This window comes from Trachurus trachurus, assembly GCF_905171665.1.
Source record: "Trachurus trachurus genome assembly, chromosome: 21".
NCBI classification, from domain to species: Eukaryota; Metazoa; Chordata; class Actinopteri; order Carangiformes; family Carangidae; genus Trachurus; species Trachurus trachurus.
Genome location: NC_139899.1, coordinates 24,646,707 through 24,717,556, shown reverse-complemented (window position 1 = coordinate 24,717,556; position 70,850 = coordinate 24,646,707). Strand labels below are relative to the sequence as shown.

Here is a 70,850-nt window from a genome sequence, read left to right as displayed (position 1 = left end):
AGACTTGAAGCAAAATAGAAGTAGGGTACTATCTAAGTAATCCAAGGAGGCACCTGTCCTTGTATCCTTATTTTGTTTTCTATTCACTCTGGGGTATGTAGTGCAGAGTATAGTTACTGCATCTCCAGAATAAGAAAAGATGCTCCAAATGTTTTTTTTTTCTCTCTCTCTCTCTCTCTCTCTCTCTCTCTCTCTCTCTCTCTCTCTCTCTCTCTCTCTCTCTCTCTCTCTCTCTCTTTTTGTCATGCCATGGGTGTTCACATTTATTCGCAATAATTGTGAAAGTCCCGGTATGATGTTGAGTTTGTTTCCAGCAACCAAGGTAGATCAAAGTGTTTTCAGTCTAACTGAGTCCTTTTGGGTCTCAGGTCCTTGTTAAATATGGAAGTGTATTCGAGTGGACTCACTTTCAGTCTCATCAGAATCTGAATCAGAATCAGCACAGATGTGTTTTTAAAGTTGATTCTTGCAGCTCTTAGTAACCAGAGCTGAAAATGTTTTTTGTGTTCTTTCTAATCGGTCTGTTAAGATCAACCTTGGGCCTGTGAAGTTTGTGATGTTGTCAATGCACCATCCATAGCTACATCTACAGACTAGTTTGCTAAGTTGAGGAGCTTTTTGCATCCAAGAGGACTTTTTGCATCTATAGATGGTAACATGTTAATTTCTGGGCCAGAGGAGGGCTGCTCCTCAAACCTTCAACCAAACACAGTCCTCACCAATTTCAACCAGAATCACTCTGGGCTCGTTCTGGGTCAAAGCGTCGTAGATGCCAACTTTCTGTTCATAATACATGTGGTTGTGTTCGTCGTGTAAAGGTGAAGTTTCCACTTCTTTGCCATCAGATAAGCTTGACTCTTGTGACAGGATGATTATAAGTCTGCGGCACTGTTGCAGTGTAGCAGAAATGACGTCTTGCACAGCTGTAAAAGATCAAACACAGGAAGCGGAGCAAGTTGAACATGTTATCACTGCAAACTGAAACCTACCTTGATGCAGCAGTCGTACTCAGCAAAAAACAGGACAAAACAGAAGAAAGAAGAAAAGCAGACAGATAACTTCTGACAAATACCTGCTGAAATGTCCCCACAATTTGTCGTTCTTTATGACTGTACATTTTGTTAAAAAGCAGATGATTTAATCTCAGTAACATATGTGCAGAAGAGAGCTAGCTCTATTTCCTACGGCAACCAGTAGAGATAACACATTACACAAGGTACGCTGAAGAGTTTCCTTTATTTCTAGAGGCACTGTGGAGCAATATGGGTCTCTGTTGTGCGTGTCTGAGAAAGCACATGAGGATGCAATAATATACGTCAACACACAATTGGACAATTGTGGGAAAGGTTAAAAGGAAACAAATTAAAGTTTTTCCACATAAAGTCTTAAATATGAACCAGGTGAGCGTCTCATCCTCACCTTCTCCAGGGCAGTCGTCCCGTCCTCTAATGAACAGGGAGTAGCCATGTTTTTTCTCCAGCACCTCAGGCAGCAGCTGCAGAGCAAAGCTTGCCGTCTCAGCTGAACTCAGGGTGTCGTGATGGAGAAAGCTCACATAGGCATCGTAAAGCTTCCCATCTGGAGCTGTGGAGAAGACAACAATATCTCTGTAAAGCTTCAGATAGCACATTCACAGTCACTCTGTAACGCTGGTGTGGGTATTTGTAAAATCGGAAATTGGAAAAAATCTGAAGTGGAAAATCTGTTGCAAAATAATTACTCATACAGTTATAGTCATAGCAGTAGGTTCATTACCCACTATTTTTAGCGCTATTTTTAGCAGTAGGTTCATTACCTTCATTACCCGCTATTTTTAGAACGGCTGAGCTGCTCAGAGCTACGCTACGGAGGCTCATGGGATTTCTTGGTTTCCCTCATCAAACTCATCAAATACACAATCGAACAACTCCAAATGCGCATCAGCGGTTTTGCATGAATTTACCCCAAAAACAACTCTGTCTCGTAACGTTCCGTTATTATCTCATAGCGTGGTGAATGTGCAGGTCACAACTTGTCCACCAGAGCGTTTTGGAGTTGTTGGATTGTGTATTTGATGAGTTTGATGAGGGAAACCAAGAAATCCCATTAGCCTCCGTAGCGTAGCTCTGAGCAGTTCGCGGCTCTGCTCCGCCGTTCTAAAAATAGCCTGCACTGACAATTAAAGGTAACAAACCTACTGCTATGACTGTAGGGATTATGGCAATGGGCCAATTCGCCAAAATGTTGAGCTATCCCTTTAAATGATACAAGATACAAGTAGAAACATGTCCATACATTTTGAAAATATATTTTGTACATTGTAGATTTAGTTTATGAGTTGTTTGTCTTAGAATACATTGTTAACAGTTGTTGTATACAGAGTGGAAATGGTACACATTTTAATGTAGATAAGATGACGCGATAGAGACAAAAGTTAACTGTGGTGTTGCTTTTGGACTTTAAACAACTGTTTATGCCAAAACTAGCTATGTAGCAATAGGAAAATGCTCATATAAGTATGGAACAAAATTTGACAGACTTTTGATAAGAGATAACTAGATTTGTTGAAAACCTTCAATCAGCAATCAAGCATAAAGTGTGTTCTTGGTGGTATCCGGTCCACTGACCTTGTTTGGAAAGAATTCTCAACAGTCTCCTGTACGCCAAAACCACATCTACTTTAAAGCAGAGGGAGGCTGCAGCCAGAGCCAGAGTGGCCAAGGAGGCAGCAAGGCAGAGAGCAACACTGGTGTAGAGAGCACTGTGGTCAGCTGCAGAAGGAGACACGTTACCAGTCATTTAAAAGCCTGGTTTGACTATGTTCAAGCTGTAAACGAGTAATACTGGAAGATTTTCAGGAATAATTCATCATGTATCTTTCCAAGCAGCTACGGTAATGGTATCACATTTCAAACATGAATGGAATTCGTCATTTGGCTTTACTGCTACAAACATTTTAGGTTCAGCGTTGTTCGGATTTGTTTATTTTTGGCTATTTTGTGCTATAGCCTTTAGAGGTTATTTCATGTCAAATAGAAAAAATACTGTAGAAAAAAGTTACAGAGCACTGTCAGTAACAGGCTCGCCGGATCAATACCATACATTATTTGACATATCCTTTGGGATATTCCACATATAACAGCCATAAGCATTGATTGGCTCCACTTCCTTGGGTAATGGAAACTCCCTGCAAGAGCTCTCTAGAAAAACGATAACTTCATTAACTTGGCTGCACTATAAAAGGAAGGCATATCCCTAGAGCTGTTGCTACAGTAGGAAAGTTGTAGCATCAGGATTTTCCCTTAACTGGAACAGTGCGAGGCGCCCAGATCAGTATCTTGGACACAAAAAATATATTTGAATTCTGAAGACTCTTCTTTTTTTTTTTCTTTAATGGAAACAGGCAATAGCATACACAATGTACACACTGACAATACACTAACCAAAACAGACAAACAGAAAACAAAGGACAGAACAAACCTCACGACATAATAAAACAGGACCAAAACAGGACAGAAAAGTAAAGAAAAAAAAAAAAACTACAACAAAAAGGGATGTAAAACTACTTAAAGCAGAAGTGAGTGATATATTTGTGTTAATATAAGTCTTAAATAGTTATATCTTCCGACAGCAATCACTTACATAGAGTGTTTGGACTGAAACACGGGTCTCTCAGTCCCTCTGCTCTGCTCTGAGCCGAAGAGAAAACATTTATCGTATCCTACAGTTTTTATCCAATGAGGAGAGAGAACGGCATGCAGGGCTGTGTGTGCAGCCAAGGAACGCCGTGAATGTGGTGACGTAGCGACGAGGACTGTTATGGTGCGTTCAAGGAAACTCGTATTTTTCCGACCGTGAAGTGGTACCAGTTCGATCTGGTACGAGTTCACCGGTCGGAAGTTACGAGTGGCCGTTATAGTGACTTTCACCGGTAAAACAGGTCGGAAAAACACGAGTGGGTTGCCTGGAACGCTACAAAGTCGTAAGTTGTGACTTGAAGCTGTAATTTACGATTTCAAAAGCCTGCCTGGAACGCAGCATTAGCGAAAACGACCGGATCACTCACTTCTGCTTTAAATTAAATTAACAGTAACTACTTAATATACATTTACTCAAACGTAAGTTTTTCAAATTTTTTGTTACGCATTTCCACCTTATCTTGATTTGTTGCGATAATTTTCATGTTCAAAAATGAACCAAGTTCAAAGATGTTTTTGTTTGGGTCTTAAAGGCCCCATGGCATGAAAAATGTGATTTTGGTTATTTTTTTGTGCTTGGGGAGGTCTCTGGGCCACGTACTGTATATACTGCCCCATGCATCAAACTGGTCATAAACGGAGAAACGCACACCGCCCATTTGTAGGAACTGTCTCTATATAAATATTTTCCCCAAAAGAATGATAAATACAATCTGCAGGCATTTTGCATCCAGTACTCCCAACAAAATATTTAGAGGTGTAAATTCAAAATTAATCTTTTTGGGTCTTAGCCACTTTTCAATATCTCTTCTTGCATCAGTTCAAAACAGTGTTATATATAGAGAGAAGAGAGGGGAGAAAAGAAAATACCTTCTCGAAGGATCACCGAGCCAAAGTTCTCTCCATTGGGGTTGCACACGTTGCAGTTAAAGGAGAGATTCAGGAACTGACGTTGAACATGAGGGATAGACAGAATGGACAGACCGAAGACCTTTCCATTTTCATTGTAACTAAATGGAACACAACCAGTCAATCAATCAATCAATTAACCAGGATACAATCTACAACTGCTACATGAAAAATGCCCTTCGAAAATCTATTTATGAATAAAACTGACACAATTTAGCTTATTTTGATCACAGCCCAACCATGTACAGTATAGGCTGAAAAACAGAAAACAGAGACTCACTATGAAGAGGACTCATTCAATTCCTCGTAGTCGTCAGCAAATTCTTTGCCAACAATCCAGTACATGAAAGTCTCATCGTTCATGCTGGTGCCAATGTAGGCTACACACCGCAGCTCGAGTTTCATACCTGGTAATTGGTGACATTAAAAAACAAACAAAAAACACGTCACTCTACACAATGAAATTGTAACTTTCAAATGAAAAAAACTCTTTAACATCTTACTATCTAACTTGTTTGATGCACCTCACTTTTTTACCTTTTGCGTTTCTGAATTAGATTGTGTAAAATTCCCAATGAAGAATGGTATTTGGTGCATACATGTATTACGCAAATGACTGGAATGCGTTCTTTGGAAAAACAGTTACCGGGGAGACTGGTGTCATTATTTGGTTTCACAAATCCTCCCCTGCTGAAAACTGATAAGTGGTGACTCCTTTCAGGCTTGTGGTATAAATATTCCAGAGGTGAAAACAGGAGAGAAGTACTTCTTCCTTCAACCTGTGCTACTTCTGCAGCCAACTTTTCCTCAACATTTTGAAAATACTGATATGTTGTACACGTTAGTACAAAACTCACTGGCCCAATCGACAACCGGTTCTTTTCTCATTTACTTTTTTAATAGAGACCAAATCACGAGTAAACGTGAAAAGATGACATTTTATGAGATTATTTATCTCACAGACGTATATTGTGTCACTATTACTTGATTTTAATTTGTGACAAGGTATTACTTGCCTACTTCAACGGTCATCACTTCCTTTAGAGGGTACATCAGGATGGGTGGTTGAGGAGGTTTTTCTGTAAGGATTAAAGAAATATTTAGTGTAACAGAAAATAATACAGCACTATATAATACAGGGGAAGAAAAGTCAAAAAATAAAAGGAAAAGCCAAATGTAAACTGAAGATAAACTCTGAGTGGAAGTCCCTGCAGCTGGAGGAGACCCATGTGTAATTTGAGAGGCTTTCACAAACACAGTTTTCCTGTGTCTGTCCGCAACTTCTTCAAGCAATAATACTGAGAGCTTTTAGTCCATGCAGATTTATTATTTGCACAACAGTAAACGTGGGCAAAGAGCATAATGATGGTGGAATGATGAATAATTATCCATCTGAATGCAACTAAAGTGATTAAAATGATGGCACGCTTGACTGACTAACTTACCGATGTCGATAGTCATCTGAAAGCTGCGTGCAGCAGTGTAACTCTTGCCATCCAAGCTAATGTGGACCAGACAGGTGTACTTTCCAGCATCCTTCTCTGAGACATTCAGCAGTCTCATAAAGCCGCCCTCGCTGACAGAGATGGGTGTCACAGGGCGGCCGTCCTACAAACAGACACACAGGCTGTAGTGATTTCTAACAGTGAACAAAGAAGCTTCAACTTTGTTTTGTTGAGCACTTTTCAAAAAAAAGTTACAAGATGACTCATTCAAGCCCATAAAGTTTAGCTGACAAATAAATGAAGCAAATGACTTGAAATTGAATCCAGAAGCCAGTGCGGTTTTTTTTTTTTTTTTTTTTTTAGGAATTTAGACAATCCAAATAAAACCAAATGAGAAAGTGAATTAGAATCAGGAATATTTTGCATTTTGCACTGTCAATATTTAATAAAAATAAATGAATAATAAAAGAAAATATGGTTTTTGTATAGGGACAATACATAACAATATTGCAAAACACGGTTGCAATAATCATTAATGTTGTTAACAAATAACCTGATGAATGGTTTGTTCAATTTTCACTTAATGTAAATCTCAACACACTTTCTACTTTGTACAGAAGGGGGCAGTGTTGCATGCAGCCAGAATACACACAACATTGTATAGAAATAACAAAATAAATAGTTCTATCAACCAGAAATAAGCAATAGATGTACGCCCCTGGTTAGAAATCACATACTCTCCCCTGATTTACCCACTGCTCTCTAATCTAATATAAACATGGCAGATTTCCGACACACAACCAGATACACCAAATCATGCAAGGTTGGATGTCAAGGTGTGTTGGACTGCTTTGTGACATCACAAAGTTACAGAAATCCTGGCAACTTAATTCAGGCTCTATTTCTGAATAGAGCCTGTGTGTTTCTATGTGTGGAACAATAACCAGCATGTTTTCTTTGTACTCAAAACAAACTAAACCAGGGACTAGCCTACATGATGAAGACATACACTGGGAGAAGACATAAAGTAAGACACAAGGATGCATCATGAATAAACAGCACATGGATGTCATGGGGTTGTTTATACCTTCATCCATTGTATGTTCCTTGTGTTATTCAGTCTAAAGATCTCTGGCTGTTTGCAGGGAAGACCTTCACTGATTCCCTTCATTTTGGATACGCTTTCAGATGGATCAGGATAATCTCCAGTGGACACCGACACCCTAAATGTTATGTTTGACGATCCAGACTCACCCCTAGACAGAAGGAAACCAATGGTGACAAATATTGAGAAAAGGCAATCCTTAGTTCTGTGGAACAGGCTCAGCAGACGTATAATACTATGAACTAATCTCCACAAGATTTAATGGTATTAAAGTGGCTCTACTTTCATATCACTAGCCTCTCTTCCTCCCTACAATGACCTCATTACTCAATATGAAGGTTAAAGCAAAGGATCTTCTGAAGAAATCCTAAAGACCTGCGTAGGGCTTATGTGGAACAGCTATTACTCTGATGACCTGTTATAAACTGTTATGATAATGCTCACTCCCACAACCTGGGATGTACACTTAACTGTCTAGACACATCTGAGGAATTCAAAGTTTAGAAAACTTTGAGTTTTCAGGATCTGATGCAGTCAAAAGTACAAAATTGTACAAGAGTTTGGTAACACTTTACAATAAGGGTCCCTTAATTAACGTTAGTTAGTACATTATTAAGCATTAATATATAAACTAATGTGTTAATTAATGCTGAGTAATGCATACATAATAATAACTAATTACATTATTCAACTTTTAAATGTATTAACTAACTTTGAGTAGTAAACATTAATTCACTGCTTACTAATAGGCTACATTAATTAATGTTTCCTAATCCTAAATAATACATAATAATGATTGTTAATATATCTGTAAATAGTTAAAGCAGATATCAGCTTCACGGCCGTTTCGGCTAATGCTGCGTTCAAGGCAGGCTTTTGAAACCGTAAGTTACAGCTTCAAGTCACAACTACGACTTGGTAGCGTTCCAGGTAACCCGTAGCTCGTGTTTTTACCATCCTGTTGTCTGTGAAAGTTCCCTATAACGGCCACTCGTAACTTCCGACCCGTGAACTCGTACCAGATCGAACTGGTATGACTTCACAGGAAGGAAAAACACAAAGTACGAGTTTCTTTGAACGCACCATGAGTTAGCAGCCCCCGCCCTTGTCAGGCATCAATTGGTCCTCGTGCTACGTCACCACATTCACGCGCATCCCTTGGCTGCACACACAGCCCTTCATGCCGTTCTCTCTCCTCATTGGATAACACTTGTATCCCACAAGGAAAATTTTCTCCTCGGGTTACAGCAGAGCAGAGTGACGGAGAGACTCGTGTTTAGGCTGAAATACTTCATGTAAGTGATTGCTGACGGAAAATAGGACTATTTAGGACTTATATTAACAAAAACATTCCACTGATATCTGCTTTAATTAATGCTTAATAATGTACTAACTAACGTTAATTAAGGGACCCTTATTGTAAAGTGTTACCAAGAGTTTTTATACCTTTTCTCACAGGTATAGCTTCCATTATGAGCAGTCTGTACAGGTAGAAACCACAGTAACCCATCCCTGACTTCCACTCCACTTGGCAGGGTTTGGTCGTGTGTTCCCTCTCTGCTCCAGGTCACATTGGTGTGAACGTCAGTGTCGAGGCAGCTCAGCAGAAAGAGGTGGCCAGCGCTCACATGGTAGGTATCTGTCCCCCCTCTGTGGCCTGGATGTGAAAGTGCAAGGGGAGATCAGTTATTTCTCATTCAGTATCAAAAATCAAACATTATGATGACAGTATCTATATCATGCACATCATTCTTGTAGAAAATACAGGCCATTCATTAATTGCCTTTTCCACTGATGTTATGCACATCAATATATTTCCAAAACTATCTGACAGATTTTTGTGAATGTGGTTTAGCATTAAACCAATGAAGAACTGATCAGTTTCTGACAGCACAAAGGGAAGGTGTGCTCTCTATTCATATTTAGGCTAGCTGTTGCAATGTTTTGTCACGTCAAGAAAAAGTCAACAGTTGACAATATCCAAGAGACTATCATGCTAGTGCATGATATTTTCACAAATTGTCACTGTTCTGTCACATGCACAGTTACTATATAAATGCAGTGCAAGTGATGATGATGATAAGAGGTGCAGATGCTCATTCACTTTTATGCAAAACAAAAGCCACAAAGGACAAAAACATAGGCAAAGGCAGGAAAAGCCAAAGTCTCATAATGACTGTACTGCAAAAGGAGATGTCAACATTGATTCATTGCCCTCACTCATAGACTGTAAAGCTGTGAAGTGAAATGACTGCTCAGTGACTCACTTTGAGCAGCTATAATCCAGCTTTCACTTTGTACAGTCACCCTGAAAAGCTTAGTTGATGCCCATATGCTGAGAAGCTATAGGTGTCTGAATAACAATGTGAGGTTTACAAGAAAGTAATAAAGAAAATAAATATTATAAAGCATGCTAATCTTTTAATTTTCTACCTTTTGGTTCATTACGAGCGCTTATTTACTCATTTCCGGTCAACTGTTGCAATGCTGCATTCAGGCAAGGTTAGCTGAGTGGGAAAAAAGAGGACCTCGTTGTTAATACCTCACTAAAACATTTAAAAAGAGGCAAAAAAAAAAAATTAGCTGCTTGAAATTTTCGAAGAAATTAGTTAAAGTAAAGATAACCTGTGTGACATAGCCTGTATCATATTATCTAAACTGTACAAGTAGCGTAAAAGTAGTTTTTCCCTCCTACTAGATATTCTTATTTAAGATCTCACCTGAACGCAGCATAGGGCAGAATGCAAATGGCGGGCAAATTAAACGACGAGTTAAACAGTGAAACTCCAGTGAGACAAACTCTAATAGTGGAAAGAGACCCAGGTCACCGTACCGACCGTACTTGGCAAACAGAAGGAAAGGAGAAAAGGGAGACGGACAACTTAAACGATAAAGTCGTAAAAGCAAGTAAACTTGAACTGTAGCTAGCTAGCTCCAGTGCTAGCAAACCGTTGCTTTGCTACTCTGCAACCATAGTAACTGCTCCTTTCCTTTTCCACATAAGGAGATGTCTACTAGATAGAAGAAAACAGTCCCGAGAGTTAAAGATGGCGGCTCTCCAAGTGGCTCCCCAACTAACAACACAAGGTAAGACAGCCAGGTAACTCTTTTATCAGCTGCTGAAATTGATTACAGGCGTGTTAGCTTGTTTGTGTAGTGTGTGTGTGTGTGTGTACTGTGGGTTGGGTGAACTTTGTGTCACTTTCTTTTATATAAAATTACACAAATAGGACAGACGCCTCCAACTTTTACTGTACACTGAATATGAAAGAAATGTAGATGTGCCTTTTGTGATACCAGTGAGGAACAGGATGGGGAGGGTTGGCTAGTAGTAAAGTAAGTGAGCATTTATTTCATTGAGGATAATCTCATTACAGATCACATTGTCCTGACTGTATTTGTTCTTTGATATCCCATTTTGATGTCTGTCATGATACTGTAAGATGCTTTTTGTCTGCCACTGTTTAGTATTGCAGCTCTTGTGTTATGCCTAATTTATAAGCCTGTAACAAAATTGAGTGATTGATGCTTATTTTTGAAAGGAGGCCAGGGGTGCTGGAGTCTACTGTATCTAGGTTGCCAATCGTTACAGGGCTGACACATTTAGGGCAGACCACAATTTACACTTATTCACACCAGTACATTGACTAATTCGTCACCTGATTGTTACAACTGCCCAGATAAATTTACTTAAAGAGGCTAAATCATATCATAAAGTGATATGTTTTGTTGTAGCTGGGTGTACAATATCTTTCATAAAGGCTATCATGATATCACAGGTGCTGTTTGATTAGTCCTCCTGTGCAGTGTAGTTTCCTGGATTGTCAAGTCCTGTCTGGTGGTTCTTCCAGCACGGAGGAAGAGCTTTGTTTGCCAGTTGCTCTCACAGACGTAAATCAATTATAGTGGGGCTGCTTAAGTCCATTTTTGAGCTGAATCGTTCACTTCATGGTACAAGCACCAAATTTGGTACAAATGATGTCCAGGACATACCTTCTAATAAAAGTACGTTGCCCAGCTGAAAATCCAAGAGGGCCGCCAGTTTTCAAGATGGCCGCCTCGTCAAACGCGAGGTAGAACTTGAATTAACAGAAGAATGTTATGATCCAAGCATCAAAATGAATGTATTATGACTGGAATAACTCGATGGTGTCAATTGAATTCCAATATGGCCACCAATTTTCAAGATAATGGCTATTAAATGACTAAAAAGTAGCGTTTTCGCGTTTTTTCTTCAGTTTTCTGCAATGATCTTAAGTGAAAATCTGCAGAATTCTGAGGGATGTGTTTTTTGTGTGAATCATTTGTGAAAATGTGTCCAAACTTTTGACTGTCACTCACCACACACACACACACACACACACACACACACACGCACACACACATACAGCAACACAAGCGTTTAAATAAAAGTACTAATTTAGCAATATAAATGATAATTCATTAAAATTCTGTGGTCAACATTTATTGGTTAGTAATTTTTTATAAGAGTGATGTCAAAGCACAACCAGGGCACACTGGTGACATCACTGCTGTGAGACTCAGCATGGGGTTCAGTGTCAGCTTGTAGTGTACTAACTGTAGTTGTAGTTTACTAACTGTTGTAGTGGTGTACTCACTGTAGTTGTAGTATACTAACTGTTGTAGTGGTGTACTCACTGTAGTTGTAGTATACTTTAGTGTCCCAAATGCTATCTAATAAGCCCCTGTATAGACTCAACTAGAAGTTTAGTTAGTTGTAGTATTGTAGTTAGATAGCCGCACCTGAATTGACAGGATGTGCCAGCGCGGGATAGCCGAGCCAAGAGTAACGGGGCTTTAGTTACCTGGATGGTGTACAGATGGCACGGGATTTATGGCACTGGATGAACGATCGGGCTAGGTGTAGGGCACCAGATACTTGAACCTAGTTGCATCCCATATTCCAATGTGCTATGATATTTTGTATGTTTGGGTGGTAAAAGGATAATCCCTCGACCTTCAACTGTATAAGATGTCTGCCGATAATCCATTGAGTTGTGCTACTAAAACTGACTGGAGCAAGTGTTGCCTCTGTCAGACAGATACAAAAGCAGCGTTGAAGTCTCCCCCTACCCGTTATGAGTGTAGTTCTGACGGCTATTCCATGATAGCCAAAAACATACCTCTATTTCAGGCAATCAACCTGTTGCCCATCAGGTTAGACACATCCAGATTGGATGATGGAGGTGGCATTGAGGATACATTGAGGCGAAACGGTGCAATGTATCACCAAAATTGTCGCAAAATGTTTAGCAACTACAAACTCAAGCGTGCCACTAAAAGAGCAGCTGAAACTCAAAATGATCCTGGTGAAGGACATCAAAGAATTTGGCCAGGGTCAGTCCATTAGGTGGTTGCCAATTCATGATATGGTGGTGAATCTTGGCCCAGAGAAATCCAGTGGCATGCTGTTCTTCCATGCCTTCACTGGCTGCGATGTTGTGTCAGCTTTCTGTGGTAAAAGCAAGAAAAGTGCATGGCAAGCATGGGAGGTTTGCCCTGAAGTTAGTCCTGTCTTCAAAAAGCTCAGCCAATACCCACCTATCATAGAAGATGCAGACCTCAACATCCTTGAGAAGTTTGTCATCACCATGTATGACAAGCAAAGTACTACATGCAAGGTTGATGAGGCAAGACTGGACTTGTTTGCTCGGAAGCAAAGGTCTTATGATGCCATTCCACCAACAAGCGCATCCCTCGTTCAGCATGTGAAACGGTCTGCTTTCCAAGCTGCCTGCATATGGGGCCAAGCAACAGTGTGCAAAATGCAAACTGAAAGTCCTGCCAACTGGGGCTGGCAAAAAGATGGTCAGATCTGGCAAGTTCTCTGGACAACCCTTCAAGTTCTGGATCGTAAAACATGCAGCCTATGCTTTGACACCTTTTCTGTGTTTTTATACCGTTATCTAAAAATTAAAAAAAAAAAATAGCCTATACAAAAAAAAAAAAAAAAAAATGGGGGAGACAAAGACAGCCTTTACGTGGCCTCCCCTACAAGTAGCTTACAGGTCCAAAAGCTTTAAGTGAAACTAATGTCTTTGTTTGTGAGTGTTTTTTTCATTTAATTCGCATTGTATCATCATAATATTCAATAATTTTGATTTTCTAAATGCAGAGTTGTATTTCTCATGTGCAAAAACACATATTTCAATGTATAAACCATCAGAATAGGACTATTCAATCAAAATATAGTTCAAACGCTGTTTCAAACCACTTCGAATGGCGGCCATCTTGAAAAATGGTGGCCACTTTGTTTGTTCAAGTGGGCAACGTACTTTTATGAGATAGTAGGTCCAAAAGCACTTGTGTACCAAATTTGGCGCTTGTACCACAAAGTGAACGATTTTTCATTAATGTGCTCCACTATTATAGTGTTGGGACAGTTGAATGTTATCAACTGGCCATTGTGGTTTTGACACACTATCCTGTGATAACGCCTCTATCTGTGTGTTATCAGCTGATTGCACACGTTTATTGCTGTCATAAATTTATGGCCATGCTCTTCAGCTGGCTTGTCAAGAGAAATTTTACCTGCCCTTGATTTTCTGCCTCAAATTATGTGAAATCTTGCTGGAACAATGTTCCTCCTACAAAACCTTAAATTTGCTTGATGAAAATTGAGGTTTTACAGGCCCATACCTTTCTTCTTATGTGTCATCAAGCAATCAATCACTTTGTTATGGGACGACATTTAAGTGGAGAGGAAACTAGATGTTTTTCATCTATTTTTTGACAGTTGAACTTATCAATGCAGTGGTTTTCTTTTGGTGACTCAGTGATGTATGAGGATCTCTGAATACGTCAGTAGAAGAGTTCTGAAAATGTTACGTGCCCCCGCCTTCTACATTTCATGTGGAAGAAATAAAGTAGAAAATGTGACTTTTTGCTCACAGAAAACTGATGCAAAATTTGACCAAACTGCATTTAGCTATCAGTTTTAGTTGTAAATGTATTTGACTTTTATTTTAGAACTTCAGCCTTTAGAGCTGTTGTGTATATTGTGTAACCTAGTCATTACTAATTTCCTTGAACACAGTGCTGACGCATTTCAGGTAAGGGACTTCCTGAAGACTCAACCATAAAAGTCTGAGAGTAAGTGTTTGCCATCTTTGGCCTATTTTAATTAGAAAAAGGCAGCTTGAAAACACATTGGTAAATCATTTCATGTCACAACGCAGATGTAGTGCTTGTGGTCTGCTGCTCATAGCTTATCTATCAAGATATCGTTTGCACTGATATTGAGCCACTATCTGTCTTTTCATAGTGTCATTTCATCATTGTCACTTCACTAACGGCAGATATCAGTTGTGAAGAGGAGCCATTTATCTCAGCTCTTTGGCTTGTCAAGTTTAGCTGACGCTTTGTCAGAAACATGCTGCTCTGGGTGAGAGTGTGGGAAATGGGTGGTATAATTAACACATGCGCTGGCATGGAGAATGTCTGTGAGCTATGCTAAATCAACAAGATAACATAATTAGCTGTTATTTTATATTTTTATGCATTATTAAAAATTTTGCGGATAAACTTTCTTCTGTGCAAAAACTGTGTGTATCTGTATTTTAGTTCTAAATGTGTTTATGCAGTTCATAACTATATTTTCCCATGACCAATGAATGACCAAATTATTAAAATACAGAATTTCTCTGAAAATCAGCCAGGGGGCCAGCCTCAGGCACCAGCAGACAATCTATGCTCTAACTAGGTTAAGGGTCGCTTCCTGTATAACCAAATACTGGTATGTGGTATTGCTCGTGTGAGTCTCCTGAGCTTTATAGAGGAGAACAGTTTATGTGCATTAGTATGCATTATCCTGGTTACTACCATGCAGCATGTAATTAGATTTTTTCTCTGATCTTGACTGTACAGAAGCAAGACTTGCTTATTTTAACTGTAATAGTGATAGAAGATGCAGTCACTGCCCTGAGGCTCTGACTCTTTTTCTTTTTTTTTGCACTCTTTCTCTGTATTTGTGCATAGATTGACCATCTTTATGACTCACTATACAAATCAGAAATCAGCTAAAGGTTCACTAGAACCTTGCCAATTAAAGCCCTGACAGAGATGAGGTATTACTTAGTTTAGACCTTGATAACTCCAGGGACAATCAAGATTCAAGAAGACACTTTATTGTCATTGTACACATGTGTACAACAAAATTTAAGGTGCACAGTCGGGTACGGACTCGTAAAAAACGAGAGCATAAAAATAGAATAAATAACTAAAACAATGTACATCACTCACGCATCATTCAATCACTGATTCACACACATTCTAAAGCATCATGTACTCAGTACCAGAGTACCAATATACCCCGGCCAATACAGACACAGTACAGTACAGTGAGTACAGTAAGACAGTCGAAATTGCACATTCAAATATTGCACTACACAATAAGATTGTTAACATTTGTATATTGGCCTAGGTGTCAGTTTCAGAATAGACCCCAGGCGGTACTGTGGAAATTCAAGTTGTAACAGCCATGTCACAAACTGCTTTTCTTAATGTATTTTACAGGAAATGTGTAATACAAGCAGGTAGTAACAGCTGGGTGGGGAATTCCTTACAAGTAACCTCAAGCAGGCTTGTAAAGTGCTGGTTAAACAGGTTATAAACAGGAAATTCTACATAGAAGCTGCAACGAAGGCCCTGTCTGATACCATTCAGTAATATTGAACACATTTTACATAAATAAAGCACAGCATTTTTAGAAATTTAATATCTGAAAACTACAAAATAGTTCATGTTTTTCAGCTTCACCTGATGTGTATATAACGCTGTCAGGGACAAAACTGAAACTGAAAATGCTTAAACTAGGAGTCAGCAACTCAGCAACCCTTCGGTGTTATAAAGTTCCTGTAAAGCAACCAGAGTCAGGTTGTCAGGAAATTAGAGGGTTTTCTTAGAAGAATTGTTTTGATCAGTACTCACTGTGCGCCACATAACATCTCAGAGACAACAATGCAATCAACAAGTAGATCCAGCCTGTCGCTGCCATTGTCCTCATCTGTGGGATTTAACAGGTCACATTTCATTAAAGTCCTTTCAGTCATGGCTCATATTCTCTCACCGCGGCAACTTAACACTGCAATAATTAAGGTTTCTTGACACATTTCCTGACAGGTCTGACTTGAACAGACTCCATGGTATGGGGAAGTGGGAGAAACCCAGCTGACACAGAGGGCAGGGCTGAAACACTCCCAGTGTTGTCCTAGGAAGTTCCACTGATTGGGTGCTTACATGGAAACATTTAAATAAACTGGATCCACCTCTGTTGGGACTTTATTTCAATCTACCACATCTCTCTCTCACATCATCTTAATAACTGATTTAACTAATTTTGTCACTGATTGCAATACTATTATTCTAAATTGACATTAAAGCATCAATTTGATATTGTGGTTGCCAATATTATTAAATAATAATATTAAAATGTTTATATCCTGGAGTAAGTTCAATTTGCACACGCTGATTGCACACGTTTATTGTTGTCACAAATTTATGGCCATGCTCTTCAGGACAGCTGGCTTGTCAAGAGAAATTTTACCTGCCCTTGATTTTCTGCCTCAAATTATGTGAATTTATGCTGGAACAATGTTCCTCCTACAAAATTTCTAATTTGCTTGATGAAAATTGAGGTTTTACAGGCCCATACTTTTCTTCTTATGTGTCATCAAGCAATCAATCACTTTGTTATGGGATGACATTTATGGAGAGGAAACTAGATGTTTTTCGTCTATTTTTTTATTCTTTATTCTTGTCATAGTTAAAGTGTACACTTACAACAAGCAGTGAAATTAAATCCTGACTACACCCCCCAGACTGTGCTGTCCCTCGAGTAAAAACTATGTTAAAAAAAATTAAGTAAATATAAATAACAAATTTAAAATATAGACAAAGTTAGGAAAGAATTGAAGATTTTTTTCCTTACGAAGATAGTGTGGATATTAGGGCTGTCCCGATTACCATGTTTAGATAATCGATTATTCACGGACATAAAATCGTTCATAATCGAAGCTCGAAGGGGGGGGGGGGGGGGGGGGGGGGGGGGTTGGTGCGATCGTAATGTCACTTTCAAACAAATACAAGCAAGCAAAACCCTTCATTTATGTCACTATACTGTGATTAATAATACTAACAAGGGTTTGCTTTACATTCTTTCTGGCTAAAACAATCTTTCCCCTAATGCGCACTTAAAACCAAGTTTAGACAGGAAGGATATGTGCGTTTTGTTAGCGTTTTATTTGTTTTTTCTTTTTCTTTTGATAATATGCTGTCATATATCCCACCTAAGTTTTTTTTTACTCTAAAGTGGTACCCCACAAAACACTGTGAAGCCACTGAGAATCTCTGTTCACACACACGTCACAGAGACCCGCAGCCTCTATAATGAAACTACTTGAACAACAAAGAAAACATTGTGGGGTTCTATGTAATGAATTTTGAAACCTAACTGGGTTAGTAAATCCAGAGTGATGCAGCAAAGAGAACTTGATCTTATAAGAGATACACAGTTGGAAAAAGTCAAACTGAAACCAATACTAAACCTAATTTGATACGATATAGTTGTACAAAACTGTTAGAAACCTATGTAACTCACTGAGATTAACACATAGTACACAGTAATATTCCTATATTAATAATAATTTAATGATTTTAACTTACCGGACTGAGTGGCTGCTCCTCTTTACCTACACAAGAAACTGAAGAGCAGCTGGGTTTTCCTTCCTCCCCTCTTCACAGCGTTTTATATTGTTCCCCCAACCCCTGCACAGAATTTCCACTTAACAGAAAAGTGTGTGTAGCATCAATGCATGACAATGATCCACCCCCCAGCTCAAAAGATCATTGGTTCCAATATAGGTCAACGCACTGTGTTTGCCTCAGATCTGAAAGTAGCAAATGTACACTGTCCTAATTTAGACATTTTCCACTTTAAGAAGTAACTACCAAAAGCCCACAACATTATGTATTCTTTGACTCTTTAAGATGCCCCTCTTTTTGGATCATCCTACACAGTTAATTGATATAAAACCTCTAACCATTAATTGTCTCCTCTACTGACAGCCATTTGAATACTACTACAGCTGCACACATTAAAAAAAATGATAAAGGTAAAAGGTAAAATATGTCACATTGATTTTCCATTGTTGGCACCATAAATGTTGCCTTCATATTGTCTAAAGGGTAAAGACCTAACAAAAATGACATGTTCACCATAAAAAAATGAAGAAACTGAAAATTGTATGCAAAAAAAAGAAGATAATTTTGTCATCACTGTTGTGGCATATGTCAGAATTCAATTACTATTCTAAAACTGATGATATTCATTATCCAATATAGAGACAGTGGCCAAACTGTTACCTTTTTCAAATAGGAAATTTCACTCCATCCATCCTTTTCTATCCACCTTCATTTGCTTTTGTTGTATAACCACCTGAAGTTATTATCACACCTCAAACTGAACTTTCTGTGATTACATGTTGAACAGTTTCCCTCTTTTCAGCTACATTACTACATGCCAATTGTGTAACAGATATTACCAAGCTTGAGTAAGATGTGAAAAGAAGAAAAAAAAAATCAATTTGAATCAATCAAATACATGAAATACCTACTGTAGGGTATGGGCTAAAATGAGGCAATTAACTGGTTCAGAAACTACTGTCTTTATTTTAATGAGGAAGGAAAAACAACTTCAATGTTACATACATACATCTTACATATTTACATAGTTGATTTTATATTTATATTTTACATTTTACATTTTCTACATCATCAGGATTCTTCAGTCTCCCCCTGCTGGTCAACAGTTCATATGGTTGTGCAGGCGGACTTGGGGCAGCACAGACGTTGTGGCGCTGCAGGTGTGAGCTGTGAGTCTGGTTAAGACGTCCTCAACGTTCTCTTGATCAGTCACCGTACCCTCAGCACATGCCGTACATGGTGCAGTTATGGACTTTGACTCGGACCGTGCACCTCACAGTCGAGCTCTGCGCGAGACTGTTCTTCTCCTCTTCGCTCCTGCCCGCGCCCGCTGAATTTCTGACCATTACCCTCCCATCCTCCCATCGAGCTGGCCGCCCCCCCCCCCCCCCCCCCCCCCCCTCAGCAGAGACTGCCTTCATCAACTCCTGCTAACATTTCCATATTTCGCACATTCTGTGACAAACTGTAAACTGTTTTCTTGTCTGTAACAACATCTATTGCACGTCTGTCCGTCCTGGGTGAGGGATCCCTCTTCTGTTGCTCACCCTGAGGTTTCTCCGATTTTTCCCTGTTAAAAGGGTTTTCCATGGAGTTTTTCCTCAGTCGATGTGAGGGTCTAAGGACAGAGGATGTTGTTATGATGCCATGTAAAGCCCTTTGAGACAAACTGTTTGTAAAAACGGGCTATACAAATAAAATTGCCTTGCCTTGCCTTGCCTTACCCCCCCGCACCCGCAACGAGTGTGTTACACTCCCGCCCGCTCCCGCAATGTGTATGTCCACTCCCGCCCACACCTGCAAAACTCTGAGAATTTATGCCCACACAATAATAGAGATGCATTGATTTTGTGTCTTCTCCCGTCCCGCAGGAGAAAACACGTCATTTTATAGGCTATTAATAAAGAGATTCATGGAGTTGTTTGTTCTTAACATTTCACAGAAGTGTCCGAGAAGAGGAATAACTAGTAGATGTTTAATTTACCTCAGTAAATGAAATACAACGGTCACGTATCAGCCTATCGGGGATGTTATATTACATTTTGTTACATTTCCTGTCAGCATGTTTTGTGATGCACTGGTAAGGAATAGCACTCCTATTTCGATTTTAATTTAAAAAATCGATCCCCGATCCCGCTATGTTTTTTTTAAGCCGCCCGCTCCCGCGAGATTTGCGTTGGGACCCGGCGGGACCCAATCCCAATGCAGCCCTCTTCTGGTGACAACACAGTATGTCCGAACTGTCTATGTATGTACAGGGGGGCATTCACCACCAGCTTGTTCATCAGCTGACGCATACATATCCAACCCCCTTCATATGTTCAGCAGGGCAGTTCTCTCGGGGTAGACCGCCCTCTTGCCCCTCACTGGCATGTAATACCTCATCTCCTTCCAAAACCTTGAGGAGGGAGAGAGTGACGGTGACAACTGTGCGTCTTGTCCACCTGTCTCCTCGTCCTCTAACCTTCTCGTACACGTCCTCCAACTTTGCCTCGTCGTCGCGGTCTTCCACCAACACACGGCGCCCTGCTTCTTCCTCAGGTGACGCACTGACTCTGGGAAGAGAGCCAACTGATCCGGGGTAATCTCCTCCAGTTCAACCAGCACCACCTGTAAAGCAGTGGTGAAATTTTGAGTGAATCCATAAACCTGCAATCATTTCATTTTATTTGCGTATTATTTCTGGCTAATGTTCTTGGCTCTTTGCACACAGTTTGTAATAGAGATGTTGTAAACTCAGGTGTTTACCTCGCAAATTAAGTGCGGCTGGACTGTCTAGTATTATGGTGAAGCAATAGCTTGTCATTTGTAGATTAAAAATGTAAATCTAATTTCAGGACATTTTAACGAGTCTTTTTACCCACCTTGAGCGATCCCTCCAGCAGCACTCTGTGCATTGCTGCCACACACTCCAGCTGCTGCCTTGTGTCTGGATAGACTTCATCACTACCATCAAAACTTGTGTCACAGGTCTTGCTTTCGCCATTATCGTTACTGTTGATGGTCTCGGAGAGGTTGTTGTTATTATTGCTACTGGTGCTGCTGGTGTGTTTTTTGCTGGTGAAAGTGGAGGCGGTGTAGAGCAGGAGGAGGCGGCGACTGGCTTGGATGTTCTCTTCCACCGAGTCCACAATGGCTGCAGGGGGGGGAACGATGAAGGATGAAGAGAGACAGTGTCGTTAATGGGTGATCAGCCCTAACATAGCTCCAGATAATTAGTGCATCTAATGAAATTTAAACCAGTAAATCTGTCTGCTCCATGTTGGTCACATACCTTGCCCTGGCAGGCAGTCACGGCCTGCTATGAAAAGTTTGTAGCCACAGGCGTTTTCCAACACTTGAGGAAGAGTATGAAAAGCAAACGTCTCCACTTTCTCACTGAATCCAGTGGCACAGGGCTGTGGGTATGCCACATAGGCATCATAGAGCTTCCCATCCAGATCTGGCACAAGAAAAACAGAGCTTTTTAAGGATATGTGGATAAAACAGCATAGCAGACACATGCAAGACAAAAATAGCTATAAATAATGATGATGTATGTAAATGATTGTCATGGGGTCAGTTTGGCTAGGGAATATATCTTTAAGTCTGGGGTGTATCTCTGTAGCACCACCATTGGACTGGTCGAGTCTAGTCTTGACTGTTCTATTCTGACGAGCATGTTGCAAGTACAGTAAAGCTTATCTTGTGGCTAATTCATAATTTTAATCCTTCTTGTTTTTAATTTCCCACAAAATGCAACAAAATACAATTGAAACATAGTTTTTTAAGACTTGATATAGATATATAGATTTTGACCTTGCAGCAAGGCCGTATGCCATATGAAATGCTTCAACAGTAGAGAACATCTGCTTTAATGATTTGTTTCAGAGAGAGCAGAAAGAAATGCGCACACTAATAGTTCTGTTTTAGCAAGCTAATGTTAGCTACTCAGTAGGTTGAACAAGCTGAGCAAAAAGGTGTGCAGCAGCAGATCATGTGTAGTCAGGAAATACAGACCACAGTGCATGCTGCTGTGCAATTGTAAGTCTTTTCTTTAATTAAAATCTACACCATACAGTCCTGACTGTTAGAAAGTTGCTCTGTTGCATAATCAGCCCGTGACATTTCAAGGGAAACGGTGCAGGTGGCCCTGTGGTTAGTTTGCTTCTTTAGTCTTCTCTCGCTGTTGACACATGCGGTCGGGTGTGAGGTAGATTTATACATCGATTGAGTTGTGATGAATGTGTGAGTACTGTGTTACTGTACTGTGTATGTGTGTGGAGCCAAAGCATCACTGTGGGTTTTTCCACCTTGAGGTGATGTGAGTGTATTATAAGAGCAGTTTTACAAGAGGTGACGTTAGCATTGCGTTGCATTACTGTATATTATATAGTAATATATTACCTGTATTTGTATAGAGGACTGGAAACACTTTCCTGAACCACAGCACAATGTCGATCTTGAAAACGTAGTAGGTGACGACACAGATGATAAAGAGGACCGTCACACCACCAAACACGCAACCAATGGGAAGTATGATGTTTGGATCTGTAGAGATGACAGACATCATTTAGACACGTGCTGTCTCCTCAGACACATGTATGGCATGACATTTGCCTTCAACTGTGATGATGCAGAAATAAAAGTTAAACTATAAAATGGTGGCTGATGGTCAGTATTAGTGATACTGATCTGTGATTTGCATCTTATAAAATACATGCCATACAACCATTGCCACTATGTTACAGTACCTTCTGGTAGCAGAGTGAAATATCCCTCAGGCATGCCACGGGAACTGAACACTCGACAAGTGTAGTTTGTGTTGAAATCTTCATCCCTCAGTTCAGAAATCGTCAGCTGACGCTCCAACCACACACCTTTTTTAGGAGCATCCTGCGTCCATGAACTGGAGAGAACAGACAGATAAGAAAAAGAAGAAATACAACAAAATGTGATTAGTGATTTGGTTGGTTCAGGGTGCCAACATGAACTTTGTTTATTTCTCACATCTTGTAGCCCAAAATACAGGAGATCAACAGAACAAATGAAATGACAGGTAAAAGTACTGACCGGACATCCGATATGTAGATACGCTGAGAAGTGTTAAACTCAAAAATAAAATCATCTTTGGCAAACCACCAGACTTCATTGAAGGCCGCATGTCCTGGCACAAACACAAGGCACCGTCTGGTGACATTGGACCCTAAACATAAACAATAAAACAAGAAATTCACTTTGTTTATAATGTTTATAAACCTTGTTTTTTTGTTTTTTTTAGACATAATGCAAATGTAACAGTACAACATCTTGTTTCTCAGAACATGTTACAGAAAGTGACTCACCTATTTCTGCCTTGATTGTTTCATTGGCTGGTTCATGCACTTGTGGAGCCAAAGAGTACTCCTCTGAAAAGACAATATGGATGACAGAGGTTTTGTACAGCTGAGCATACATAATGAAACCAGTTTGTAGATCTCTTATGCCTCCTCCCACCCGTTGCTTCTGATTAGTTTAGGTTCATGGAAAAGATTCTGCTATGCTGTGGAATAGTCTAAAGCCTAAAGGCCCCTGCCTGCTTAATGCACACTCAAGTATTTATCTTCATACTGACCTGTGACCTCTGCATTAATTGTCTCTGACACCGATCCCGTGATGCCACCAAGGGTGAAGGTCAGAGTGCAGGTGTGGGTGCTATTGTGTTTTGCTGCCACCGGGCCAATTGATATTTTGTTCTTATCCCTGTGGGTATACCCGTCTTTCCCATCCACTATGGGCTCACAACCCTGGATGAAGAAAAGAAACACAAAGGTCAGGCTTTTTCAGTAAAGTACATGAGTTGAAACGGTGACAGTACTGCAGATACTAAAAAGAATAGATTTTATGGAGACTTGCAAAGCTCAGCATGTCCCATAAACTTGACAGGGTATCAGGTCATTCAATAAGACTTTCCCATAACTCACCCTGTACCACTTGAGGGAGGAACTGATGTTGTAGCTGTCCAGTTTATTGACGTAATCCATCAGAGGGCAGGACAGGGTGTCCCAGACTCCATATGTAAGTTGTTGAACAGCTTTCCTTGGCCTTTCACACTCTCCAGCAACTGGCAGCTCCACCACCAGCTTGGTGGCCTGCGTGTAGCACCGAGAAGGAGTCCTGTTGGAAAATTTTATAAGAACATTTGCTTAGCCAACTGATTCATCAACAGGGAATGCAATTGGTAGAGCCAATGATGCCCTCTGCTGGACCATCAGGGAAACTACTTCAAATGGTATTTTGAGCTTTTCAAAAGCTTTTTTGTTTGACTGGATGGCAAACCCAAAGATACAGCTTGGCTATCCCTAGAGGACAGAAATATACACGTTGGAACTATTGGATCTTTTTCTATCGATATTTGTATCTCTGCTGGTGCTGTTGTACCTCAGTATGCACACATATTCTCCACTGTCCTCCAGCGTCACGTTGAGGAACCACAGAGTCTCTCCATTTACGAGGATTCGACCAGGATGGTTGCTCATTTCTTGGCCCGTCTTTGAGTTAAACCACGTGATGTTGTATGGGACACTTGTGAAGTTGAAGACGTCTGGAGACAGTAAGGTGCTATACAGCATAACCATGTCCCCAGGAACAGAGAAGACCCTCTCAAACTGGATCCTGTAGTTGGTACAGTTACCTGCAACACATCAGTGGAGAAAAGATTTGTCATTCATTGATCTATTCTAGGAAAATATATTGGCAAATGTCATGCCAAAGTAGAGGTAGAAAAATAGAAAGTACAAGTATGGTTATGTTAGGTTTATAGTCTTTACCTACACCCAGTGTCTATGTTTGTTTTCTTTTCTTTCTTTTTTTTACTTTCAAGGAGTGGAAAACCTTGAGAGTCTATTTCATGAGAGTCAAGTCTGTTTTAGACCAATCCTCCTTGTTGGCTTTTGTTTTTGGCATTTAACTGGTACAGTAGCTCAGGGATTTGAGGCTGCACACAGGACATGGTGCCTGACTCCCAGTGTTTTTCCATGCATCATCACTGAGATGGATTCTCGCAATCCCCTGGCAGCTGTACCTCAAGGGTAAGTTTTGTTTTGTTCCCATTATACACACAATATTAGAGAACTGAAGCGACTATAAGAAGGATATTGGTGCACCATCATAATACAGTGTCATGTGTACATGATATATAGCCTACATTTTTAGTTGTGATGCAGCAATTAAGTCTTACAGTGCGTCTCACAGAAACAGGAATGTATCAGTTTCAGTTTTCTACATTTATGAACATGGGTAGTACTCAATGTTTCTTATAGCTTCACATTCTGCCTGGCTGATCATCACAGCAATTAATGATCACAGAGCTGTTCAGGTATTAATGCCTCACTCAGTGACACTGTTGTTAAAGTGGAATTACTCAGGTTAATTTAATCTGCTCTTTTCCAGTAAATTACAAATAAAACTTAACTTTGGAACATCTGTTAATTAGTTAATTTTGATGCCGTCAGGTTCAAATCCCAGCTAAGCAACCACAGCACTAAACATCCATGAACTGTTTGATTACAACAGCAGAAACTCTTTCAAAACAAGTTGGAAATAAGTGTGAGACTTCTGGGGAGCTCACATGTGGTAGTTGGTTCAGTTACAGCAATGGCCACAAGGTGGTGGTAAAATATTTCTGTACAGACTGGAGGCACATGTTTGTCAGACTTGGCGGTTGTAGTTGTATGTATGTATATAGTTCTCAGAGAAGTGTGGCTCAGCTTACCTTCTTTGAATCCTGTACAGATCCCATGTAATCCGATGAAAATCAGAAGGATTCCCGCCGTTGACCTCAGACCCATGGCTGAAAAACACACACACAAAAACAACAGTTAGCTGAAAAGTTGGCTGAAAACGCTACAAGGCAAACGCTACAACAACAGCAACAGCCTGAAATAGGCACTGACAACTTACTGGAACACTTCTCTCCAAAGGACACTGACAGGTCACAAGAGACTTTAAAGAAGCGGTAATCAGCAACAACAGTTTTCTTTCCTCTTTCAACCCCATGTCACTCTACCTTATATTTCTAAAATCCAGTCTCTCATCTACGCCTCTTCTCTCCCCCCTTTCTCTCTTTCTCATCCTCCCTCGATCTCCCCGCCTCAGACATAGATGACAAACGCTCTGGAATTTCAGGAGTCATTTGTTTGGAAACCGCTTACAAAAAGCTGCGTAACTCTTTGGATCTGGAATGAGGCCCAGCCTGAACACTGGGGGGAACATTCCTGCTCAGTCTTGCCTGTCTGAGAATCTGTCAATGAACACTTACAGTAAACCCTTTTTTGGGAAGTCTGCATCTTCTTTTTCTCAGTTTCTGTGCTAGTTCAAGATTCAGTCAAGGTTTTGGTATGAAACAAAGAAAACAAAACATCAGTATTCACTTTGATCTGATAGTTTAAAGTTGGGTGGTGTTGGTCCCAATTTGCATAATGTTTATTGTACAGTAGGTGAATTTCAAGGATGTAAGTTTTCAGCTAGGTTACTTTCAATTCAGTGAGAACTTAATTAGGCAAACGTGTTTATGCTTGTTATTGTCTTATCAGTTTATCATGTGGCAATAGCACAACCCATTTAGTCATACAGACACAAGTCAGGAGTGTCAGTAATGCTCACACCAAACACACAAAACAAAATATGCTCAATAGGCTGAAGCTGAACCTGCATCTGAAACTGCTGATCTTGGATTTTCCTTCACAACAATCTCTGGAGTTTCTACTGGTAATGCTGCCAAAAACAAAGAAGAAGACATCTAATTGACTGAGAGAGAGAGAGAGAGAGATCAATGGAAAATGGCCCAGAGGTGGAAATAATCTCAGATGCACAACAGGTCCAACCTTGAAGTGTTAACGCTCTGACAAAAGAAGGCCACCACACCCAATCTTAGTGTTGTTGCTAATCATGCGCATCCCTCTATAGTCACAATTTACTGTCATCTAACGGCTGCTTCCACTTTTGATTTCATGAACCTGACGGTGTAGGTCAGTGTAGTTCAGTGACCTCCCCTGTCACTAGAGCAGAATCCAACAGAGAACCTGCAGGAATTATGTGATGTGTTCATGTACAGTATGTTAACGTGGCGCAGAATTTAAGTGGAACATTTTCAACTTGTTGCTGTTGTTTGTTGAAGCCAATGACACAAAGAACTGGGGATATTTTGAGAGCAATGTGTCAGAGCGTGCATCGGTATCACCATAAGTCTGTTACATGATGTAGGTCAGAGTGTGTTTGTGGTTACAGTTATTTTGGTCTATGTGTAGGTACTGTAAGGCTTAGGTGACTGCTTGTGTGAATGTGTATACAGGTTATACAGATTAAAGGGCTTCAGTTCAGACCTTCAGTAAGTTGCTTTTAGTTTTTTTTTTCTTCTAGAAAGCACTCTTCAGTAGAACAATGTGTTATGTCACTAAAAAACAAAAAATAATTTCTTCTACAGAAGAAATTACAATGTAATGTTAGAAATAACCAAGGAGCCACTCTTGTTTTTTCCTGATAAAAGACCAGTTCTAGCTAACATTATCAGCATAAGATGTACTGGATGTCCAGTCATCTGGGTGGTTTGTCATTAAAGTATGTGACTAAAGGCAGACATGCGTGCATTAGGGTGTGGGCTGACTCAGTAAAACAGAACCTTTTCTTGTGAACATAAAGCTCCAAAGGGAATTAAGATGGGAATCGTATAAAGGTATAATTAAAACAATTTCAATTCTCAGAAAAATTTGACCACCAGTTGATTCATCCGTGGGACGAACGGGACCCTGGCGTTACTCATTTGGCACGTCCAAGGATAACTGGATGGATTTCAGAACGGGATCCAAAAACACCACAATGAAATCCTACCTAAATCTTTGCATTTGTTCTTTCAATGTTTTGTAATGACAAAACAACGATGACAACTGTTTGTGTTAAAACAGTTGTCATACAGGGCCAATTAATGGGTATCGATCAGGCCTATGGGGTTAGACCATTTTAAAAGGTTGTAAAAGCAAAGGTTGTGATGCAAAAGTATCTGTGTGAGGAACAATACATAAAACACACATTATTTGACAAAGTGACTGGAATTTTAATGCAACTGTATTTAATTTGTAGACTGCCAAAGTATGCATTTTTCTTCACAGTGTGTGGCAACAAGACCTCACTTGATTACATGGAAAAACCAAAAGAGTTCATACCACAGAGAGCAGCACTTGGTGACAAAATTCTCTGTTAACAGGAAGAAACCTCAAAAAGAACGGGGCTCAAGCCCAACCCCGTCCCACCAAACGCTTGTATCGTGTTCAATTCTGCGTCAGGCCACATTCAGATAGGAAAGGCTGCAGCAGATAGCAGATCTAATCAAACCGCATCTACAATCGCTTGCATTCACAATGCTGAATGAAATGACTGTATTTCCACTACTGTTTACCTGTTTGGCTGTGCATGTGCTTCAGCTGTAGCTATGAAGACCCAGGTTTCCCACAGTCCAGGAGGTCTCTGCACCCTGATAATGCATGAGTACAAGGGTACTCTGCTCATGTCAGGCAGTTGTATTTTCCAAGTGTCAAGAGACAAACACGGGTATTTGCAAGTTGCAAACAGTAGCAACAAAATGTGGAAACAACACAGCTTCAAGAGGAAAATTATCTAAACCACAATCTATATCTCACCATGCTACAGGAAGAAAGAAAGCTTAGCAGGTGGTGACGAGTGGTTGAGCTGGCTGCTGTGAATGTGAGAGGCTGCGGTTGCTGCTGGTTTGTAAAAGTTTAACTTTCACACGTGTAGGTGAGTTCATTTCAGTAGATCCAACAGAAAAACCGACAGATAAGCAAACGAATGAATGCTTTCATGTCACGAAACGTTCACAGAAGTAGAGCTAATCATGAGCATTGTTGCTATTATTAGATCGCACATCATTGAATGTCATGAAAAAAGACGAATAATGACAATATTCCAGGAAATGAATCAATTAATAGGTTATCTTGTACACATTTCATTGGACTTACTCATGCAGAGTAGGAGGACACATGCTTGACGTCTTAGTCGATATTCATTATTTGAACATAAGAGTCATTGTGGGGGGCCTGGGGAGTTTGAATCAGCTTTCACTCATTTTCATTTAATTTCACATACTATATTAGGGGCACTACAGTAGCTGTCTGCACTGAGGAAGCATACTGTAGTTTGACTCTGGGACAGGCCCGGGCAGAGCGGAGCGTGGGAAGAGTGTAGTCGGTTCAGGGGGCCATGACGGAGACGTGGGAGTGTGAGACGGTTGATGGAAATGACTCCAATGTCACATGGTGAAGATAAATATCTGTTTCTCAAAATGTTTTCTCTTGTGACTGCAGGTTTGGAGGAGGGGATCTCTGGCTGAGCAGTGTTGGTTTTCCTCCTCATTTTTATTTTATTTTATTTTGTTTACCAATATTTGGATGACATAAGACATATTTTGTGTTTACTCTGTGTCAGTTAATTTAGTACTTTATAACCACGCTTGGTGTCATCATTAATATGTCACATATAACTGATAACCCAGTCTGCTCTCTTAACTGTAGTTCACAGTTAATGTAGATCAAGCTTCCTGGTAGGAAACTGTTAAGAGAAAAGGGGAAAAGAGGTTGTCCCTGGGCAGTGTTGATACAGAGTCTTTTTTTATATCCACATTTTCTTTTTAACCTTGACACTCCCAACATTGACATTTCTCCTCTGGATGTTTCCTGAGATTAGAGGCTGCATCTTCTAAAAGGTTGTGTCCCTCAGAGGAACTGAAGACCAGGGTTAATGCGCTCTGTCTCCACACAGTCTAGACAGATCACAGGGTCAGAGAGAGATCTCAACCGATGGTTATTTTCAACATGGAAAGTCATGCTGAGTAACTACTGAATGGAAACATTATTGTTCCCTTTAAGCTAACGGCTGCTTTAAAATGGCAAGGTGTCGTGCCTCGAAACATAATGTCGAAGTCTTTTCCACGACTGCCAACCAATCTGAATGTCAGCTTCACCCTGAGGGGTTATCAGACTGAAACTACAAGGCAGGATATTTAAAAACCCTAGAAAGACAATTGGCTGGTAAGTTTGAGGATATTGTTTAAAGAAATGAAATGGAAATACTGAATGGGGAAACACTTAGAGAACCGGGGGACCCAATGACTTTGCAACCTTGGGCTCCTTTAATTGGTCTTTTGAAGTGTAATCTTTGGATGACACAGTAATCCTGAGCCACTATTTCAGAAGTAGAATGAGAGCCTCTGCTTCTGATTGTTAAGGCATCAAACAAGGGGAGGACACCGTTACTGCAAAGGAAACGAGGCTATAAATCTTCCGGTTTCTGGTGCAAAGAGTGAAAGGCTGATGGAAATGTCATTACCAATGTGTTTGTTCTCTGCAGGGAGGAGTGGGAGCATGTACAAGGGCGGTGGGGGGGTGGGGGGTGGGTTGCCTGCCGGGAAAGATGGAAAATTTATTGATGTGTTTACTGAAGCAACAACTGCTCTATAAATTTATCTTATCTCCAACACAATTATGCTTATTCCAATCAATAAAATTTTAAGTAATTTGTTGTAACCTGTAATCATCTAAAGCGGGATTGCAGAAAATGCTTGCATGGCAGAAACCGTGCAAAGTGTTGGGAAACGGCGACTCACTAACTGACCGAATTTGTGCAATGTTTGATGTCACTACGGCAAACTCACAGAAAGGAACAAGTGTCCATTTCTTTCTGTTTGCATTCAGTGAAGAGGTAGTTGGCTTGTGTTGGCCTACACATCTACTCAATCATGTGAACTTTGTCCGTCTGTTTGCGGAGCAGTGGTTGCAACACAGGTTCAAGACTGTGACAACATAAACATCTACAGTGCACAACAACATGATGAACATCGTAAAGTTAATGTTTTTATAGCCAGTTCAATGTCATCCGGGCAATCTTAGAGATACAGCGGGAGATACAGTGTAGGGATACAAATTTTTTATTGCTGCTTTAATCATTGATCAAAGATGATGAGATATTCTAGTTTCAATATGAAAGTGGTGCAGATATGAAGCTATAAAGCTACAAGAGAAAGTCCTCATTAAAAGTTAGACTGGAAACAAACCGCAAAAAGCTCCCCCAGATTTAAATGGAAAGTAACATTGGCAGTGATTTGTTTTCATCAGAGTTTATGTGGTTTAATGAGCTGCTCTCCTGCTGTTAGTCATTATTAACATCCAGTCTCCTCTTATGATTCACTGACAAAAACAAACGTGAGGCATAAGCAGCAGATCAACTTCCATCTACTGTTGTTCACACTCGCACTCAGAGATGAAACTGTGATTGAACTGTTGACATTAACGTGCGAGACTGGAACAGCACAAACTCCTGGAGGGAAAATATTACAGTTTAACACTCCCACGTGGCCCTGACTCTATCTGACCCACCGTGTCTCATTTCCTCCCCAGCACCACAAATCATTAAGAGATTTTATATATTTGAGTTATGGATATAGGTCAATAACTCAGGGCTGCAGCATCAGATGTCATTAGTAATCCAAATGTTCTCAGAGCTGATGATGGTATTTTCTAATAAGCACCTGTTTATTTTCTTTTTAGAAGTGATTCATCGTTTTTTTTGTCTCTATAATGGGTTAGAAAGTAAAGAAGAACTCTATGTGGCACAATCTCTATTGATAAATTAACCCATTGTTTCAGCTTTGATTTACAGAAGGCAGTGTCTCGTTTGAAGCTTTTGAACTTTCTTTGTCCTGATCTGGAGTGAATTTCATTTGGGACTCATGTGAACCGAAACAAAGTTGGAGCCAAATGTCCTTCCTCCAAATCATGGGCATGGACAAAGATCATCTTAGCCTGTAAGATGCTTTTGGGAAGCAAAGTTTTTTCTCATGTTCCTAGAGTGATAGAGAAGTGCTGAGCAAAGCAACAAAAAAAAGGGAAAAGAGGAACAGGATGTGTTTCCGAGTTACAATGGAGAATTGAAACCGAGGTTCTCGCTGTACAGTTAATACAACCTGCAGTACATGAAACAACTTGCTTAGATGACTGTTTGAGAGCAGAGCCGTCACAGCACGAGTCAAAACCGGTAAAGCCTTTATCCTCGACCACATACCTCAAATCTGCAGATTAGGACTTGCTGTAACTAATAATCTATGACTGTGGGTTGTGTTATGTAGGTTTCTTCTTTTTCTTTTGCATAACAGTCACGTTAATACATAATGACTGACCACAATTAACTCAAGTTCTTCTTTTCTCTGGCAAAAAGAAACCTACTGGCTATTAGAAGGACTTTTTACATGATCACGTTCCTGCGATTACCACTTCATTTTTTAACCACCTGTGGGAAAATATTGTTCAAATTAAAGACAGACTATCAGCAAGCACTGGAAATTAAGTGACACAGAGGCAATTACCGGTTCGCTGGACTGATTGGGACTAAACAACGTGGGAAAGTTCTCATAGAAAGAGCAAACTTCAGTCTTTAAGCCTGGACACAAGGAAACTGCAGACATTATGTTGGAAATGTCATTAACCAGCAGTTGAGTGTGATCGGTTGCTGTCTCTGAATTAGGATTGATGGAGAGTAAACTGAGGTCGTCTAAAATGTGGCAGGTTGTCATACTTAATAACTCAGTTGAGTAAAAAGCAGGATCCCTCCTACAGCGAAGCATGAGAAAATAACCAGCACGACTGAAACGTGATGTTTGGTGGTGCTGAGGACTTCACACTTTTTTTTTTTTTAGTGTCAGGTGTATTTCTCAGTAATTTGAAATGTTTTCACCTTTGGTTTTTGTGGTGAGCTGCTCTCACAGGATGCAAGCAAATTTATTCTCATCTATTTTTTTTCCCACTGTGGCTTTAAAGCTTTAAAGAGAAACACAACTGTCAAATCACATCAATCTCCTTCCCTGTGAAGGCAAATTTAAGGGTTTTAAGAAATTGCAATGAATGAATAAATGTAAGAGAGGTCTGGATCAGACTATGCAATGAGAAAAAAAGTTACATGAGTAAAAAGCCATATAAGCCTAACATACAGTATGAGTTAACCCTCTGTAGTTTCACTTCTGCCCCGTGGTAATCATTCAACAAAATTATCGATGTGCTGTTTTTCCTTTTGCTGTGCTTCAGGTACATGGCTCAGCTATGCAGGATGTGACATAATGCACCGATTATGTGCTCAAACACTAGTAGAGAAACATGTGTCCAGAAAAACTGGTTTATCTAAATATTTACACAACTCTGCATGGCCCTTGAGATCAACATTTAACGAAAGAAATCATGATTTGAACTGTAATTTTCTTGAGATGTCCTTTTGTTTTCTCAATAGCTTTCATTTACATTCTGTTGCTTCAACAGGAGAAAATCAAATCAATACTACTCTCGATACACAATTTTAATTGGTCATCAGTAATGCCAGTGTGAGAGGAAGTGTGTCTCCTTTGTGGTTAGAGTTACAACACACTTCTCCAAAAAATCTAAACGCACTGCTTGATAGTGTTTTCCAAAAGTGAGTATAATAGTGTTTATTGACTCACCTCACAGAAAGCAGCTCACAGGCACCCAGCAGGCAGAGGAAGGATGAATTAGTTTACACGACAGGGCAGAACAGACAGGAAACCTCAGCTCTGACCCTCGTGTGCACAGTGAAGGCTCGACTGCACCGACTCAACCAATGATTCATCACAAGGTCCTATCACAAACAGCACAGACAAAGAGGGGGAAGAGCATGTTTGTGTTGCAGCTTTCAGCTCTCTGTTCAGCTTCCTTTACACTTCAACACTCAGGTCGAACCATCAACAAGGGACCTCATGTTAACCCTAACCAATCTCACTGTAGCCATGTCAAAAACAACCAAAATCACAATCTGATTCACTCAACCTCAGATGACCAAACAATTACCACAGCAGTTTTATTCACACAGAGATCATAATCGCGTTGCTAGATACAGATATGACTGGAAATTGCTGCCTTTCATCTACAGTATGTCACCAGCCACAAGTCAATATTGTTGTGAGAAATAAGATGATAACATCCAATGAGTTATGTTTAAAATTAGGCTGTTGGTTTAAATAAATCCTTATTTTAAATACATAAATAAATAAATATATACATACTCTGGGAATTTGAATCTTCATATCATACTGTATCTCAGTAATTGTGCCAACTTTTATAATGCTTACAGAGAAAAAACAACACCAAAGAACTAAAGGAAATGAAACATTTTATCCTCAGGGGAAAGTTTTTGGTTTTTCATCGCTTAAATGTTAAACCGATCGACTGGCAGTTCCAACAAACAATGCAAAAAGCAGTTATACAGAGGTGCGAAGCCACACCTGGGCTTCCCCACTGTGCAGGAGTCCCCAGTGGATTGGCAGCATTTTAATTATGACTCAACCCCCAACAAAACCTGTGGATACATGAAGTTCATTCACCGCCACAGTGTGGGAGTCACCCATCTCGTGCATGGTGCAGTTTAACAAAAGAAATTTTTCGTTACAACCACAAGTTTTTTTTTTTTTTTCTTGTTTTGTTTTCCCACTTTACAGACCAGGGGACTTCTTTTGTGGTTAAAAGTTGAGGCAGGGATGACTGACGATACCAGTAATTAACAGAGACACTAACGGTGAGGATGCAGTGTCACCTAATGATGTGTCTTTAGATTTTTCTGGATGGTTGAGCAGAGCTGTGTGTGCTTTTAAAGTTGATACTTGTATTTCCATCCCATCACAGGTTAAGGATGTTTTAGCTTGAACTTTCTGAGTGATGTAGACAAATGTTACTGAATAATCAAATAAAGCATGTCCAAGTGATGAATAAGGGGGTTGACATGCATTATAAATATATTTTTGAACTTACAGTAGAACTTACCTTAAAAAAATCCAATAACATGAGAACCTTGGCAGGTGAGATCATATACGCAAGAGATTTGTTTCGATATAAATGTACATACGTAGATTAAGAAAAAGAAGCTTTGATTGATTAAATTGGGGTAACACACACCCTACAGTACATCTGTGTCTCAGGAAGCCTGTTAAATACTGTATGTTGAATAAAAAATGTGCTAAAGCATCTCTGGTGCTGGTCCCAGCATAATCCAGCTTGGTTTGTTAGCTCATTCATCCTGAACAGGCTAAGTCATTGCGGTACCAGCTCTTTGTTGATATTGAACTCACCAGCTTGTTGTTAGTCCAGTCAGTTTATAAAAAGCAGCAGCCTCCGCAGGCCACATGAAAATCCTCCTCCTGACATTGTTTGAAAAAAGAAAAAAAGAAAAGAAAACAAAACAAATCACTCAAGCCGAAGCTCGGACGTGTGTGTCCTCCCTGGGTTTGACTTCCTCTTCTGTGGAGACTTCAGCACATGTTGCAATTTCCTTTTCAGGGATCTGTTGAAAGCCAGCTAGTGTCCTCATATGTTGTGCAATAGCTGGGAGGAGAGAACTTTGGATCCTCTTGTTCATATGATTCACACCATGCTCGGATCTCTTACACAGCATTTACGGCACACGTTTTTTTTTTTAAAAGGACACAACCTAATTCATACAAGAATACATTTTCTAACAATCATCTATGTCAATTTAATCCATCTGCAGTGTGCCATATGGTTTATGTTCATGAGTGGTTGGAGGCTACATATGGAGCACTGTCATGTTGAGACCTCTCGTGGCGGCACAGAGCTGCAACATGACATGAACTAACCTGCAAATTTAATGAAACGATTCAAAAAATCCTCCGGCAATAAAGCCGACATCACGTTAGTAAAATATGATCCCAACACCCATGAGATGAAGTTGTGACGAACCCCCTTTCCTGTGCTGCTCTGTTTTCTTCCTGTTGGAACAACTTGTACCTGACAGAAGCGAGAGGATGTACAGTACTTATGGTATGCACATAGTTTTCTTTTGTTTGGTTGGGGCTTGAATCTGTTACAACACTTTCATTCATCCGTTCATAACTCACCTGACTGGCTGCATCCATATCGTCACTATTCACAATGTTGAAGTCGCTCAGTGTATGGACCAATATTCTTACCTATCATTAACTGTCTTTTAATGTGATTAATGAAATCATGTGTTTGTTTCTTTTCTTTTTACATACTAATCCTTTATGGTATTACTGTGCACTCAGCGGACTTAGCTAGAAAAGCTCTACATGAGTAATAAACGGTGCATGTTTGTGTTTCTGTGCAGATTGTCACGGTGGCTCAGAGGTCGGGTGAAGGCCGAGTTTACACATCGTCTGTGTGGGATTCCTCTGGGTGTCCCTGTTTGCTCTCACAGTCCACAAATGGGTGAGATAGAAACACCAAATTACACGCTGGCATGAATGTGTTTGAATGTCTATATCTGTCTTTCACTCGGGGGGAAAGCTGGTTTCATAACCCTAGAAAAGATGTGTGGGTGAGTGGAATGAGGGATGTGTGTCCATATCAGACTGTTGTAGCCAGCTGTTCCCTCTTTTTTGCTGTGGTGTGCTGGGGTGTGGGCATCAAGAAAAGGGACGCAAACAAGCTTAACAAGCTGATAAAGAAGGCCCAGTCTGTTGTGGGGGTGAAGCTGAGCACCCTGGAGGAAGTCACTGAAAACAGAGTCCGAACAATATTCCTCAGGATCACTGACAACACCACCCATCCCCTCCATAAAACACTGGACAGTCTTAAAAGTACTTTCAGTCACAGATACAGACTCAAGAGAGCGATATAAACATTCATTCATACCCACTGCAATACAGCTGTACGACTCCTCAATCTGATTCATTCATTCATTCACCATAAGCATCCTGGACCCAGCACTTTTTAACCCTTTTAACCTTTTACACGCATCTCTTATTCATATATATATATATATTTTTGTGTGTGTTTTAATACACTATGTGTTTTTATATCTTTATGTATTTTACTTCAGTGTTTGTGATCTGTGTTGTCTGTATTGTCTTGCTGCTGCTCTGTGACATTTTAAATTTCCCCTCGAGGATTAAATAATGTATTTCTATTCTATTCTATTCATAGGCCTTTGTGGTGCTCAGGAATGTTTAAAATAGTATTTTTTGCACTGACTGCATTTATGATGGATGATGTTTCCTCTCTGGAAATTGAACCATAACAAGTGAAGCCATTTTTGTCAGAATGAAATAATCTGCCACCAATGAACTGAACTTTGTGAGTATAACTGGCATGTGGGGGCGGAAAGGTCTGAGAAAAGTCCCTTAATTTGATGGCAGAAAAAAATGAGACACTGAATTTATCTAACACATTTAACACAAATGTCTTGAATACAGAAGATTATTTGAAAATAAACAAATGCATTGTCACTGTATATAGAGATATGCACTCTAGTATTATTTCAAATTAAATACAATTGGGAAAAAATGTTAAGAAAAAAAATTTGACATCTGCAGACATGTACATATAGACAGTGCCACACACAAACACACCAAGTAATTGGTGATCGGTTGATCATATGGTGATCTATCACTATTTTCCACCTACTGGAATTAAAGTGAAATATCCCTCAGGCGTGCCACGGGAACTGTACACTCGACAAGTGTGGTTTGTGTTGAAATCTTCCTCCCTCAGTGCAGAAAAATGCAGCTGACGCTCCAACCACACACCTTTTTTAGGAGCATCCTGCGTCCATGAACTGGAGAGAACAGACAAGATAAGAAAAAGAAGAAATACAAAAAAATGTGATGATACTGTACTTGGTTGGACCACTGCCAAAGTAAGCTTTGTTTACTTCTCACTTCTTATAGCCTAAAATACAGCAGATCAACAGAACAAATGAAAGGACAGGTAAAAGTACTGACCGGACATCCGATGTGTAGACGCGCTGAGAAGTGTCAAACTCGAAAATAAAATCATCTTTGGTCAACCACCAGACTTCAATGACGGCCGCATTTCCCGGCACAAACACACGACACCGTTTTTTGAAATTGGACCCTAAACACAAACACAGACACAAATGATAAAAGAAGAATTTCTCTTTTTAAACCCAAGAAGATGTTCAGACTGAGATTAACAATGTAATTGTGTGAATGAATGTTTCAGGTTCAGGTGTCTGAGGTTCGTAATTTTCTGTAAACTTATCACAGCATTAATTACTTTAGTTAGATGTTACCATAATAAAACAGATTATACTACACAATCCTGTTGACTGAACAAATCCTGAGCCATCAATACACATTTAAACTGTAAAATACTGATAATGTTTCTCAGCATGTTACGAACGAAGTATTTACCAAGCTTTCCCTTGATAATTTCATCGGCTGGTTCAATCACTTGTGGACTCAAAGAGTACTCCTCTGAAAGACAGATGAGATTAAATACTGTAACAGTGGTGTAGATTTGGAAATATCCATAGCACAAACAGATTGACACCAAAGAGGTAGAAGAAATTGGATTGCCATGGTAATCTCTGTTACCGGTGTTGCAGTGTGTAACTTGTCCACTAGTCCCTACTGTACAGTATGTGGTTTTTTCATGATTTTTGTAGATATAAATTAACAGTAGTGGCCATGTTTATCAAATATAAACTCAGCAATACTGTATTTCAATAAACAATCATAACCAGCTCTTGTTTATTATGTCTTATATTCAGTAATCATCACTAACAGGTAACAGGTATTCAGCTGCCGGTGTCATGGCATCCTTAGTTACTTTCTCTCTTGCAACTCCTCCTACTGTTGCTCGTGAATCATTTTATGGGATAATTTTAATTTCCACTAATTCACCTAGCTAAGAAAATAGTACTCCGCTACTGACCTGTGACCTCTGCATTAGTTGTCTCTGACACTGATCCCGTGATGCCACCGAGGGTGAAGGTCAGAGTGCAGGTGTGGGTGCCATTGTGTTTTGCTGTCACCGGGCCAATTGATATTTTGTTCTTATCCCTGTGGGTATACCCGTCTTCCCCCTCCACTATGGGCTCACAACCCTGGATGAAGAAAAGAAACACAAAGGTTTTATCACGATATTTAAAAAAGAGTCACTTGTATCCATGTGTGACTTTCTCCTAGTAAAATATGTTTCCAAACTGGTGCATATTATAATAATGTTGAATTGTTTATATAAATATGACGGTAACAACATGTGAGGTAGACTTTTATATCAGAACTCAACTTTCCCATAACTCACCCTGTACCACTTGAGGGAGGAACTGATGTTGTAGCTGTCCAGTTGATTGATGTAATCCATCAGAGGGCAGGACAGGGTGTCCCAGACTCCATATATAAGTTGTTGAACAGCTTTCCTTGGCCTTCCACACTCTCCAGCAACTGGCAGCTCCACCACCAGCTTGGTGGCCTGCGTGTAGCACCGAGAAGGAGTCCTGTTGGAAAATCAATGAGAATTTCTTTCTTTCTTTCTTTCTTTGCTTGTCAGATTATGATATAACATCCCCAACAACCTCTGAAGTCTTATTTAGCCGGTGCTGTTGTACCTCAGTATGCACACATATTCTCCACTGTCCTCCAGCGTCGCGTTGAGGATCCACAGAGTCTCTCCATTTACGAGGATTCGACCAGGCTGGTTGCTCATTTCTTGGCCCGTCCTTGAGTTTAACCACGTGAGGTTGTATGGGACACTTGTGAAGCTGAAGACGTCTGGAGACAGTAAGGTGCTATTCAGCATAGCCATGTCCCCAGGAACAGAGAAGACCCTCTCAAACTGGATCCAGTTGGTACAGTTCTCTGCAACACACACACATCAGTCAGTTATAGATTTGTCATTTGTTCAGTATTTCAGTAGTTAGAGCTCAGAGCAAACTTGTCAACATAAAATTTGGGATGTTTGCAGCAAGAAATAATTGTTTGCAGACATGGCTGCGCAAATTTAATGGTAGATTCACAATAAAAACAACTTTTTTCATTAGAAATTCGAGGTTAGGAAAAAAAAGAAACAGTATCAGACTGTTCTTTTTTTTTTTTGCAAAATCCTTTTTGGCTTTTTATTAATGGCACAGTTACCAGTTACATTTGTGCACCAGTTACAGCAATGGGCACAAAGTGATAAAATAAAATAAAAAATACGATAAAAAAAACATGCAAAATAATACTTAAAAATATGATATATTCAGTGTTATGCGTTCTGTCTGTGTAGTTCTGAGAAAATGCTTAGCTCACCTTGTTTGAATCCTCTACAGAGCTCATGTAACCCGATGAAAATCAGAAGACTTCTCACTTTTAAAGTTCGTCCCATTTCTGAAAAACACTCAATTAAATAAATAAACATAAACTACAGTCTCGACTGAAAATGCTGCAGGAGAAACAGAAGCTGAGCTTACTGGAACACTTCTGTCCAAAAGGCCACCGGCACCGAAACACAGCAGTAATCAAAACATTTTTCTTCCCTTTTTAAGCCAGAATTCACCCTACCTTATATTTCTAAAATGCCTTTTCCCCACCTCCCTGTCCTCCCACGACCTCTTTGCCTGTGGTTTCTGGACAAATACCTCCCCAAATACCAGAGTGTTTGTCATGTATATCCGAGGCAAAGAGCTGCGTAATGCTTTGGACCAGAAAAAACAGCCCAACGTGAGAATCGCTCCCTTCTAAGGGGAAAAAAACAGTTCCTACTCAGTTTTTCCTGTAAATTTTGTGAATAAACACAGTAGCCCTTGGCAGGGATTTTGCTAACTCTAACTTGTATACCTGCAACAGTATCTATGCTAGTTGGAGATGGTCAAGGTTTTGCCATAGAGTCTTACAACATATCAAATGTTAAAGGTCCCATAGTTCACACTTTGCTGGTATTTTATTTCATGTTTAATAATAATTTGATTGAGTTAGATTTCACTCTCTTTTTTGTAGTTTTGCATCTGTTGGATTTCCCCCTGGAGCTCTGGTAACAACATGTTTTCTGAGTGTCCAAATCGATATGTAGCAGATTTCAGGTAAACATTTGGAGAAATCTAACCCTAACGGCTCGGACACTGGGTGAGTGTTGTGACATCACAAAGTTAGAAAGTCCTAATGGCTTGTTTCAAGACAAAATAGGATGTGTGTATTTTGCCCGTGGGTTTCCTGCCCACTGTGATACTTATAACAGCTACACCTGCTTTATAATGAAACAATACATCTCACTCTCTCTCTAGTATGGGAACTTGAAAGCTTATACTGTGTGCTTACAAGTGTTCAAACTACACAGTAATTCAACTTTTAATAGCCTAGATAATTATGAATATGAACTAACTTTCAGATAGCTCCTATGTGCTGTTGGACTGGTTCTCTTTACCTCTTGTCAAGGTTGTAAGTTACTCTTGGTCTCTAGCCAGATTACACTTCCTTTTTTTTATAGGTTAATTTCGGTTGGTAAAACCAATCACAACAAAGCTAATGTTTTAACCTTAAACATTGCTGATCTGGGGTTTAGACACACACAACCGTCTACTTCTAGTTTTTACTTGGAATGGGCCCAAAAACAAAACAAAAAAACATTGCGTGAACAAGAAACCCCTTGTTGGTGAGAGACATCGAGGTGGATAATATGATTGTATCGGGTTCTAGTGCCGGCAAACAAGAACATAAATCTGAGTTGCCTTGGGTTGTGGCTCACCAAAACCAGACAAATACAAAACTGGAGAAAACTGGAAAAGGAGCCTTGTCTGAAACTGCAGCAGAATCCCAACCTGTGTTTTGTCCAAGCAGGTGGTGGTGGTGGTATTATGGTGTTGGGAATGTTTTACTGGCACCGTTTGGACCCCCTAACACCAGTCTGCCAGGGTTTGAATGCCTCACAATAATTTTCCTGATTATGTTGTTGACTTTTATGGTCACAATTATTAAACATCTGCTAATGGTTCTTCCAAGAGCATCAGACCCAAAAATAATCCATCTTGGTTGCCATGGCAATTCTAAACTCGGACGTGTCCTCCTCTGCTTTGACTTCCTCTTCTGTTGGGACTTCGACACATGTTGCAGTTTCCTTCTCAGGGGTCTTTTGAAAGTCAGCTCATGTCCTAATCTGTTGCACAATAATGGGGAGGAGAGAACTTTGGATCCTCTTGTTTACACGAGAGAACGTTCGATCCTCACACGTACACAGCAAATACAACTTGTTTTTTTGTTTTTATGAAGTGATGAAGTAAACTCATGTAACTATACTATCATAACAACCGTGAAATGCTCTGTCATGTTAATCTACTTTAACCCTGGTTAAAGCCAACCTGCACTGTGTTGCTGTTTCCCACATGGTTTATATTAGTGAGTCATTGGAGGCTGCATTTACTGTAAAACACTGTCATGGTGACAGAGACCTCTTGTGGCTGCGCAGAGAAACCACCTGCCTATGTTCATATTCTTTACCCACCTATTAATGAATGAATGAATGAATTTATATTGATTAAATTAACTGATATGGCTTTGGACTTTTTTGTGTGTGAATAATGTGTACCTATGCTTAAAAACATTATGATTTATAATAACTATTATGGAGCTCCATTGACTATGCTCTTATTTTTATATTACCAGTTTGTGGTAGTGCTGTTTGCCCTGTAGAGGGAGCTAGAAACAAATCTAAATGAGTCATTTAATTTGAGTGTTGTGTTTCTGTTTCTGTGCAGATTGACATGGTGACACTGGCTCAGATGTTTGATCAAGGCCTTCCTGTGTGGAGTGTAGATGTTCTCCCTGTGTCTGCATGGGATTCCTCTGGGTGACCAACCATGTTTCCAAGTCCAAAGATGGTTAAGGTAGAAACTCTAACTCTAACCTAACTTAGTACATGTTGTGTGCATGTGTCTGGTGTCTATATCTTGCCATACACTCAGGATACTGAGGTCCCACACAATCCCACACAAGCCTTAAAGGACACTGATAGATAGATGTATTTTCTTTATTCTTGTATATTTTGGGGCTTTTTCGCCTTTAAAGCAGAAGTAAGCGATTCTATTGGCCTTTGTAGAGTTCAAGAATATGTTTGTAGTGTGACCTTATTGCACTGTGTTGATGACACTACGCACAGTACACATTTACTGTAACTCTCTGTCCCTATTGTGTGAATACTGTAAACAGTTGATGTTTTTGATGTATTTTTTGTGCAATAACTACATAAGATTATTAATTTTTCAAGTTTAGGATAGTCACCAAAACATTTAAACCATCACCTCCATCAAATTATTTTATTAAAACATTAATGTAACACTTGTTTTGTATGACCATAACATCAAACATGGTGCATTCAGTCAAACATCAACAGATTGTTTTCTCAGACCGCTTTCAGTCACGTCAGATTAGTCATGTAAATGTGCAGACATGCTGGTAAGCAAATCTGAACTGAACATTTCTGTACTTTGGAAAAAGCTTCCCTGAGACAATGTATTATACAGTACAGACATATCACATAGTTTGCAGAGGTATCACAGTGTTAATCAAAGATGAACATGATTTATCTTTGAGAAAAAAAAAGAAAAGAGTTGCATTGGATTTCTTAAAACGTTACAGGTGTGCCTGTTAATAAAGCTGCCAGTGTACTTTGGAAGGAGTGTTAGAACAAAGTAAACAATTGAAATTAGTTGACTTCACGTAAAGTTGTATACATGTATATTCAGATGCTGCCATGGTGGAAGCCTTTGACCATTTATGAAAACTCCAGTCGTTCTTTTGTGAAGCATCTAAGCCAGACATTTCCGCTACGCCCATACAATACAATACAGGAGGATACATCCCACTGCATCACTCAAAAGTGGCAAAAACATCCCTGTGCAATTCTCTCACTTGGGAATGAGCAAGTGGAAAGACTGTGGGTAACAGCGTGCTACTGCAGCTGACTGCAGCTGTTGGTTTAAGAATACTAAATCCCTGAAAAAAGTCTGTTTGTGGAGGGAACGTGTTACAAACGCAGCTAGAAGGTGCTGTTCTGTCGAGCCAGAATGTAATCCATTTTATTTTTCCTTTTAGGCTTGAAGAGGACATAGATGAAGATGGACACCACAGTCAGGAAGCAGCATATGGCCACCACAGCCACCACCAGCCATGTGAATGTTGTGTCTGCAAAGAGAAACACAAAGGTAAATTATTGTTTTTGTATTCAGTAGATCATTTGGCATGTACCTCAATTAAAACACACAACTTACCCTCTAGCTGTAGCTGTGCGACAACTTCCTGTCTTCCTGCTCGGTTCTGAGTGACACACTTGAGCTCTGTGTTCACATCTTCCTCCGTCACTCCTACAACATTCAGCCTCAGCTCAATGTGGCAGTCTCTGGACACCTTGGTCACCCTGCAAAACATTGAGACAGACATCTGTTAACGTGGTGTTATCTGGGTGGGTAACATGGCAAAAAATTCTCATTATATTGCTCCTCTATTCTCAGTCCATCAGATAATCAAAATCTAAGACGGTACAATCCCAAGTGTTTCCTCAGCGACAGAAAGTGGAAATTTAATCACTTCTTCTAAGTCTGCAGAATTTATATTTGATTTGTAAAGTGGCTTGTGTTCCCTTTGTGCTCTATTAAGTTGTTTTTTGTTTTTAAATAAAAAATGAATAGAGAATTACCTCCTTCCCCCTTGCAGGGCTCGCCCGTCCAGGTACGATGACTCGACTGGTTTGCCGTTGACGAGCCATGTGACCACAGTGGCGTCTGCCATTTGACACTCAGTGAGCACCGCACAAAGCAGATCCACTCCTGAACCTAGATGAAGGTAAAAGTAAATTGACAAAGAGCTTTTGTTAATTATATAAATTCATTAATGCATTTTTTTTTTTGCTTGAAGGATGACATTTTATATATATATTACATAAAAAAGATTTTAATCACTCACCATGAGAAGTTTCAATAATGGATCCATTCAGGGGTGAAATAATAATAGGTGGAACTAAGACAAAAAGACAATCAATAGATGAATAAAAAATAGAATAAAAACAATTTAGGAGCATCAATGTTGTTCCCACAGAGATATGAATCAATAAGAAAAAAAAACTCACTTTGTACGTCGTTGTCGCTGCTGCTGCTCACATGCTCTGGGTCAGGGGTCCCAGAGAGGTCAGGCACACTGGTGGTGTCGTAGTCTATGTAATAATATGGATCTGGATCTGGATATTGTGGTTCTTACACAGAAAGATACAGAAACTGTTCAAATAACTGCAACAGTGACTCGTTTCACATAACAACAATTCATCCCAACTTATAAGTCATTGTGTTGCATCTGTTAGGCCAGTAGAGGGCAGAGTGTGCTCAGAAATGTTGATGTGAGGAGGTAAACTGAGGTATCTAATGTATAATCTATAATATTATTAATCATTAAAGTAATATATAAGATAATACATTTGTTTTCATACTGACTCAGTTTGTTGAGTTATGGCAATTTATCCACACTAGTTTAAATTAGATCACTAAAAGTCCACTGTTATGTTTTGTATGTTAAAGAATATTAAGCCTGTATGTATATATGATTAAATAATGGCAACCATTATTTATAGGAGTATTTTTGCAGTAGAAAACTAAAACTCTGACTTCTCAAGAGTGTTTTACATCACAGAAATGATGAGTGTTGTGACTCTACACATCACCTACCGTCAACTTGGAGCAGGATGGTTCTGCTGACTCTGTACTGCTGGTTGTTGATGAGGACTGGGAGCTGACAGGTGTAGACGCCTGCATGGGATCTCTTCACTTCAGGGATAATTAGCTTACCACTGTGTGGGCTGGAGGAACTCGCTCTGCTCAGTTGAAAGGCAGAAGAGCTGGCGTTCTGTCAGGGAAACACGTACTGCATCACTCACAGGGAAAAAGCAAGGCACTTTACACTCTGTATGGGTTTTTAATTGGGGTTATCTGTCTGTTTCGAAGCATCCCTAGAGTGGGAAGATGTTTAAAGTGCTTAATGGGCCAATAATTAATACACTGTATGACTTTTGTAGATCTCTGGTGATGGGCATCATTAAATCCCACTGTGGGGAATACATTTTAGTGACAGTTTTCAGCTGAAGTTACACAATTCCTTTTCAATGGCACAATTAAAATACAAAAATTTAGTTCTCACACTTTAAAAAAACAGTCTTAAACAAATTCTTTGACCGATTAATAATATTAATCTTCAGCAAAACAAGTTAAATTTTGTCAAATTCACTAAAATTACACAGTTTTTCCACAAGTTATTACCTATTATTAACTATAAACAATGAATGATTTTCAAGTACTAAAGTGAGTGTATCTACATATCTTGAAAGCGTGAATAGTATCTTTTTGTTATTATTATTATTTTGTTATTATTGAAACAAATTCTTTTGCAGTTGCAACAAATTGAAATTTTAAGACAGATATGGCTTTTTGTAAAATAAAAAAGGTCTGGTCAGAAAATTAGTTTTTAAAGATTTCAGTTTGAGTGTTTGTTCTGTAGTAAAAGTCATTCTCCTCTCACCTTGTACCACTCTATCTCGCTGTCTGTCTTGTTGAACTTAGTAGAATTTAGGTGGGGACATCCGTACTTCAGGTCTTCTCCCACAAAGGCTTCGATTGGAAAGTACGTTTTATTTATGTCGGCAGAGTTGGACTCATACACAAACAGCCTGATGCTCCCGGTTAAACAGAAGGTTTCATTTCTGGAGGGAAAAATAAAAGTGAGAACAGAAATGTTAAATTGTGTTGAGCAAGTAATGATAACATTTGGATCTGCCTGAGCATGTGGCGGTCCTTAAAGCAAAAATATAAATACAAGTTTCAGAGAAAGCACAACCTTCTTAGATACCTGTAAGTGCAGTTGTATAACCCTGAGTCTGAGGCCTGAGCTGGGAGGAACCACAGCTGTCTGTCATGCTGCTGGACACGCCCATCGCCCTCGGTGGCCTCGCCCTCTGTCCCATTGTCCTTAGTGAAGATGTACCCTGCTGCTGGGGGGGCGATGTTGAGTGATCTGAGCCGATTCTTTAAATTTGGGAAGGAGAGGATCAAAGGTTCACCCTCTGCTCTGAATATTGGTATCTCCTTAGACACATGGTGACAGCCTGCAGGGGAGAGACAGCACCCAGAACATTAGTTATAAACAGTTACAACAACATAAGTGTTAATGCGGTAACACTTTACTTGACGCCTATCTCTATAATTCATTATAACCATACTTATATTGAGTTATAATACAGTTATAGCACTGAGTTATAGCGCATAGAGCATTTTATAATGGCTTATAATAAGGTCAAGTATTATAATAGAGTTATAATGCTCTATAATGTGTTATGCTTATTGTTATACATTTATGAGTGTTTATAATGATAGTTATACACGTTTATAAGCCAATTATAACACATTCTAACTATATTTATAATGCATTATCAATGTGGGCATTGTCAGCGCGTTACTAACAATTATAACTTATTATAATTCCTGACTTTATAAGTCACGATAAAATGCTTTATAGTGTGTTATGATTATTGTCATAAAGCATTATGGTCATTTATGAGTGTTTATAACTATAGTTATACAGTACTATAACTGCATTACAACTCATTATAAGTATGGTTATAATGCGTTATAGAGATAGGCATCAAGTAAAGTGTTACCGTTAAGGCTAATACATAGATCCAATATAGATCCAAACACAAAGTATTGTGGTACTAAAAAATAACAGTAGACTGTTATACTTGTGGTATTCTTCTTCAACTCCATCTCATCTGTTGTTCACCAGAACTTTTAGTTTACAATTTTGCATATTATGTATTATTACAAAATATTATACCTCAAAGAGAGGCTTACTTTCTGTTATCATCCATTAAAATAACAAACTTTAAAAACAGTGCTTAGTAGGCCATCACATGTGATTTTTTTAATACAGTTTCAACAGACACTTAGCTGGTTATCAATTATGCATGATACAGAGTACAATGATGTCACAGTTTATGTAGCTACATATCATATAGAGGATGCTCACCTTCCACGGGCGGAGGAGGTCTTCCATAAACGTGGTCAATGATGACCACAGTCAATATTAATGCCAGACGGACCATGATGACAGTCTGCAGGGGCACAAAAAAATCTGAAATAAAAGGTCCGCTCACAAAATGTGAAGAGATGTCTAACTAAACAGCCCAATGAAAATATTTTGGGTTTGGTACGAGAGAAGAGTGAATGAATTAACAGTAACCAGAGTTGGGATAACAAAGAGCCACTAATGAAGCACCAACTTAAATATTGACAAAGGGTGCTACAGTAAGTCCGGGACTGGGATTTTACTGATACCAATACCTCAAGTGGCTTTGAGATGGAGTGACGTTTAACATTTACTGTATTTATACTCTTGTAGATTGTAAACCTTTTGTCATCACAAGAGTTGTCATCTACCACTCCCATCCATCACGCCTCCACACTGAGCAGCCAGATTTAACCACAGGGGTTTACCAATGAGATGAGTCACACTTACATGGGTAAAGGGCACTCATACCAGAGGTTGGCGATATTTGATAATTATCAGGAATAGTACACTGAAATATCTGTTTTGGTTTCAGTAAGTTGCTTAATTGAAAGCTTACATTTATGGTTTCAGAAAACGTTAATGAATGAATAAGATTAATGAGAATAGTTGTCCGATTAGTTCCACGGTTTGGAGTACCATAATTAATTATATGCTGTGTATATACTGTGCATATAGTAACAAATAACACTGACATTTTACGTATCTTGATTTGAAATATTATATTCAATAAAGGTATTTGATCCATGTCAATTTATACTCCAAATTATATTCTTTTCTATTCTTCCTCAGTTGCAGCTGGGTCTCTGTCAGGAACAGGAAGGTGAACTCTCGCGTTCGTGCAGAGAGTTTCTGCGGCTGTTAAATCATCATTTCCATTGAAACATGTTGATTTTCACTTCTGCTTCTGTTTCCTCACATCAGCTGACATCAGGCAATACTACATATCCCACTCTCTAGGTCACTTACTCATTCACACACACACACACACAAACGTGCGCTCTAGTGATATTTTTTTTCCAGTGAGAAAACCTTTGTCCTACTATGTCATCAAAGGGTGATCCCATTCATAAAATCTGTGGGAGTGTTGCTGCTCTAAGTGAATATCGTAAATGAATACACATGAGTCATGGTGGCATTAAATGTGGCATTATGTGGGATTAAATGGAAAATTTGGCCTATGGACAGCACCAATTAAAATAACAACTCATACCAAGCGTAATTTCGATTCGTCAGATCTCACTATTTGCTGATTGCATATTACACATATTATACTGTTTGCTATTTGTAGGAGTTTCTGTCGACTAAGAGAGGGACCAATAATCACCATCAGTAGTCATGGTCAACGCAGTGCGTCAGCTGCCTTTGAATCAACAATACATATTTAATTGAGTTTTTATGATGACAGTATAAAATTTTTTCCCACTGACATATATAAATATCTTTTGTAAATGTTTTTACCATTTTCTATGAAATGAATTCACTCAAAAAGTGTACGCAGATCATTTTGGATTGTTTGTTAAATACTTATACTAATACTGCAATTAATTCTGGTAGCTACTCAGCAGTACCTAACAAAACATCTGTTAACATGCTCATATATAAGATATTCCAGCAGCAGACATCAATCAAAGCAAAAAAGGGCACATATAATAAATATTAAGTACATTTTACTAATTAAACAGCAACAAAAAAACACTGTGTGTATAGTGTGTGTGCCTGAATAGTTGTTGTAAAATAATTGTAAACGATCTATGAACCATTAATATATCATAAATAACTGTTATATAATACTTTACTAATAAAAGCTGTAATTGATCAAGTATGAAAATACAATAAACATTTATAACTGTATCTATAAATTATATACTAATTAGTATCAATGTAGGAAAAAAGGCTTTTAACTGATTAACTAAATACATTAATTTAATAATGTTTAATGCCTTATAATGTGTAGTCATAAAGTTTCAACTATTTGAATAAATTTAAAGTTAAGTGAAATGAAAATAGTCTACATTCCAACAAAAAAAAAAATTAAAGGTAGAAAATCAAACAATATTAAAAAAAGACACATTATGATGTTGGGAAAAAAAAGTATTAAAGAGTATGTACGTATGTAAATGTAGAATATAAAAATGTACTAGTATTTTGTTCATATATTGTTAACTTAAAAATAATTGACACAAGTGAACAGGCACACTGATTTTAAAAGTACACACTGTACTGTACATTCATGTATAAGATCAACACTCACGGTGAACAGGTGATGGTGATGGTGGCGTCGCTGGCAGAGTGATGGTGAGGACAGACAGATGTGCTGAGCGTGTGCACTGGAGCAGCATCTGGTCAGTTTGTCGTCCGCTCAGGGGGAACCTGCGCTCCCTTTTTCAAGGTTCCCACCCCCCTCAGATGGAAATTTCTCAGGTTTCCCAATGTACTGTATCTCACTCAGTGTCCTGTCCAGCTCACAACTCATGACTGCTCACCACACACATTCTCAAATACACATACACATACACATACACTGTGGGAAAAAAAAACAAAAAAAAGCTCGAGGTATTTTCCTCCTATTTTTATTCTGATGAATAGGCAGAGTTTTAGTTTTTCTAGTGTTTACATCTGTTGTCGCTGTTCCTCTGACATCATCTGCCTGTTGCGTCACCGGTGGACATCAGTTTGTTTTAGCACAAGAACATGGACACATACTGTACACAACAGATATGTACAGATGAAACAGAGAGAGAGAAAAGAAAAACATCAATTCACCAGAACTCGTTCAGTCACGTTGTTAAAAAGCTTTTTCTATCCACTAACAGTATCTGCTCCTGCAGATGTTTGACATTTCTGTCGCCACCGCACTTTAATGGAGGTGTAAAGAAGTGTGTCTGTGGTTCTCAACTCAGATAGTTGTAGAAAAATAGACATCGATAAAATAATTTTCGTACTTTCGTATACGTTTTAGATAGATAGATAGGATAGAAAATACTTTATTATTATTTAGAGGTGGTAGGTTTAGGCCTGCTTTCTGTCTATATGATTAAACAGGTTAATACTCACCTGGAGTCATTTATCTAATTTCTAAACAAATAATTATTATTGACTGTTGTATTTTATATTATATGTTATGTATTCATGAGTAGTGATCTGCATTTTTGGTATTTTGATGGGTTGTCATTTTCACAGAATAACACATTCACTTCCTGGCTATTGTGTTTTCTATTATTATCTGTTTTTGTCATTGTGAATTATGAATTTCTGATCATCTGATGATCACCTATTAACCAGTTTCAATGCTGTCGAATGAGTCACTTGACCAGAGGGCAACCATTACAGTAGTACCTGTGTTGTGTTGTGTAGTGTGTGTATCTATGTGTGTATGTGAGGAGTAGCACAGCTCACGGGGGGCGTGGTGACAACCTCTGTATTGTTTCTACAGCTGCATGATTACTAATAACGAACCAGCAGGTCTATATTGAAATGTGCGACATTCCCTAATTTTCTTGTCGGGCGGTACGTGAGCGTTCCAGCGTTCATCAGAGCAGGTGCCATTTGATATTGCTGCAAGTAGAAACCAGGGGGAGGAGGAGGGGTTGGTGGCAGCAGAGGAGCTTTATGTTGATGTAAGAGTAGATTTCTGTCACTAATTGTTGAAAAGCTTGAAGCTTGGACTGTGCTCAGGTCTGCATCCATGCATGTCCAGTTGGATGTCCAGTGGATACACACACAGACAGGTACAGAGCGTAGCCATTGAGTTTTTGTATTGCACAAGAAAAACTTGAACGTCATATGAAATTATAACATCATGACCAGTCACTTTAAGATAAGGTTTGGCAAAGGGATGACTGGAATTATCAGGCAAACTATTGTGAAGTGCACAGAGAGTAACTGGGCTTCATTTAATTATGCAACTAATTTTGAAATTTCCACTTTTTAGAAAAAAAAAAGACTGCGGTCTGAATTTGTCTACTTTACATAACAGGAACACAAAGGAAGGATCTTATCCAATAGCTGTCTCCGTTTTAAAATAGGAAGCCAGCAAATTTTGAACTGTATTTGCAGTCAATAGGACGTGGAGTCGTGGACTGTCCTTGAGCAAGATCACTGATCCAGTGAACTGCTTAAAGATTTGTGTGAGCAGGGCTGTGATTTAAAAAAAATAAATAAATAAACTCACTTAAATTCTTTCTTGAATACTTAATCATTGGCTCTGAAGCAGATTGTGCCTGAACAGGAAAGCCTGGCACGGAGCCAGCCTCTCCTGAATAAACAAACGTTTGAAAACAGCTGTGTAACAGCGGCGTGACTCACTGCTCCGTCACTGCCCTGAACAGAAACTATGGCATTCACCTTCTGTGCATTCTTGTGCATTACTCAAACTGGGTGGCATATTGATCATGACTGGGCATTTTACAATAAAGACATATACTACTACATGCAGGTGACACACGTATTTGTCAGTGATGCAAGTAGTGTAGTAGAAAATGGCAAGGTAAGTTGTCATGGAAACGATTCCATGGTAGCTGTGAGTTCGCCGGTTGAATCTTGTGCAATTGAGGCTGAGAAGAAATGTCTGCAGGTTTATCAGCAGCATATTAATTCTGCCAATGCCCTGCTATCCGACATCTAAAGATGACCTACTGGATTTAGTTCTGGTGACTGAGGAGGAGGCCATTGTCAGTGGTTTCTCTTTTTCAGCTGAAATCCAGATTTATCACATTTTTTCACTAATTTAGATGGTTGATATGAACTTGAAATGAAGCTCCTGGCCTGTAGCTGCATGATTTCTTTGCATAGCATTGCTGCAACATGATTGGCAGATTGGATACTTGCATAAATAAGTAGGTGTAGCCTACTGATTTTTAAGAAGCCACAGAGATGAATGTTTCTTTTGAGAATACAGAACGAATCATTAATAAATAAATTGATTGATTGATTGATTTTCTTCATTCTTCCTCCAAATTTCATCTCAGCAGAATCTGTTTATGTCTCTGGATCTGGACCTGGACCATCCTCAGTTGCAGTTTCATCATTAATTGGAATTGATTTTTTTATCGGTGTTGTTGTGGCATATTTGGACACACATACATGCAGGCAAATACAGAATGAGTAAAGTCAGCAAACTAACAACAGAGCATTCACACGCAGTAGCGCTGTGTTTCCAGGATCTTTGACACATGCAGGTTAAAAGGTTAGCGACACATAACATACTGTTCATTAAACTCACACTGGCCGTTGAGGAAACAGGAGATGTTGCATGGTTTGGGAATTCTCCAGATCGCCTCATTGTCTGATGGCCGGGTGTTCAATAACACTGGACAGATGACTAAACAGTTGCTGAGGGGGGGGAGATAACCTTCCAGCCGTTTAACGTATTAGTAAAATTACATGATATGCCCAATATGACCCATTTTTATCAATCAACTGGACAGCAGGCCATTTGGTGCATCAAAATACCTGAAATTCCCCTGTGATGGAGCTCAAATACAGCAGAAAACCTTAAGATACAATGTTTAAAATAGTGGCATCTAAATTAAATATTCTGGGGAAGCACTAATTTAATCATTTTAAAATGAATAATCTTTACAGATGAGGACTGACGCCTGCTCTTACAGGAAATAAATGCCATTTATTTGTCACCAACGTATGACAAACTGCAGACTGCATGTAGTCAGAGCAGTTCTTAGCATCTAAGTAAATGAAACTGACCAAAAACCTTACTCAAACCATGATAACGGTAATGTTATCACCGTATAACCTAGTGATTACCAGCAATGTGAATGCGCTGAGACTGACCCTGACTGGAACTAGAGATACAGTATATAAGATATTTCCAGGAATGTGTTGTTGCTTTTTCAGTCATAGTTTGAAAACGATAAGTTTTGCAAAACCTGATCCAAAGACTGAAAATTATGTCTGCAGTAACATCGGATCAGATCTTATACCAACAAATATAAATGATTGGATTTTTAAGCAAAAGCGTGTTTCACATTTTCAGAAAAACCATGTTTCCCACCACAAACATGACCACTTACAACATTAACTATGGTTCAAGCTGAAGATGTCAAACCTCAAAGTTCACCTAAAGGTGAGTTCAGTCATTGCAGCATTTAACAGTGGAGACATCATATAGAGTTGTGTGCATCAACCTGAAGTAACTACTGAAGAAAGCTGCTTCTAAAAATCTACATTCTCAGAAAATTACATTTTTCTTACGACTTCTCTTTTCGGCAGGACTCAGACACCCACTCACACTGAGATCAGACATGAAGACACCACAGGATGGCCTCAAGAAGTCAAAAATTACAACACACCGATACTACTTTATCTGAAGCAGCTGTTCATGTCTCTTCAACATGTACAGGTAGGTGTGTATGTGTGTGTGTGTCCATGCAGCCTATCAAAGACAAAGGACAAACTCAAAACTTTTAAAATTACTTTTTAAAGTTTATTCAAAGAAAAAAGCCTTCAGGAAAATACATGACTTCCTGTCATACACAGAGAGGACATAAGTTAGAGTAGCATGGCAGAAACAGCAGAGGAAAAACACGTCGCCTCACGTCCAAGCCTGCAGGGAACGTTACTGCGAAGTCTCCACGTTGAAGCAGCGCTATGTGAATACCTGAAATGAACAACATGTGTGTTCTTTATTGTTTTTGTAAGTAGGTGACTTAGTGGGGAAAGGGACATGACAAAAAAAACGAAATGAAAATATCCAATACAAACTGGGCTCAAAAAGCAAAAAAACAAAAAAAACAAAGAGTTAAAGAACCAAGACGCGTTAAATGCGTTAAACATAAATACTGTGATGCACATTAGTGTAACAAAACATTGCCCCTGTAAACAGTTTCTCCACCTAAGGTGAGCGGAATAATATTAAACCACCGCAGTCGCATATTTACGTGTACGTAGACTTACAGAAACAACAGAAACTATAGTTAAAAGCCTCTCGACTAGCTCTAAAACTTAAGAATACACAATTCTTCAAGTGATTTTTTTTACTTTTAACAAAAAAAAAAAAAAAAAAAGGATTTCCAAGTAGTGGTTTTCATAACAATATGTTTACATGTTTTATATGCTGCCTTCTCGGCACTGATTCCAATGTGAGCCGGCGAGCGACTGCTTTTTCTGATTTCAGATATAGACTTAAAACGCATCTTTTTTTTTTCTTCTTTTTTTATTTTTTACTCCAGCCCATTAAGAATATCAATAATAACCACAATTTTTTTTCATGAAGTCAAACAGCCACTCATCAAGGCCTTGATGCAATAAGAGACACACACTGGGTTACTACTGCACACACAGACCTCAGACGACACAGCACTGGGGTCCACACAGCTTCTCTGTACAAGGGGAGGGAGTGTCAAAACACATACAAGGTAAACTTGTCTGTGACCTGACATGTTTGGACATGAGCACAAATTAACCTCCCCCCTCCCCTCTTTTTTTTTTTTTTCATCTTTTTTAAAATTTTTATCAGTGAACAATGTGCAATCTTTCAGAGTCGTCGTGGAAACGGAGGGAAATCCAGCCCAGCAGATGGCCTGAAGGAGATCAATGCTGCAGTTTGCTGCTCAGTCTTTCACATATACAGACAACTTAAATAAGCAGGAAGTGGAGAGCACAAAAGAGAGAAAACTATTCCTTCCCGAAAAAGTGGGTTTCCGTCTTCTTCTTCTTCTTCACAAACAGCCGAGTGAGGAAAAGTTCTGCTCCATGTTGCCCCGCTTTGTGACACTTCATCACAGCAACACTGAAATCCAGAGTCTGAGCGTTGAATTGATGAGGTTTGTTTCCTCATTCGATGGGGAATAAAGTGTGCACAACGTCGCACACGAAGCGGACTTGAAGCGCGATGCCAGAAAGAGAAACCCCCTCTCAGCTCTGATGCATTCAAGGCGTTTGGTTCCTCACAGTCTCACAGCTGTGGAAAAGGTTCTGATCGTCTTTTTTAAGTTGAAATTGAACATCTAGGATTGATCACTTGTGACTAGATACAAAGCAAAAAACATCATCTCATGCCTTTAGACCACCACACAGTAATAAGTCTTTCTACATTCTGGACACTTAGTGCATTGCATTCATACAAATTATACAAATGAAAAATGAAATGATTCGAGAGAACGAAATGGAAGATATAGAAAAACCGCTTTCCAGGAAAAAACCCTACTGCTGACCGCACGTTTACCTCTCTGCCACGAAAATCCAATTTGTCGATGACTCCGAACTCTCCAACAGCACACGCACACACACTTACAGAACTTTCCTCTCTACTTCATCACTCCATTATCATCTCTCTATCTTTTTTTTTTCTTTTTTTTAAATTTTATTTTATATCTGACTATTCACAGCAGTTCAAGTTTCCAGAGTTGAGCTTAGGTCGTCATGTTTGACTGGTTTTGGGGGGAAAAACATGACCACTGACACTATCTGGAAGCTTAAATTAACTTTTATTGTACATAGACACCTTTTAATGTATTTTATTTTTTGGACCACACCCACATCACTTTCTTCTGAGACAAACACACCTCGCACTTCTGTGGGTTCAGAGTAAAAGCAAGCAAACTGTGGACTGTGGGGGTGGATGTGCGTAAATCTTAAAAAACAAGGTAAAAGACATGTTTAACTTCCACATAGTTACACTTATCTTCAAGGAATAATAATAATAATAGTAATAATTCAAAAAATACTATTCTGAAATCCATCTGCTTCAACATCTCTTTCTCTCTCTCTTCGTCATCCCCCCTATTTTTTTTAAAGCACCTGTCCGAACAACACAATACTTCAACAATACACACACACACACACACACACACACACACCCTCCTGTCGAATCCCATCAGTCAGACTTACAGTAAAACCTCAAACGTTTAGGCCCCTCCCACCTTTTTGGCCACCGGGAACCCCCCCCCCCCCCCCCCCCTTTGGCTGACAAGTCTCGATCATCTAACCAGAGTTAGTCAGCAGCAGTAACTGGACCAAACAGAAGTACATTTACACACACTACTGTAGCGTTAATACAACAGACTCAGACCCCACCGACCCCATGAAATGCTCACGAGAGAGAGAGAAAAGAGGGAGGGGGACAGGGGGGGTAAGAACATGGGGCAGAGGGGGAACTCTCCCGACAAGAGGCAGACCTGCAGAAGGTAGTAGCAGTAGTAGTAGTAGTAATTAATAGTTGTAGCAGTACTAGTAGTTAGAAGACCTCAAGCTTTACTGACCAGCCCGGGAGCACGGAAATGATGCAGAGGTAACAAAACAAAAATCGAACAAATAAAAAAAAAAAAATCTATCCCATCGTGATCTGATGAGCATCAAGAAAGTAAAGAGGGAAACAAACAAAGAAAAACTTGTTTGCCCTCCTTTTCTTGAATTCACATTAAATTTATTTCTACTTCCTTTCTTGTATTTATTAATCACTGATTTCATTTCGTACGCAAGCCGTCCCTTCAGGTACTTCAGGTGTCCCCCCTCCCCTCCCCTCCCTCCCTCCCTCCCTCCCTCCCTCCCTCCCTCCGAGCTTGGATGCAGCTAAGGAAGCTGAAGCTGTTGTTGTTGTTGTTGTCGTCTGCTCCAAAAGGGGCTGGTTGTCGTTTTTTTTCTTTTGTTCTCGTTTGGTTGTTGGTTGTCCAAGGGCTGATGAGACATCGACGGTGGGTTTCTGAGATCCAGTGTTAGCGAGGGTGGAGGACAATGAGGAAGATGAGGAGGAGGAGGAGGAGGAGGAGGAGGAGGAAGAGGGCAGGGTGTGTGGACCTCTACCAGCTGAGCAGGTTGCTTCGGCCCAGAGTCATAAAGTAGACCTGGCTGGAGCCTCCGGACCGAACGGAGGCGAAGAACACCTGAGGAGGAGGAGGAGACACAGACAGGAGGTTTTATTACCAGGTGTGATCACACATCTATTGATATAAACATCTTAATTATGAATATTTTTTGTTCTTACAGTACATCAATATCTACATTTCCTTAAAAGGATAGTTCAACATTTTGGCAAATTGGCCCATTGCCATAATCCCTACAGTCATAGCAACAGGTTCGTTACCTTTAATTTTCGGTGTAAGATGTTTTTAGAACAGCGGAGCAGAGCCGCGAGCTGCTCAGAGCTACACTACGGGGGCTCATGGGATTTCTTGGTTTCCCTCATCAAATACACAATCCAACAACTACAAAATGCTCTTGTGGACAAGTAGTGACCTGCACATTTACCACGACGAAGTGCTTGCCGAAAAACTGCCCCTGACAGGAACGCGCATCAGTGGTTTTGCATGAATTTATCTCTAAAACAACTCTGTCTGGTAACGTTCTGTTATTATCTCATAGCGTGGTGAATGTGCAGGTTACAACTTGTCCACCAGAGCGTTTTGGAGTTGTTGGATTGTGTATTTGATGAGTTTGATGAGGGAAACCAAGAAATCCCATTAGCCTCTGTAGCGTAGCTCTTAGCAGCTCACGGCTCTGCTCCTCCGTTCTAAAAATAACTCGCACCGACAATTAAGGGTAACAAACCTACTGCTATGACTATAGGGATTATGGCAATGGGCCAATTTGCCAAAATGTTGAACTATCCCTTTAAGACTTAATCATAGTTCATATTATTTTATCCACAGATGATCAACTAAAATTCTGGGTCAATTCACGCAAATGTAATTGAAGATTTCTCTTTTCCCATCTTTGCTTAGAGATCAAAAATCTGGGTGTTTAAATTGTACAAAATGATTAATTATTGCATATTGGTAAACTAATTATACTGACTGTAAAATTGATTAGTGCATTTAATTGGAAAAATCTGACATTATTTCTCCAATGTAACAAATCAATGAATGCAGTTGTGTAATGTTAAATTTCACTGTGGCACATTTTCTTTTTACACTGACTGAAATTCAGTTGAACAAACCAGATCTATTGATTACCCAACTGACTGACTGAGGGGGAATCTGAGGGGGAATCTGAAGACATGTTACAGGCTCACATCATTTACATTACACAAGCACGGAAGTACAGCGGCGGGAATTAATGAATTTGCTGGCCTCTCTGGACTAAAGGGAAGTTACGTTACGAGAAGAGAAACTAGGAGAAACTAGGGAGTTTCAATGTACTGTAACTTCTGCAGCGGACGGAGCTGAACTCACGTTGGCTGAGCAAACTGAAAGTGACTTTAAAAAGACCTCAGGGCAGCACACTGCAGCATTAGCTTAAAGTCTGCAGCCTAATTCATTTTGAGCAGCAGGGGGAGTTCAGCGCGAGCTCCCGTGTCCCCTCAGACGCCCTGCAGTGATGTCTGACAACTCAGCCAAGCTCCCGAACCAAACAAACAAACAAAACCCTTGTTGTGCAGAGAAGGGTTTAAACATTTAAACACACGCTGCTCTGTGGTTTTAAAACGTTTGCTACTTCACCACAGATTGTAATGCACTGCTGAGAGTCTACACGGAGTTTCTCACCTTGTCATTTCTTTCACAGAGGAACTTGAGTCTCTGGGCTCTCTTGTGCATGAAGACGCCGTCCAGGTGGCCGGTCTCCACCGAGCGGATCTCTATGGCCTTCTCCCCCCAGCCCATGATCTGGTTGGAACGAATGTAGGCTGCAAAGAGGCGTTGAAGTCGATCAATACACTGATACACGGTGATATGTCTGTACAGTATGTGTCTCTGCAGCTGCACAGAACAAATAATCAATGCAAGTTGCTTGTGTGGGTGAAATACAATAGCTGTGTGCATATGTAGTGGTGTTAGACATCGATTACTTCATGTTCAACAGATCTTTATGGAGACTTTGACTCATCAGGAATACCTTAACCACTAAATCTGTTATGGCTGTTGTGTTATGTTTGATGACGCAACATGCATGGCAACATTTAAGCCTCTTTAGTCTCGCTCACCAGACCTTCCTCCAGAGAAGAAAGGTCTGGCTGCACCGACTCCGATTCTGAGATCGGAGGAAAAATAAAATGCCCCAGCTGTTTGAATTTCTTTCAACCAATCACAATCGTTGTGGGCAGTGCCACAGCAATGGTGCACTTGCAAAATATTGCCGTGGGGAAACAGGTTTGGTGCAACACGTCGACCAAAAAATCTCCTACAGGCAGAAAAATGGCTACATTGCAGCAACACAAACACCTAAAAAATTGGTAAAGGAAGTTTGTTGAGCCTCCGATATGACTTTTACAAATAAAAGAAACAAACATGGGTTGGTTATTTTTCAACTTGGACAACTTTCCTTTCTCCGAGGGGACAGTGAAAACGGCAACAGGAAGGCTTTGGTGGCTCGTTCGGACCAATGAGAGGCTAATCGCAGCAGTAAACTTCCTCCAGCTCAGACTAGTCTCTTGTGACTCACCCACTGAGGTGGGCATCTCCCCCCACTGCAGCACCACATCCTTGGTGATGCGTCCATAGGTGTTGACATAGACACCCTCATCCTCGTAGCACACCAGCAGCTCGATGCCGTCGGTGTTGGGCAGAATGATGATGGCGTGAGACTGGATATGGGTTTGGATCTGCAGGAGACACGATTATGAAGAACGAGTGGTGGAGAGTCAGATCACAGCTGAGTTGGTTCAGGTCCAGAGAAGCAGTAAGAGTGAAATCTCTCTTCATAACAACTCTGCAACCTGGCCAAGGACTGACAAGTGAGAGGTTTTTGTGTGTTCTTACGTGTGTGGGCAGGTAGATGTCGTAGACGGCCCCAGAGTCAACATCCACAGCGTGGAAGCCCGAGGCCGAGCCGTAGATAACCTTTAGCCTCTGACCTTCCTCCACGGTCAGGTCGACCAGCAGGGGTTTGTGCACCAAGTCGCCGAAAGACTGAAGGACACAGGTGAAGAAAACAAGTTGGTGGCTCAGCCAGCAGGAGCAGGAGCAACATTAAATATTTACCAGGGCAGAGATTATCAATACTGATGGCAAGCTGCACAAACAAATGTGTAGTTGACACGACACAATACGTAACACACAACTTTTAAAGTTCATCTTAGATCTGTGTCAAACCCTGGCACCAGCAACCATTCTGGGTAATAAAGTGCTTAAAAACAAACAGACGCACTAGAAATCCAACTCAGCACATTTATCTTTCGTAACACATCCAGTCATAAATGCATTTCACAAGCACCGCTCATTAACTGACTCACCTTGAAGGCCATGAACTTGTGGTAGGGCTTGGGAGCCCAGGCGTAGACCTCCACAGAGTTCTTCAGGGCCAGAACCAAGAATTTGATCCTCTCGTATTTCACTGGGGAACAGACGTCACAATAAAATATTAGAACAACATGCAAGAGGATCAGGGTGGGAAACCAGGAGCAGCTGCACGTTGTCTGGCTCATTTAACTGATGCTCATTTGGGTTTCATTTCATTTTCTTTCCTGCTGCAAAACTGCCAGTCACTGCCAGTCATTTAAAACGACCATTGAAGAAACAGAAGCATAGGACAACTTTTCTTTCCCATGAAAATATCTGTTTTACCCAGTGTTGCATATTTTTATTTAGTATTTTCTTCTCTATAAACACGCAACCACAAAGTATTCACGGGTGACGGTCCCTTAAAACTGCGTAGTTTAAGGTACGACAATGTGACACATATGAATAAAACTCATTGACAGGAAATGAATGACAGATCTGATCGGTGGAGGAGTTTCCAACAGGAAGTGTGTCTGTCCTTGCTCAGTGGCACTGCCATCACAGAGGAGATTCTGTATTTTAGACAGGTCAGCACAGTTACATGTCCACTTGGACGTCCATAAACGATTATTACTTAACTAAGGGTTTTCCTCCCATCCATCAATTCAGTAGTACGTGCTCCCTCTCCATCTCAAACTGAATTGATGGAGTTTGTGAACACACTCCTCATGTGTGTGGAGTCCAGATGTGGCTGGACGAAGCAGCAATGGTCAGCTCAATAGATAACCAGATAGATAGATATACAGAGTTGCTCACAGATTTCAGTGCAGTTGCGGGCAGCAGGACGATAATGGGAGTCATATTTATACACAAACCTCTAACTGCACCACACTCAGGCTTAGAGTGGGGTTTATTATCACTATTTTCTTTGCATTTGTTGGACACATAAAGCAGAATAAGAGGAAACATGGGAAAATATGACATGCAGTCCCAGTTTCCCAGCTGGGATTGAACCACATAGCAACGTAGTCAGAGGGAAGCCCAACAGTTCATCTGAGGCCATCATCCAAAGGGTTGTCTATCCCAAATACCGCTATTCAGAAATCTAAGAATATGAACCTACCAACTTTGTAGTGGACGGCGCCCTCCAGGTCTCCTACAGTGGTCCAACCCTGTTTCTTCTCCACCTCAGGGTCGTTGTGCAGGATCTTGTTCCTCAGCCAGGACAGGTAGTAGACACGCAGCTTGTTCTTCTTACCTGTTGTTGATAGAGATATTTGTTGTTTGTTTTCTCTCTGAAATTCAAAACTTTTAGAGTGAATCTGTATGTATGAAGGCTACACATTGGTCTGATGGTAAAGGTGTTATTTATAATACTAGTGTGAGGTTTCACTCTGGACTAAAATGGTTCTCAGGTTTTAATAAGACGTAGGCCTGGACGAGTTCCCTCTTATCTTTTATGTTGCAATGATCGGCCCAGTAAAATGAATATTTCAGAAGCCTCTATGGTGGGATTTTCCTCCTCTATCCTGTATGTTTGTAGAGTTTTGCAACAGTTCAGGAAGTTCGTAATTTAGTGTGGGTCAACTCAAGTGGGAACAAAACAACATGTAAAGGAACACTGTGTGACCAGCACTTACTGTTCAAAACATAATAATAACTCTTTTCTCTCAACAGTGGTAGAGTCACAATTCATCTGAGCTCCTCATTCAAGTTAAAGAAACATGTTCAAGCCTTAAGTTTCTATCCAACTGTCTTTCTAAGGTGCAGGTTGTGCAAGATGAGGAAAAAAAGGGTAAAAAGGTGTGCCGGTGCTTGTTTGCCTTTGCATTTGAACTTTAAAGAGGAACTATGCAAGTCTGGTCGTTTTTCCTCTGTTTTGCTAACCCTCCCCATGGCCATGTGCATTTGTTTACAACAAAGCCTGCAAAAAAATCAATACATGGAGCAATGAATATATACAATGTTACAACGTGTCTTAACTGTCATAAACAAAAGATTGCCGGTTCCAGGGCATGTTTGTGTTGTGGTGCGCAGAAACGAGAGCTGGGACACCGGGGCGGTGGCCATGCACTACACTGATGTTGCAAGGTTGGTTTTCGACGCCAGGTGGAAGGCAGAGAGCCTCTATTCTCACTCATAATAAGTCACAAGTCATGTACTGTAGTTATCCATGACAATTACTCCGGAGCTTTTTAAATAATGTAAAAATGTAGCATTAGCCACGGGAGAAATCCTGCTTAGTTCCTCTTTAATGTACAACAGGATAAAAATCAGATGTGCTAAGAACAGGCACTCTGTTATACATTTGTGAATGTCTGGAGATGACACGTTTTTACAAAGATAACGTATCATATCTATGAATCTGGTGTTATTTTCCCTCTTTCTATTGATGAGTTTAAACATTCCTCCCATGTCCCCAGACGAAAGCTTTGACGTTATCAATCGATGATGTCGAAAAAGTCTTTTGATAACAATGAAGAGCCTTGTCACAACAAAGAAGCAGGTAAGCTTGACATGAAAAGAAGCTCCTTGTTCATGCATCAGTCCGCTGCATTTTGTGCACAGTGCACTTGTTCACCACAGACGGAGCCCACTCCAGCCACTTCCACTAATGTTATAAGAATCTGGTTGTGTGCGGTCTGACCGATCCTCTCAATCACTGGACTGATACTCTATAACTTTCCATGACGCGGATCTTTAAACGTTGGCATCACACACACACACATTTCACGGAAGGAAATCGACGTATGTTTTTTTCGTGGCATTTCCTTCCATCATGGAAAGCGCAAGTGTGTGTCAGTGTTACATATTGTACACACACATGACGTTGTCTTAACTGACACAGATTTACCCAATATCCGTTCGGCTCAAAAATATTTCTTGTGACACTGCGCGGCCTCTGTGTGCGGGTGGCATTGAGAAAGAGGAGAAGTAAGAATGTGGATGCACTTTCAATCTGAGAAATCCTGGAACTTAAACTGTGTGCGGGGAGAAAAATATTTATGCAACATAAGACACGAGACATATTTTCCCACAATACACCGGTTGTAGCAGGTTTTTTTAGTGGGTGCTGTGTGAGCAGGTGCCTAAGTCTGGAGGAGAAGTAGACCAGACAAAACACACACTCCCTCTCACATTGTTTAGACACATGATGGAGTGGGAGGCGTAAAAACAGAAGTGAAACTTTTTGAGTTTCACTCTGCTCTGGAGAAGCAGCGCTGCTCAAACTGCCTTCTTCAGAGCACCACAGTGAAGCTCTTAGCGAAGACTCAATGTTAATGTTAGTGTTGGCTCTGTAGCAAGCTCCTTTAAAGCCCCTGTACAGACTTTTCCTTTAGTGTTGATTTTGGCGGCCCCAGTGGACGAAAGCGGTGGTGGTTTTGCCGGAATGAAGACTGCATTTCCCACTGTCATGAAGATGTTTGTCTGGCCGGCGCGTGTAGATTTTTTTTTTTTTTTTTTTTTAGCAGCGTAATAGAGCGTATAGAATTAGACTACTTAGAAATATTGTATCTTCACACTGATAGGCTCATTTGCTGTTGTAGGTAACAGAGACACATCAGCAGAAACCAGAGACTTTTGCGTATCCAGTTAAAAGCTCCGTACAGGGGCTTTAAGGTCTGTGCAACTTGTGTTTATGGTAATAGGGTGTGTGTGTGTGTGTATGTGTGTACCTGATATAGTGACCAGGACGTTGAGTCCCTCCAGGACATCCATCTGCTGGAAGCGCCGCCGGTTGATCAGAGGGTAAACCTTCCCCTGCCCGCTACGATCCAACAGCATCAGGCCGCTCTCTGTGCCCACCAACAGGTTCACTCCTACACACACACACACACACACACACACACAATATAAATATATATATTTAGGACAACACACACAATAACGACCACACTGGGTGGTACTGTCGCTTCACAGCAAGAGGGTTCTGGGTTCGAACCCGCCGGCCGGCCGGGGCCCTTCTGTGTGGAGTTTGCATGTTCTCCCCGTGCATGCGTGGGTTCTCTCCGGGTACTCCGGCTTCCTCCCACAGACTAAAGACATGCAGGTTAGGTTAATTGGCAACACTAAATTGCCCATAGGTGTGAATGAGAGTGTGAAAGGTTGTCTGTCTATATGTCAGCCCTGCAATATGCTGGCGACCTGTGTACCCCGCCTCTCACCCGAAGTCAGCTGTGATAGGCTCCAGCTTACCCGTGACCCTAGTGCAGGATAAGCGGTATAGAAAATGAATGAATGAATGAATGAACGACCACACAGCAGTCCTCTCAGACAGGTGGAGTACAGTACTGTATGTAGCTTTACCAGAGTTTTGCTGCCACCTGGTGGAGAAGACCTTTATAGCTACAACTTATAGAAACAGGTGATCAATTCTGTCTAATAACTTTTCTGGTAGAGTAAAGCAAATAGGATGTTTTTCTTTTTCTTTTTTAAACAATATTTTAAAAAAAAACAAAACAACAACTGTCAGCTCAGATCTATATGAATAATACTTGAGGTTACAGTAAAAATGAACAGTATGAGCAGTCAAGAAAATCCCTGCAACATTATTATTATTAGAGACACCAGGCTCTACATAGTTCAAATAGGGTCCCAGACTTTAAAGAACTGTAAGGTATTCTAAAAATAGGATGTTTTTAGTGTGTACTACTGTCTATTTTATCACATTTTTTGATATTGTGTATCTTACAGTTAAAAATTTCCCATCAGTCTTTCACACACCTCTCGCTGTGACCCAGTGCAGAGTTCACAGGCCACTTTTTTTTTTTTTTTACCGACATACAACTTGTAGAGTGAGTTTGTATCTTTGTTCTTACCCCAGAGAGCAGCACAGAGGATCTCAGAGTTGAACCTCTTCTTATATTTGCGGATCTCTGGCGTGTCGCTCTGGGGACGAGTGTTGACCGGGTTGACGTTGACCACGGAGCCCTTCCGAGACGGGTCGGCCCTCAGCGCCTCCGCCAGCCGGGCGGCGTCGTTGCCGTAGCCTAAAAGGTCAAAGGGAGGGGCTTAGGTAGGAGGACGGCGTAGGATGTAGAATTTACCAGGCGGGGTCGGGGGTGTGGGGGGTTTGGGGTGGGAAGGGGCCGGTCACATGGTCAGCTTTGTTTTTGTTGATCATAAACACAGAATTGACTTTGATAAAGTAGAAGGTGAAAGTTTATTTAGAGATGAGTCTGCACAACAAACATGACTTCACTATTCCAGTAAAAGAGCTACTGTAATCTCCAAAAATGTGAAGTTTGGACAGAAGTCAATTGAAATTCCTTGAGCATCGGTTGTAGGTCACTTTGTTGAGAGAGCGATGGATGATGAAAGTTGTTTGTTATTTGAACTTGGACACACACAACAAGCCGTGCTACCTCAGGTCGTCTGTGCAGCGATTGCAACATGTTTTGTGATGGTATCTGTTAGGGGTGGGACGATATGGGTAACTCACGATTCGATACTGTGGCGATATTTGGCCCACGATAATGATAATATCACGATACACGATATCTGCGATATTCGATATATTGCAAGAAATTTCATCAACGATATATCACAATATGTGAATGGAAAAAAAAACATAAAAAGGAAAAAGTCTCATGCATTTATTCCAAAACTTTGTACAATGTACAAATGAATAAACACTGTACAGCTGGAGACATTAAAGTGCATGAACATTAATAACATGTCTTATGTAAACCAAGACAGTGCTTTATGATACTGAAAAGTCAGTAGCAACTTGTTTTATGTAATTTTCCATTCATGGTATTTAAAAATCATTTTCTGTAACATTATAAGACAGCGCCGCCCCCATTTTATACAAGTGCAAGTTACAACAACATATTTCAATTGGATTTAGGTCTGAAACATGATTTATTATTTGAAAAAAAAATTGAAATTTTTTTTTTTTTTTTAATTTTTTTTTTTTTTTGAAAAAAAAAATCGATATTTAAATATTGAATATCGATATCGTATCGCGGTATAACGTATCGCGATATATTGCCATATCGATATTTTTGCCCACCCCTAGTATCTGTCAGTGTGGGGTCGCTGCCTGTGTCTCTGCCTCTCTTAAGTTGCCATCTGGACTTAAAAAAAAAAAAAAAAAACATCTGTAGGAAAATCTGCACTCATCAGAATCCGTGATTAACTACAGACTGAACAATCAGCGTGCTGCAGAAGGTCAGCGGCTGGTCACCAGCTGCAGCAGGTGAGGTAATGACTCAGCATACCACAGTCCTCAGGGCTGGAAAGATCTGCTTTTTTTTTGGGGACGGCCAATCCTCCGAGGGATGATGGGAAAAAGGAGGACTGCCGTGATAAGAAAGCTTTGTTTGTAAACTGTGGCGGCTAACGAGCTCTGTGACCTCAGTGGGTCCACGCTAACCAACAACTGCTTTTGGTTTGGGTTTGAACGTCTCTCTTGCTCTCTCGTCTCTCTGTCGACCTGAGCCTCTGTTCCCTCCAGAGGAACCTGGTTTTGATTTTGGTTCATTGGCCACAGCTCCAGAGTGCAGCTTCAAACTACCAGCGTGGAGTTTGCAACAATAAACACTGCTGATTGGTCAGACATAACGATCAATGAGAATCTTGACTGTATTGTGTGATTAAAAAAAAAAAAAGTGCAGATAAATAATGTAAACAACACTGTCCCACTTTTTCTCCTAAACTGAGCCTGATGTGGAAAATCTTAGTTTCTGATTGTTGTGGCTTTTCTGCAGCTTCAGATGGAAAGGCCTTCAGAGGCCTGGGATTAGAAGTTATAGAAGGAGGATCTTTATGGTTGTGAACCTTTTGGTGTGTGATTTTTTCCCCCCCAGTAGCCACCGGGGTGAGAGACGTTAACGTACCGACATTGTTGAGGGCGCTGCCGGTGGATGGAGACACTTGAAGGAGGCGCGGGTCGATGAACGGAGTGAAGGAGGAAGAAGACTTGTGTTTCTGCATGTTGTTACTAGACTGGCTCTACAGAGAGAGAGAGAGAAAGAGATTTAGTGGTGACAACAACTCCCCCCCAACAAATCAAAACCATATTTATAGCATCAGATGTTTACAGATAAAGATTGATTGTAAACACAATGTAGCCAAAACAAGCTGGCAAACTGAGGTGTTTGTATGTGTTGCATGCAAACACAATGGACATTCAATCTGAGGGTAAAATCATAAATACTGAGGAGGAAAAAAAGGCAAAAACATGGTGGAGGGGTGAAAACATGTGGAGGGCTGCTGACAAGAAGAACAGAGGGGGAAACGAACGAAACCAATGTATTTCCATGGGAAATATACTTGCCGTTCTGCTCCTAACCGCCCTGTTTGCTATGATCTATTGTCTGGGGAATGTGAGAATATGATGCGTTTGCTGAAAATAGGCAACATCAAGGAATGAAATGAGATTTAGATGTTTTTTTTGGGGAGGGGGGGTTGCTTGTAAAACCACAACTAGCCTCAGAGGACACTTCAGCAAAAAAAAGTAGAGCTAATAGGCCTGTTGGAGCGATGTGACTGCAGCTGTAAATCCTTCTTCCCCTCAAGTAAATGATCTATTCTTTGTATTTTAAATCAAAGTACTTAAGCCCGTGTAAAATAAACTTCACAGGAGGTTCTTATGCCATGAAATGGAAATCTGTTTCGTCCTCCTATTCCTCTCATTGTGTTCCCAACAGAGCTCTAAAATCCTGCCCCTCACCAACACCTCTGTGTTTCTGCCAAAAGCTTTTGTCAGTAGAGAAGAAAAACAAGAAGTGGTGAGGAGGCCTCGGTTCAGCCAGAGACTGATCAGTGTACCGGTGCATAAAGTGGTCAGCAGAGGGCGCCCTTCCAAACCCAGGACATAGAAATAGTTGCAGGAGACGACATTATCATCATAGATGGTCAGAAGCACTGCAAAAAATCAAATATCTTACCAAGAATATTTGTCTTATTTTTAGTCAAAATGTCATTTCTAGTCAAAACAAATCTCATTAAACTTAAAATAAGATTCATCACATTAAAAAGCAGCTTGTTTTTAGACACTTTTTCCTTCTTTCAAGCATATTTTCACTTAAAATAATCTGATAGTGGAGCAAGTTCTTCTTCCTTATTAACAAGCACAAAAAAACTTGCATTCACTGGCAGATTTTCTACTTATTTCAAGTGAAAATTAGTTTGAAACAAGTGAAAATGATCTAAAAACAAGTAAAGTTTTAGGTGATGAGTCTTTTTTCAAGTGGAAAGGGATGAGTTTTGACAAGAAATAAGACAAATATATATAGTTTTTGCAGTGAGTGAGGAAGGAAGAGAAAGTGTTTTATATAATAATATTAATTTTAAGTTCTCCACTCTGTTATTGCCAGTAAAAACCATTTAGACTCCTTTTTACTTCTCCTGTTGTAGGTTATTCAAAGACATGGCGCCTCGTGTTGGGGCTGGGTGGGGGGACATACCTCTGCGAGGATACCAAGCTTGTCCAGGGGACTCTGGGGGGACATGGTGACGGGGCTGGCAAGGCTGGAGGAGGAGGGGGAGTTGGATGCAGAGGAGGAGGGGGAGGAATGGTGGCTCTGCTGGATCAGGTCTGGGAGATGGTGGATGCGGCCGGCAAAGCCGTTCCTGTCCGCGTGCTGCTGTGTGGGGTGATGGTGGTGGTGGTGATGATGATGGTGGGGGCTGGGGGTGTGGTGACCGAGTCCTCCCGGGCCCGGCACTGAGCCGGGGCTCGGGGCAAAGCCTGTGAGCAGGCCGGGGGGGGTCTGGGCTTGGCCCGGACCGGGCACCACACGCTTTCTGTTGTCACCTGAACTCTGGAAGTAGAAAGAGGGGTAGACGACTTTGGGTCTAGATGCGTTCCTGATGAGTTCAGGGGAAGGGAAGGTGTTAGCTAGAGCAAAGGGCAAACTACAGTGGACACTCTACAGGTGGAAAGAAAACTCTCGTTAGTAGACGATTATCAGTAAATAAATCAATTATTGCTAAGATTATCGACTCTTTTCTGATGGCAACCGCATGTGTATTAAAGGGATAGTTCAACATTTTGGCAAATTGGCCCATTGCCATAATCCCTATAGTCATATCAGTAGGTTCGTTACCTTTAATTGCCGGTGTAAGCTATTTTTAGAACGGCGGAGCAGAGTCGTGAGCTGCTCAGAGCTACTCTACGGAGGCTCATGGGATTTCTTGGTTTCCCTCATCAAACTCATCAAATACACAATCCAACAACTCCAAAACGCTCTGGTGGACAAGTTGTGACCTGCACATTCACCACGCTATGAGATAATAACAGAACGTTATGAGACAGAGTTGTTTTAGAGGTAAATTCATGCAAAACCGCTGATGCACGTTCATGTCAGGGGCAGCATTTACCTCTAAAACAACTCTGTCTCTTAACGTTCTGTTATTATCTCATAGCGTGGTGAATGTGCAGGTCACAACTTGTCCACCAGAGTGTTTTGGAGTTGTTGGATTGTGTATTTGATGAGTTTGATGAGGGAAACCAAGAAATCCCATGAGTCTCCGTAGCGTAGCTCTGAGCAGCTCACGGCTCTGCTCCACCATTCTAAAAATAGTTTTCACCGACAATTAAAGGTAACGAACCTACTCCCAAAACTATACGGATTATGGCAATGGCTGGCAAATGTTTAACTATCCCTTTAACTGGTGTAAGAATCTCTCAGAATATAAATGTGCTGAATGGACTGAAAATTTAACAAACCTGAATAAATGTTGGTTTAAGTAATAAACCCATATTGCTGAATTAGCTGCCAGTCTTTATGTACGTGATTAAAAACCTGAGTATCCGACCAACACTAAGCTGCTTTCTAACTCTGTGTTCGAGTCCGGAGGCTGCAAGAGCAGAACGTGATCAACACAAAATACAAACAAAATGGAAAAAACACTTTGGGGTATGAATGAACAAAATAGACATACAAAACCAGAACTGAAAGTAAATGTGATCTGACTGCTGTTTGTTTTTGTTTTTTTGTTTTTTTTTCCCAGCTGGTACCTGTCTGACGATCAGGGTGCTGTCTTTGCAGGGCG

General features: G+C 40.2%; 5 protein-coding genes across 12 annotated transcripts in view; all 5 read right to left on the bottom strand.

The window, feature by feature from the left end:
* Positions 1-16,271, bottom strand: part of LOC311004063 (interleukin-1 receptor type 1-like) — a 16,841-nt gene extending 570 nt beyond the window's left edge. The window contains exons 1-10 of the mRNA XM_083996011.1: positions 16,086-16,271; positions 8,583-8,793; positions 7,119-7,287; positions 6,032-6,194; positions 5,603-5,665; positions 4,867-4,993; positions 4,548-4,687; positions 2,607-2,750; positions 1,420-1,584; positions 720-923 (exon numbers count right to left, since the gene is read on the bottom strand). Of these exons, the coding sequence (XP_083852137.1) occupies positions 720-923; positions 1,420-1,584; positions 2,607-2,750; positions 4,548-4,687; positions 4,867-4,993; positions 5,603-5,665; positions 6,032-6,194; positions 7,119-7,287; positions 8,583-8,793; positions 16,086-16,161 (1,462 nt within the window). The 5' untranslated portion in view covers positions 16,162-16,271. The remainder of the gene's footprint in view (positions 1-719; positions 924-1,419; positions 1,585-2,606; positions 2,751-4,547; positions 4,688-4,866; positions 4,994-5,602; positions 5,666-6,031; positions 6,195-7,118; positions 7,288-8,582; positions 8,794-16,085) is intronic.
* Positions 16,272-19,628: 3,357 nt separating this feature from the next.
* Positions 19,629-35,431, bottom strand: LOC311004836 (interleukin-1 receptor type 1-like). 3 transcript variants are annotated; one of them, XM_083997013.1, is made up of 13 exons: positions 35,008-35,431; positions 33,370-33,524; positions 25,591-25,668; positions 24,258-24,510; positions 23,801-23,993; positions 23,452-23,623; positions 23,183-23,245; positions 22,911-23,043; positions 22,592-22,746; positions 22,245-22,388; positions 21,133-21,300; positions 20,723-20,994; positions 19,629-20,468 (listed from the first exon to the last, which is right to left on the bottom strand). In XM_083997013.1, exons 3-13 carry the CDS (start codon positions 25,664-25,666, stop codon positions 20,172-20,174), a joined length of 1,926 nt encoding a protein of 641 aa, XP_083853139.1. In that variant the 5' UTR covers positions 25,667-25,668; positions 33,370-33,524; positions 35,008-35,431; the 3' UTR covers positions 19,629-20,171. The 3 variants fall into 3 exon arrangements, with proteins under 3 accessions (XP_083853139.1, XP_083853140.1, XP_083853141.1); XM_083997014.1 differs by lacking the exon at positions 33,370-33,524; XM_083997015.1 differs by lacking the exons at positions 33,370-33,524; positions 35,008-35,431 and adding an exon at positions 25,779-25,932.
* A 175-nt stretch (positions 35,432-35,606) lies between these two features.
* LOC311004837 (interleukin-1 receptor type 2-like) lies at positions 35,607-40,445 on the bottom strand. Of its 2 annotated transcripts, XM_083997017.1 has the most exons (9): positions 40,113-40,445; positions 39,952-40,029; positions 39,270-39,519; positions 38,966-39,158; positions 38,594-38,765; positions 38,071-38,133; positions 37,639-37,771; positions 37,322-37,472; positions 35,607-36,411 (listed from the first exon to the last, which is right to left on the bottom strand). In XM_083997017.1, exons 2-9 carry the CDS (start codon positions 40,025-40,027, stop codon positions 36,409-36,411), a joined length of 1,041 nt encoding a protein of 346 aa, XP_083853143.1. In that variant the 5' UTR covers positions 40,028-40,029; positions 40,113-40,445; the 3' UTR covers positions 35,607-36,408. The 2 variants fall into 2 exon arrangements, with proteins under 2 accessions (XP_083853143.1, XP_083853142.1); XM_083997016.1 differs by lacking the exon at positions 35,607-36,411 and having other exon boundaries at positions 37,073-37,472; positions 40,113-40,443.
* Positions 40,446-43,404: 2,959 nt separating this feature from the next.
* On the bottom strand, positions 43,405-47,846 carry LOC311004061 (interleukin-1 receptor type 2-like). Its single transcript, XM_083996009.1, has 8 exons — positions 47,695-47,846; positions 46,519-46,774; positions 46,192-46,372; positions 45,345-45,522; positions 44,756-44,878; positions 44,327-44,462; positions 43,902-44,047; positions 43,405-43,815 (listed from the first exon to the last, which is right to left on the bottom strand). Exons 1-8 carry the CDS (start codon positions 47,768-47,770, stop codon positions 43,670-43,672), a joined length of 1,242 nt encoding a protein of 413 aa, XP_083852135.1. The 5' UTR covers positions 47,771-47,846; the 3' UTR covers positions 43,405-43,669.
* A 9,443-nt stretch (positions 47,847-57,289) lies between these two features.
* Positions 57,290-70,850, bottom strand: part of LOC311004892 (mitogen-activated protein kinase kinase kinase kinase 4-like) — a 119,308-nt gene continuing 105,747 nt past the window's right edge. For 4 of the 5 annotated variants that reach the window (XM_083997085.1, XM_083997086.1, XM_083997083.1 and 1 more), the window contains 11 exons: positions 70,816-70,850; positions 69,260-69,616; positions 67,688-67,802; positions 65,666-65,836; positions 64,523-64,666; positions 61,969-62,103; positions 60,860-60,960; positions 60,387-60,536; positions 60,070-60,229; positions 59,175-59,314; positions 57,290-57,575 (listed from right to left, as the gene is read on the bottom strand). The exon at positions 70,816-70,850 is cut by the window's right edge and continues 83 nt beyond it. In XM_083997085.1, the coding sequence (XP_083853211.1) occupies positions 57,492-57,575; positions 59,175-59,314; positions 60,070-60,229; positions 60,387-60,536; positions 60,860-60,960; positions 61,969-62,103; positions 64,523-64,666; positions 65,666-65,836; positions 67,688-67,802; positions 69,260-69,616; positions 70,816-70,850 (1,592 nt within the window). In that variant the 3' untranslated portion in view covers positions 57,290-57,491. Of the gene's footprint in view, positions 57,576-59,174; positions 59,315-60,069; positions 60,230-60,386; positions 60,537-60,859; positions 60,961-61,968; positions 62,104-64,522; positions 64,667-65,665; positions 65,858-67,687; positions 67,803-69,259; positions 69,617-70,815 lie in introns of all 5 variants that reach the window. The other variant, XM_083997082.1, reaches the window with a different exon arrangement.

Coding starts and splice junctions, on each gene's coding strand:
- LOC311004836 (XM_083997013.1), bottom strand. CDS start 25,666: ATGGGTCTGAGGTCAACGGCGGGAATCCTTCTGATTTTCATCGGATTA. Junction 20,995..21,132: donor TGACTGCCTGCCAGGGCAAG/GTATGTGACCAA, acceptor CCCCCCCTGCAG/CCATTGTGGACTCGGTGGAA. Junction 20,469..20,722: donor TGCTGGAGGGATCGCTCAAG/GTGGGTAAAAAG, acceptor ACTGCTTTACAG/GTGGTGCTGGTTGAACTGGA.
- LOC311004837 (XM_083997016.1), bottom strand. CDS start 40,027: ATGGGACGAACTTTAAAAGTGAGAAGTCTTCTGATTTTCATCGGGTTA. Junction 38,134..38,593: donor AACTAATGCAGAGGTCACAG/GTCAGTAGCGGA, acceptor TCTGTCTTTCAG/AGGAGTACTCTTTGAGTCCA. Junction 37,473..37,638: donor GTCTACACATCGGATGTCCG/GTCAGTACTTTT, acceptor TGTTCTCTCCAG/TTCATGGACGCAGGATGCTC.
- LOC311004061 (XM_083996009.1), bottom strand. CDS start 47,770: ATGGTCCGTCTGGCATTAATATTGACTGTGGTCATCATTGACCACGTT. Junction 45,523..46,191: donor GCGAGATAGAGTGGTACAAG/GTGAGAGGAGAA, acceptor TTTCCCTGACAG/AACGCCAGCTCTTCTGCCTT. Junction 44,048..44,326: donor GCCCTGCAAGGGGGAAGGAG/GTAATTCTCTAT, acceptor AATGTTTTGCAG/GGTGACCAAGGTGTCCAGAG.